This window comes from Spea bombifrons, chromosome 2 (genome assembly GCF_027358695.1).
Source record: "Spea bombifrons isolate aSpeBom1 chromosome 2, aSpeBom1.2.pri, whole genome shotgun sequence".
In the NCBI taxonomy this organism is placed as follows: Eukaryota; Metazoa; Chordata; class Amphibia; order Anura; family Pelobatidae; genus Spea; species Spea bombifrons.
The window spans coordinates 81895058-81967146 of record NC_071088.1 but is presented as its reverse complement, the minus strand read 5'-3'; the positions used below and the strand labels follow the sequence as shown (position 1 = coordinate 81967146).

The 72089-nt window shown below is 42.4% G+C and overlaps 1 pseudogene; it reads left to right on the top strand.

The window, feature by feature from the left end:
- Positions 1-18093: 18093 nt before the first annotated feature.
- On the top strand, positions 18094-56889 carry LOC128473734 (CAP-Gly domain-containing linker protein 2-like; annotated as a pseudogene).
- Positions 56890-72089: the final 15200 nt, after the last annotated feature.

The following is a 72089-nucleotide window of genomic DNA, read 5'->3' as shown; positions in this document are numbered from 1 at the left end:
AGTTGGGAACAGACTGGGGATAGAAGAGGCTGGCCGCAGTAGACTTGGGGAGGAACAAAAAGGCAATAGCAGACCGGGCAGGAGAATAAGCAGGTGACAACAGAATGAGGGGATAGTGTGGCTGCAGTAGACCTAGAGAACAGCAAGGTTGAAGCAAATGGTGGAACAGACAAATAAGGGATACACAGACTGCAACAGACTGGAGGGAGTGGTATACTCAGGAAGGAAAATACATGGTTCAGACTGGGAGAAACAAGCAGGCAGTAAAGGTGGAAGAACATGCAGGCCACAGCATACTGTGTGCTGGAAGAGACAGGAAGCAAATTGAAAGGGGTGTTAAGGCAGTAGATTGGGGGTGGACATGAAGGAAGCTATAGGCAAGAAGTAACCAGAGCTAAACAGGCAGGCAGCAGATTGAAGGGGAGGGAGTCAAAGATACAATATAAAGTATAAAGACACAGCCAACAGACTGGGGGAAGGAGATTGGGGGTGATAGAAATGCAGGAAGGAATATGCAAGAAGCAAACAGGGAGGGGGTAGCCAGGTAGCAGAATGAATCTGGGAGAACAGACAGGCAGCAGCAGACTGAAAGTGGGAACAGGCAAGCTGTAGTAGACTAGGTAGAAAAAACAATCAGGAAACAGACCAAGGCGGGAAAAGGCAAGCGGAAATAGACCAGAGGAGGTGGCAACAGACTGGGGGGGGAGGCAGACTTGGTGAGGTATATGCAAGCGGCAGCAAACTGGGAGGAGGAATAGGAAGATAGCAGCAGACTGGGAGTGGGAAGAGGAAGACAGCAGCAGACTGGGTATGAGAACAGATAGGTGACAGATAGGTCAGACAGGTGGAAACAGACTGGAGGGTCAGAGAGGCACCAGTAGACTTGAGGAGAAACTGGAAGACAGTAGCAGACTGGGTGGGAGAACAGGCAGGTGGTAACAGAATGGGGGATAGGCAAACTGCAATAGACCTAGGCTTGGAACAGATAGGATGCATCAAGTAACAGGCAAGTAAGGGATAGGCAGACGGCAACAGACTAGGAGGGGACATGCAGAAGAAGGAAGACAGGCTACAAACTGGGGGAAGCAAACGGGCAGCAGAGTGAAGGAGAGCTAACAGACAGGAGGCAGTAGACTGGGAGGGGGAGAAGCGGGTGTCAGTGGACTGGGTGGAAGAGCAGTCAGGCGACGGGGAACAGGCAGAAGGGAAAAGACAAGTTGCATAATGGGGAGAAACAAGCAGCCAAGGTGGAAAACTGAGATGGGGAGGAGGCACGTGGTAGTGGACTGGGAAAGAGAACAGGCAAGGAATGTCAAGTAGCTCTAGACCAGAGGTAGACCCACAGTAGGGTCACAAGCAGGCAGCAAACTGGCATGGGAATAGGCAGGTAGCAGATGAGGGGGAACAAGCAGATAGCATTGTGATGAGGAAAACAGGCAGGCAACAGCAGACTGTGAGCAGAAAAAGCAAGGAACTGCAGACTTGGTAGGGGAACTGACAGGTGGTAACAGATGGGAAGGGAACATACTGGTGGGAACAGGAAGATGGAATTAGACTGGGGAGGTCTAGGAAATAAGAAGTAGGAGGCAGACAGAGGTAAGATAGCAGCAAACTGAAAGCAGAAACTGGAGGCAGAAGCAGGCATTCAGTGCAGGCAAGAATAGACTGGTTGGTGAACAGGCAAGATTGGGGAATGGACAGATGGCCGTAGACTTCGGAGGGGTACAAGTTGTTGACAGTTTGGTTGCGGAAAAGGCAGGTTGCAGCAGACTTGAAGGGGGAGCAGTTTGACAGCAACAGACTGAAAGGAACAGGCATGCATATATGTGCATGCTGCAAGAGGGGGAGCAAGCATGTTGCTGTTTTGGTAGGGCATGCAGAAAGTAATGGGCAGGTAGGAGGCAGTAGTGAAACTGATAGCTAGCAAAGTGACAGGGGGACAGCAGACTGGGAGTGGGAAGAGGCAGGCTGCAGTAAACTGGTTGGTAGAACAGGCGAAGAGACAGGCAGCAGGTTTGGTGTGCAAGAAGGCAGCAGACCTTGGGAGAACATGCAGAGAGGAATATACAAGAAGACATAGTGAAAAACAAGCAGGATGCTAAGCAACAGGCAGTAGAGTAAAGAGGGAAAACAGATAGGCATCAGAGTAAGAGGGGGAAGAGGCCAGCGGTAGTTGAATGGATAGGAATAAGCAGGAGTAAATAGAGTAAGGGAGAGGGTGATAGGTAGGCAGCAGCAGACTGGGAGGGATAAAAGAGCAGCAAACTAAAAGGAGAAACTGAATGCAGAAGCAGGCAGTGAGCAATGTTGTGGGGGGTAGGCAGTCAGCAGACTGAGGGGAACATGCCGGTGGCCTTAGGGAACATGCAGATGAGCAGGCAGTAGACTTGGGGGTCTGACAGGGAGAAATAGACACGCTGCACAGTGAAGGGGGGAGAATAGGAAGGAGGCAGTGGACTTGGTAGCAGAATACTCAGGCAACAGCAGACAGTGGTATCGGGCAGGATAGAATCAGTAGGCAGTAGAGTAAAAGACGAAGAACAGCAGGGGGCAGCCGATTGGGAGTGAGAAGAGGCAGTCAGCAGATTGAGTGGGAAATTGCAGGAAGGAATAGGCAATACGCAGATGGTGCTATACAGGCAAGCGGCAAAATGAAGGGGCAGTACAGACAGGCGGCAGCAGAGAGGAGGGAACAAGTAGGACAGGATAGGCAGGCAGCAGAAGCTGGGAGAATAGGCAGGTGTTTGCTTAGTATGAGTGAAAGGCAGGAAGCAGGTTAGAGGGCATGAAGGCAGCAGACTGCAAGGGGAGGTGCAGGAAATATTAGGTAGGTAGGAAGCAAACAAGAGGCTAGGCAGGCAGCATACTAAATGGGGGAGAACAGACAAGCAGAGTAAGACACAGGCAATAGTTGACTAGTTAGGAGAACAACTAGAGAACACAGGCAGGCAGAACACAGGAAGAGAAACAGATAGGTGCAGCATAGTGAGTTGGGAGAACAGGCAGAGGTTACATGCTAGGGGGAACGGCAGTTAGCAACAGATAGCATTAGACTAGTGGGGGAAACGTAAGTTGGAAATAGGCAGGTAGCAAACTGGGGGAGGGTGCAAGACAGAATAAGCAGGCAGCAAACACAGGACCAACAAGCAGTTAGCAGAGTGAAGAAGAAGCAGGCAGCAGACTGGGAGGGGAAGAAGGAGGTGGCCGTAGACTGGGTTGGAGAACAGTCTGGCGGTAACAGACTGAGGGAATTGGCAGGTAGCAATAGACCAAGAAGGGGTAAGCAAGCAGCATCAGATTTGGGAGGAACAGGCAGGTAGCATACTTGAGCGGAATAGGCATGCGGCATCAAGCTGCAGTAGGAGAACAGACAGAATGGGAATAGGCAGACTGACGTAAACCTAGGTGGGGAACAGGTAGGTGAGGAATAAGCAGGCTGGTTAGGCAGGGACATCATGCAGGGAGGAATAGACAGGCTGCAAACTAGGGGAAACAGACAGCAGAGAAATTGGACTGGGAAGAAGCAGGTGGGCAGCAGAGTGAAGGGGGGAAAAAAGACAGGTGAAAACAGAGTAGGATTGTGAAGAGACAGGCAGCGGATTGGGGGGGGGTGTATCAGACTGGGGTGAACATGGAGGATGGAGCAGGCAGGAACCAGGCTGCAGAGTGAAGGGGGAGAACAGACAGATGCCAGCAGACTGAGAAGGGGAAGAGCCAGGGGATTATTGACTAGTTAGAAGAACAGGCAGACGGTAGTTGAAGGGAAGAAGCAGGCAGTAGTAGAAGGGCAAAAATAGTCAGGCAGGAAAAAACTGAGAAGGGGGTGATAGGCAGGCGACAGCAGACGTGGAAATGCAATAGGCAGAGAGCAGCAGACTGAGAGTGGATACTGAAGGTCGGAATAGGCAGTCATCAAAATTTTGGGTCTCACAGCAGACTTGGGGGTGAATATGCATGTAGAAAAAGGCAGGCAGCAGATAGAAAAAGAATCAGGCTGGTGGCAAAATAGCGAAGCTTGGAGAATTGTCAAGTGGCTTCATACTAAGGGTGAAAAGGTAGGAAGAAGATTATCATGTCATGAAGGCAGACTAGGGGGACATTCAGGAAAGAATAGGCGGAAAGCAGACAAAGGAGTAAACAGGCAGGCCTGTAACAACAGCCTGTAAGTGGGAAGAGGAAACCAGCAGCCCACGGGGTACGAGAACAGTGTGGGAACAGACTGGGGATGGAAGAGGCTGGCCGCAGTAGACTTGGGGAGGAACAGAAAGGCAATAGCAGATTGAGTAGGAAAATAGACAGGTGACAAAAGAATGGGGGAAAATAAGGCTACAGTAGACATAGGAAACAGGAAGATCTCAGTAAATGGGGGGAAGCGCAGACTGTTACAGACGGGGGGTACATGCAGGCAGACTGAAAAGGGGAGAGCCGACAGTCGTCAGGAAACAGGAGGGAATAGGCAGGACAGAATAGACAGACAGCAGACTGGGAGTATGAAGGCGCAGATAGCAGATTGAGGCAAAGAAGGCAGCAGAATGATGGGTAACATGCAGGAAGAAACAGCCAGACAGCAGACTGAAAGTGAGAAGAGGCAAGCTGTGGTAGACTGGGTAGGAAAGCAATCGGAAAAGACAGGGGGAGGAAGGAGAGTGGAAATAGATAGTGGGGTGTAGGTGCAGGTGGCACCAGATTGGGAGTGGGAAGAGGAAAGGGTACAAAAACAGAAAGGTGGCATCAGACAGGTGGCAACATAATTGGGGTGATAGGCAAGGTGCAATAGACCTATGCCAGAAACAGAATGGAGGAATGGGGGGGGGGAACAGGCAAGCAATGGATAGGCAGATGGCAACACACTTGGGAGGGACATGCAGCATGGAAAATGCAGGCTGCAGACTGGGGAGAAACAAGCAGGCAGCAGAGTGAAGGTGGAAGAAAATGCAGGCGGCGGGAACCTGTGAGAGGGAGGAGGCAGGGGGTGGTGGGGTGTTTAGGTAAACAGGCTGGCGGCAACAGACTAAGCAGGAATATCAGTTAGCACTAGACCAAGAGGGAAGATACAAGATAGACAAGTGCAGCAGACTTTGGGGCACAGGCAGACAGCTAATTGGCATGGGAATAGGCAGATAGCAGATGAAGGGGGCAAGTAGATAGCAGAGTAAAGAGAGGAGAACATACAGGCAACAGAAGACTTGGAAGGGGAACTGTCAGTTGGCAACAGGTGGGAAGGAAACATACTGGAGGGAAAAGGAAGGTGACATTAGACTGGGAAGGGACAGGGAGGCAAGAATAGACTGGGTGGTGATCAGGCAAGCAGCAGACTGGGGGAATGGACAGGGGCTGAAGACTTGGCAGGGGAACAAGAAGGTGCCAGCAGACTGAGGGGGATTAGGCAGGTGCAAGCAGACGTGAAGGGGCATCAGTTTGATAGCAACAGGAAGGCAGATGTGCAGGAATGTGCAGGCAGCAAGCTTAAGTGGGGACATGCAGGATGCAGTTTTGGTGTGGCATGCAAAAAGGAGGGAAACAGCTAGCAGAGTGAAAGGAGGAAATCAGGCAAGACTGGGACTGGAGGGGGAAGATGCAACAGCAGAGGGAAGAAGCAGGCAGCAAAAGGGTGGGCAAGAATGTATCAGACTTTGGGGGCGTGTGCAGGGAGGAATACACAGGAAGAAGACATAGTACTAAGCAGGTATGAAGCAGAGTGGAGGGGGGAGAATGGACAGGCAGCAGCAGCCATAGGGTAAACATGCAGGAAGCAATAGTCAAGAAGCAGACAGGGGCTAAACAGCCAGACAACAGACAGAGTTGAAAGAGGCAGGCTGTAGTGGACTGGGTAGGAGAACAATAAAGGAGCAGACCGAGGCAGGAATAGGCCAGCAGAAATAGATTATTGGTGGGAGCTGGTGATAGGAAAGTGACAGCTGACTAAGATGAGAAACGGAGGGCAAGAATATGCAGACAACAAGGTTATGGGTTGCAGTAAGGCTACAGGCTGATGGGGGCATGCAGAAAGTAATAGGCAGGCAGCAGACAGGAGGAGAAACATATAGCATTATAGTGAAGCAAGGAGAATAAGCAAGCTGTAGCATACCAGGGGGGAAAATATGCGGCAGGAGTCATAGTCAGACAGCAACAGACTAGGAGACCGGCAGACAACTTGGTAGGCAGCAGCAGACTGGGAAAGGTGGAAGGTGGTAGCAGTAGAAAGGGGGGAGCAGACAGACAGCAGCAAAGTCAGGCAAGGATCAGACACGGGGAACAGACAGATTGCAATAGACTGGGGAGGGGAACAGGCAGGTAGCTTTAGACTGGGTAGTGGAAAAGGCAGGTGGCAGGAAAGAATAAGCAGGCAGTATACTGGGAGGGGGGAAGAGGCAGGCGGCAGCATGCTGGGCTGGAGAACTGGTCGCCGTCAAAAGTAGGGGGTCAATAAGCAAAATAGATAGGGGACAATAAGCAGGCGTCAGCAGACCGGATGGGATCAGGCAGGGAGAACAGTAATAATAATAAGGCAAGAACAAACTGGGTGCAGGCAGGGTAGCAGTAGGAGATTAAGGGTGTACATCCAGGCAGCAGCAAGCGGTAACCAACTGGGGAAATAGGCAGGAGGCAGCATACTAGGTGGGAAAACGGAAGGTAGGAATTGTCAGACAGCAAACTTGGAAAGGGAAGCAAGCAGCAGACTAGGGAGGGAAATGCAGATAGGCATGCAGTAGACAGGGTGAAGGGGAGAACAAGAAGGCAGCAGCAGACTGGGTTGGTGATCAGTTAGACGGCAGCAGGTGGGGAAACAGGCAGGAGGCAACAGACTGGGAGATAGGGAAACTGCAATAGTCCAAGGTGAAGAGGGGGATAGGCAGGCAGCTGACTAGGAAGCAGAAGTGAAGACAGACTAGGGTTAAACAGCCAATCAACAGCAGACTGTGGCTGGGGGAGGAACAGGAAGGTGGGAGCAGACTGGAAGAGTTGAAGATTGGTCAGGCAACTGCAAGTGAGGGAAATCAGGCAGGCAGCATCAGACAAAGATAGGAGGTGGTGGCAGGTAGGAGCAGACTGGGGGAGCAGACAGGCAGTAACATGCTGGGGGAACTTGGCAGTAGTATGCTATGAGTCACCAGACAGGCGGTAGCAGAGTGAGGTAGAGAGATGGCAGCAGACAAGGGGCAACAGGCCGGCAGCAGTAGAGTGAGGGCAGGTAGAATGTAGCTGACTAGAGGAGAAACTTGCAGGAAGGAACGGGTAGACAGAACAGTGGTGATCAGGAAGGCAACAGACTGGGAGGGAGGACAGTCAGGCCGACACATTCAGGTATCAAAACACTGAGTGGGGAAAGATAGACGGGAATTGACCGAAGGGGGCAATAAGCAGGCGTCAGCAGACCAGATGGGATCAGGCAGGGAGAACAGTAATAATAATAATAATAAGGCAAGAACAAACTGGATGCAGGCAGGGTAGCAGTAGGAGATTAAGGGTGTACATCCACGCAGCAGCAAGTGGTAACCAACTGGGGAAATAGGCAGAAGGTAGCATACTTAGTGGGAAAACAGAAGGTAGGAATTGTCAGACAGCAAACTTGGAAAGGCAAGCAAGCAGCAGACTAGGGGGGAAATGCAGATAGGCGTGCAGTAGACAGGGTGGGCTGGCAGGAGGCAGCAGAGTGAAGGGGAGAACACGAAGGCAGCAGTAGACTGGGTAGGTGATCAGTTAGACGGCAGCAGGTGGGGGCAACAGACTGGGAGATAGGGAAACTGCAATAGTCCAAGGTGAAGAGGGGGATAGGCAGGTAATTGACTAGGAAGCAGAAGTGGGAGCCAGCCGTTAACTGGGCATAAGAACAGTTAGGTGGCATCATACAGATGACGAGACAGACTAGGGTTAAACAGCCAATCGACAGCAGACTGGGGCTGGGGGAGGAACAGGAAGGTGGGAGCAGACTGGTAGAGTTGAAGATTGGTCAGGCAACTGCAAGTGAGGGAAATCAGGCAGGCAGCATCAGACAAAGATAGGAGGTGGTGGCAGGTAGGAGCAGACTGGGGGAGCAGGCAGGCATTAACATGCTATAAGTCAGCAGGCAGGCGGTAGCAGAGTGAGGTAGAGAGATGGCAGCAGACAAGGGGCAACAGGCCGGCAGCAGCAGAGAGAGGGCAGGTAGAATGCAGCTGACTAGAGGAGAAACTTGCAGGAAGGAACGGGTAGACAGAACAGTGGTGATCAGGAAGGCAACAGACTGGGATGGAGGACAGTCAGGTCGACACATTCAGGCATCAAAACACTGAGTGGGGAAAGATAGACGGGAATAGACCGAAAGGGGCAATAAGCAGGCACCATCAGAACTAATGGGAACAGGCAGCAACAGAGTTTGGGGAATGGACAGGATGCAACAGACTGAGAGAAGGAACAATCCGACACTAACAGAGTAGGAGAGGTAAAGGAAGGTGAAAATAGAAAGGCAGCAAACTGCATGGGGGGGGCAAGTAGCAGACTAGGGGGAAATATGCAGGTAGGAAAAAGTAGGTGACAGCAGAGTGAAGGGGGAGAACTGGCAGGGATCAACAGACTAGGGAATAGGGACGCTGCAATAGTCCAAGGTTGTGGGGATAGATAAGGGGAGCAGTCGTGGACCAGCAGACTGGGAGAGGGAACAAATGGCAAGAGGCTATGATAGGAAATGGAGAGTAGGAATAGGTAGGCAGCAGAACGGTGAGGGACATGTAGGAAGAAATAGGCACAAGAGTATAAGGAGGTGACTGGAAGGGGGCTGGACATGCAGCAGACTTAAGGAAGGAACAGGTTTGGTGTATAATAACTTTACTGATATTTTGTAATATAATAAAGTAATCATATACATATATATTGTCTTATGTTTTCATTTTGCTTAATATGCTGTCTGAAACAATGTCTGAAAAATGTAGGATGTTGCCTGCAAGTGGGAAATTGTGCCATTTTTGTGGTCCATATAGTGGTAGAGTGGCTATGAATTGTGTGGGCCGATTAACTCTATTAGAGAAGAATGTCTATTTATGGATGGAGAATAAATGTGTGTATGTATCTGTGTGTGATAATGTGAGTATGTTTGAATAGAGGGTAAATCTTTGATGATTTTATTGAAGAAAATGGTATTCAGAAAGCGTAGTTACTGAATATGAAGAGAAAAATGCAAAGTATAAAAGATGGAAAGACATAAGGATGAGGATGGAGTTGGGGACCACTTCCATGGAATGCAGCGCAGTATTCTGCTGTCCACACAACCAAAGTAATATGCTGTGATAGGCATGTCTCCCCAGTCAGACAGAAGAGAGTAAGAAGGAAATGTATTTTTGGCACCGAGTTATCAAGTCCAAGCTGTAGTATTTAATGATTCCCATCTGTCGCTATTACGCTGGTCTCTTGGGGAGGTACTCACCGCAGAATTTCTTCTGCCCAAGCTACTGCTGCTGAGAGAGGAGCTCTCGGCAACACTAGTCCAGGACTTAGATGATCCCAACAGTGAGATACCTCCCGCCAGCTGGAGATAGGCTCTGAGCAAGTGCAGCAAGGCGCAGAAAGCAGCAGGTGAGTAGAACAGGATGGCCGAGTCTTAACACAAAGCAGGTAGTCAGACGAGCCAGGGGTCAGGTACACAGTACAGGTAATCAGACGAGCCAGGGGTCAGGTAAACTAAGCAGGTAGTCAGACGAGCCGGGTCGGTAAACAGGAGTTACAGGCAAGCAAGGTTCGGTAAACAGGAGTCTCAGGCAAGCAAGGGTCAAAAACTATAAGGGACAGCAAGAGCAGCAATACCATAACAGTAAGGACCACAACAGGGTGCCTGTGAGAAGCACAACCGGCTTTTTAAATCCGGTGCCAGTTCACAAGCCCCTCCCAGACAATCACAAAAACCACGCCCCCCGGCCGTCCATCAATTCCCCAGCAGCACGCAGCGTGCCAGAGAGGCAGACTCTTCCTAGGATGACGATCTGGGGAACGGACCGATTCCCCAGATCGTCGTGTACCTCGGATGGAGGGTTGTCCGCTGCCCGGGGAGATGGTTTCCTGAGACCCGCGGCCAACCCTCCTCCCCCTAGCAACACACGTGCCGCGGGTGGAGGACCGGTCGTGAACCGCGGCTGGTCCTCCTCCCGGCGGCAACGGGAGCCGGAGGAGTGACACCATGATTCTGTTTAGTAGATATGTGCATGGCAAGCAGAATTCAGATTAAATTCAGATTACCTTTTCATTTTTATTTTGCCCCATTGCTTTTGAGCAACAAATTTAATTTCCCAACCCTTTAATTTGGATAAAATTCTGAGAGTTTTTTCAACAAAATTCAGGGGGAGTTTCAAGGTGGGAGGTCCCTGCACTGATCTTTAACTTACAAGAGCAGCATCTCAAGGTTTAAAAAGAAATCCAGAGTAGATTTTGCATTGTAGGACCACCAACAGCATTACTGCTCCAATAGATACACATGACCACGAACACCAAGGCACTCACCACAGAAGTTCTTCTGCTCCGAAGCCCACACCAAGGGAGACCCTTAGAGACAGGGAGTGGAGACTGGGATGATTCCAACAGTGAGGAGGCCAGATGCAGGTGGATAAATTAAGGGCCGAGTTGGAGTGCAAGGTGCAGGAGCCCCGACAGCAGGAACCAGAAGGCAAATGCAGCAGAGCCGGGGTTAACTCAGGTAACGTACTCAGGATAGCCGGGTCGGTAACAGAGCGGGTAATCAGACGAGCCAAGTCGGTAACAGAGCGGGTAATCAGACAAGGCAAAAAACTGGTAACCAGGATAAGCAGGAGAAGGTACAGAAGCGCTAGGCAAAGAATAGTCAGGCAGGCAGAGGTCAAAAACTAAAGTAACGAGCAGTAGCAATAACTCGGAATACATAGACGACAACAGGGTACAGACTAAAGCATTTCCTGGGTTTTTAAATCTGGCGCCCTTACAAGCTCCGCCCCCTGGACCTCATCATCGCAGTTCTGGGCAGTCGCCCAGAACTCCGCCTCCGGACCCGTCCAGCCGCGCCCCCATTGATACAGACAGGAGGAACGCCGCTGGACCGGGAGCGGGTAAGTACAGAATACTGGGGATCAATGCTCCGTCTGGCATCATGATGCCGGACGGCAGCAATGTCCCCAGACACCGCCTTGAAACCTTGATGCCGGTGATTGGGGACCCGACCGTCCGCATCAAGGGAGACATCCGTCACCCCCCGGTAACGGCTGCTCGCGAACGGTCCTCTGCCCACGAGCACCCGACACCGAGGGAGAGATAGTGACACACATATCCAGCAGAATGCTGAATTTCTCCAAAACAAGGGCAGGCCATTGGTACTGGACAGAATTTCCCCAGTATTCAGAATGTTAAATAATTAATATTACCTCCAGAACAAGGAAGGTGATAGATGAGCAGCAGCTGAGCTTGGCTAGTCAGCTTTCTGATACCAATTTATTAAAGGGTCACCACTTTAGAGGCGCTGGTCTGGCTTTGGGATGGTTAGGTGGTGTGATGGACCGACCAGGGACCTCAGATTGTCCCTCTCACCAAGAGCGACTTCTTCCTTCGGGACAATAATTCCCCGCAATCCGTAGGCAATATCCCCAAGCAAAGTAAAGGCATATCGCTAATCAGTACCCAAATAACCAGGCAAGACTAGTCTTTAGGTGCAACAAAAGGAATAACTGATTTATTTTAGACACAGGCGGACAGATATATCCAGCAAAACACACATTAACATAAAACAAGATACTGGGATACAAACCGCCCCCATAATCTGCCTCCCAGAGACAACAGAGGCAGTAAAGGGATTAACAATACAAAAGGACACCAGCACCACCAAATCTGGGAGATACACACATTATCTTTATTAGATTATCTCTCAGACCTTAGTGTGTCTTGTGCAAACTTTTACAAAATAAGGTATTAATATACGTTTCTATTAATAACACATTAAAGAGTTTCATGTCACTGGATAACATTAACTGAGGGGACTTTGGAAATCATGGCAACAATAGCGGAGGGGTAGGGTGACTTTAGGAACCGTCACAGGTGGTACTTACCAAAGAATGAAGGGCCTTTGCCTATATCGCTGCTGCTCCAGTGGATCTAGCACTGATGCTGCAAGGGTTTGGGTATCAGTGGTACTAATGCTGCTGCTTGCACTTTCCACGTCCAGCCTCTGCATTTCTCTGCGTCATTTCCCTTTTGTGCTGCATCCCACATACCCTACAGATAAGCAAGTCCCTCCAAGTTTTAAAATTGTTTTTTAGGGACCAACTGGAGGGGTTCTTACCTGCCAACACTTTCTATATTATCTATGCTAACTTGCCCTTAACTCTTGGGTCACAAATCATGCCCATTTAAGGCTCATTTAAGCCTGATCTGATCAGTGTTTTAACATCCTGGTGTAATCTGTCACCCTGTTCTGCTCTGAGGACATGGAGTGAAGATGGCTCCAGGGCCCCGGCGTTCTGAGGGGTCCTGCATTATTTACTCCAACCCTCTGGGTTCCGATGGGCCCATACATCTTATCTGTCTGACGAAGTAATGTCATTAATGGGCACGCAGCACAATGAGGGAGCACAGCACAGTGAGGGGGCTACAGACCACAAGAAACATACAGGAGGGTCCTCCACAAACAAGTAGAGGATGCAGTAGATACTGTGTATGTAAATATATGTGAAAAAAGGAGAAATGAGATAGCAGAAAAAGTGAGGAAAAGACAGTAAATGTGGTACAAAGAAGACATAGGGCAAAACAAAGAATAGAACAAAAGTTAAAAAAAAGGAGAAAATAGAACAGAAGGAAGAAGACTGCAAGAGGCTGAACGCAGAGGAAAGGGAGCTTGCTAAATAAAGGTGATACAGATTACATTCCTGTGTAATTACTCCAGGGATCAAAGGTCCTTAAACTTGCCTCAGTCCTGACGTAAATGATGCTGGCGTATACCTCTTCCCCTCCATATGTACATGCGCACAGACAGCCTCCGTTACTCCCCTTCGCTTACGCTGAGGCTTCTATGAAGCTGCAGTGAAAGTGCCTGTCAGCAACGGAGGTTCACAAAACACCAGGGAGTCGGGAGAGAGGCAGAGTGGTGTATAAGAGGGGGAGGAGTCAGAGGGGTGTATGGGAGCCAAGCTCCCATACACCACTCTGGCTCCTCCCCCAACCATACACCACTCTGCCTCTCTAGCCGGCTCCCTGGTGTCTTGTGAACCTCCGTTGCTGAGTGGTGTATGGGAGGGGGGAGGAGGCAGAGTGGCGTATGGGAGGGGGAGGAGGCAGAGTGGCGTATGGGAGGGGGAGGAGGCAGAGTGGCGTATGGGAGGGGAGGAGGCAGAGTGGCGTATAGGAGGGGGGAGGAGGTAAAGTGGTGTATGGGAGGGGGAGGAGGCAGAGTGGTGTATGGGAGGGGGAAGAGGCAAAGTGGTGTATGGGAGGGTGAGAAGCCAGAGTGGCGTATGGGAAGGGGAGGAGACAAAGTGGTTATGGGAGGGGGAGGAGGCAGAGTGGAGTATGGGAGGGGGAGAAGGCAGAGTGGTGTATGGGAGGGGGGAGGAGGCAGAGTGGTATATGGGAGGGGGAGGAGGCAGAGTGGAGTATGGGAGGGGGAGGAGGCAGAGTGGTGTATGGGAGGAGGGAGGAGGCAGAGTGGTGTATGGGTGGTATTATGAATTTCACGATAGCAGAGTGGTGTATGGGGGTGTAATGAATTTCAGGGAGGCAGAATGGCATATCTGGGGGAGTTAGAGTGGTGTATAGGGGGAGGTAGAGTGGTGTATGGGGGGGTATAATAAATTTCAGAGTGGCATATCTGGGGAGGCAGAGTGGTGAATCAGGGAGTATAATGAATTTCAGGGTGGTGCAGGGCATTTATGGGGGGTCGGAGTGGCATATCAGGGTGCACAGTGGCATATAGGGAGGTATAAGGCATAAATGGGGGCGAGTGGCATATTGGAAGTTATAAGGCATATAGGGGGTATAAGACATATCAATATTAGGCATATCAGGGGGGCATAAGACGTATCTGGGGGTAAAAGGTATATGGGGCGCTCATTTGCATATCACCGGCATATAACGAGTATAAGGCATATCGGGGGCACAGTGGCATATCAGGGGGCACAGTGGAATCTCTGGCACATAGGAGGTATAAGGCATATATGGGGGCAGAGTGGCAAGCTGGGGGTCAGATGTGCATAACTGGGGGCAGTTTGGTAAATAAAAGAAAATATAAACAAGGCTTTTTGTCATAGTTTTTATTAAATATGAAAAATAGTTAACATATTGTCACGTACAAGTAATAGGAGGCACCGTGGTCAGGTAGGACTCCAGGACAGAACAGTTCATACAAGCCGAAGTCTGGATTCCGGAGAGCAGGATAATCGATAAACGGAGCCGAGGTCAGGATTCAGGAGATCGGGATAAACAATAAACGAGCCGAGGTCAGGATACAGTAAAACAACGTAGTCAGGCAAGCCGAGGTCAAACACAGGAATCAGGAAGGTAAACGCTATCTGGGCACTAGCACAAGGCATAGACGACCATTAGAAGGCAAGGTGTAGCTGGTCTGAGAGGTTTAAATGGGGAACCGCGGAGGAAGTCCGAATCTCCCATCAACCCATCATGACATCACTTCCGGTGTCCGGGAATCGCAACCATTTTGAGCGTGGCGTAGTCTCCTTTCATAAAGCCCTGCAGTTAGGGAGTTCGCCACTAGAGGGTGCGCGGAAGCAGGACACCACTTCAGAGGATGACAGCGGAAGTGACCGTGCGGTGGAGGGGGGTCTCCCTCTCCTTCGTGGCGGCTGCTGCGGAGGTGGCCGTGCGGTGGAGGGGGGTCTCCCTCTCCTTCGTGGCGGCTGCTGTGGAGGTGGCCGTGCAGTGGAGGGGGGGTCTCCCTCTCCTGCGCGGCATCTGTTGCGGCAGTGTGGGAACCGGGGACAGGTGAGTAACAGTACCCCCCCTCAAAAGGACGACCTCAGGGCGACCACTAGGACAAGAAGGATGTCTGGCGTGGAACGCACGTATCAATCGTGGTACCGAAAGCCGTGCCACTGGTACCCAGGAACGCTCCTCGGGACCGAGACCTCTCCACTGTACAAGGTATTGCAGACTGCCTTGTTGCCGCCGGGAATCGAGAATGACCTGGGGGGTACGTCCCTCCAAACCCCTCCAGAGGTTTCAGAAAGGAGGTGTGAAATACCCGAGGAATACGAAGTGTTCTGGGTAGCGAGAGTTCGTACGCCACCGGATTAATCCGACGCAGAACCGGAAAGGGCCCAATAAATCGCGGAGCCAGTTTCATAGAAGGAACCCGTCTCAGGAACCGTGTAGACAACCAAACCCTATCGCCAGGCTGATACGAGGGATTGGGAGACCGCTTCCTATTGGCCTGACTTTGCTGGAGCGGAGCAGCACGTTCCAGAGCGGAGTGAACAGAAGCCCAGGTGGCACGAATGGAAGCGAGTCTCTCCTCCAGATCTGGAACAGGTGAAACTGGTAATGTCCCTGGGAGAGACTGCGGGTGGAGGCCATAAAGGCAGAAAAACGGAGAGATCCTGCTACCCTCCTGGAGCGTGTTGTCCCTCGCGAATTCAGTGAACGGCAGTAGATCGACCCAATTATCCTGGTGATCATTGATGAAGAGACGCAGGTATTGCTCCAAATGTTGATTAGCTCTCTCAACCAGGCCGTTCGTATGAGGGTGATATGCCGAGGAGAAAGCCAGGGTGATGCCCAGGGACTTAGTAAAGTTGCGCCAAAATCTTGCAATGAACTGGGTACCTCTGTACAATCTCAGACGGCACTCCGTGGAGTCGAACAATGTCCCGAATAAAAACATCTGCCAAGGTAGAACCGTTAGGAAGCTTCTTGAGCGGAATAAAGTGAGCCATCTTAGAAAAGCGGTCAACCACCACGAGGATCACGGTATGACCCTTAGAAGGAGGCAGCTCGACGATAAAGTCCATGGCCACATGAGTCCAAGGAACCGAGGGACAGGGAAGCGGCCGCAGAAGCCCAGCAGGACGTGTGCGGCAGGACTTATTGGCAGCGCATTTGGTGCATGATTTGGTGCAGTGGGGCCACCAAAAAGTCAGAGAAATCAGATCCTTAGTGCGCGCCACTCCAGAATGTCCCGAGGTTCTGGTGCCATGGAGCGTACGTAGTACAGGAGTACACAAACTAGGAGGCACAAATAGTCTCCCTGGAGGTAAGGAAGCCGGAGCTTGTCCTTGAGAACGGGAAATGCGATCCTCCGGTTGTGTGTGCATGCGAGATAATGCATCTGCCTTGGTGTTCTTTGAACCCAGACGGTTTGTCAGCACGAATGGAAATCGGGAGAGGAACAAAGCCCATCTGGCCTGGCGCAGATTGAGGCATTTAGCAGATTCCATGTACTGGAGGTTCTTATGATCGGTCAAAATCAAGGTAAGTACAGAAGCTCCCTCCAGCAGGTAACGCCACTCCTCCAGAGCTGACAGCCAACAACTCCTTATTCCCGATGTCGTAGAGAAAAATACCCACATGGGTGCACCGGTCCACTGTACGATGCTCGTTGAGAGAGTACGGCTCCAACCCCAGATTCAGAAGCATCCACCTCCAGGACGAACGGTAGGTGGGGGTCGGGATGCCGTAGCACCGGGGCCGACATGAATCTATCCTTGAGAAGGGCAAACGCTGACACCGCCTCAGGCGACCACTCTGCGACTTTGGCACCTTTCTTTGTCAAGTCCGTTAAGGGTGCAACAATCTTGGAGTAATTTCGAAGAAAACACCGATAATAGTTGGCAAATCCAAGAAAACGTTGAAGTGCCTTGAGGCTCACAGGCTGCGGCCAGTCCTTGATTGCTTGTACCTTTGATGGGTCCATGTCGAACCCCTCAGGCGTGATAATGTATCCCAAAAACATCACTTTACGAGTCTTGAAGACGCACTTCTCTAATTTAGCAAACAGTCCGTGTTGCCGAAGATGGGACAGTACACGACGGACCTGTTCGCGATGGGAAGGCAAGTCTGCAGAGTAAATCAGGATGTCGTCCAAATAGACAACGACAAACTGCTGAAGGAAATCTCGGAGACAGTCATTGATAAATTCCTGAAAAACCGCCGGGGCGCTACATAATCCGAACGGCATAACTAGATATTCATAGTGTCCAGAACGTGTATTGAACGCAGTCCTCCACTCATGACCGGCACGGATACGGACAAGGTTATAGTCCCCACGAAGATCCAGTTTAGTAAAGATTGTCGCCCCTCGTAATCTGTCGAATAGTTCGGAGATAAGGGGAATCGGGTAGGAGTTACGTTGTGTGATCTTATTTAGCCCCCTGTAATCGATGCATGGTCTCAGCTCTCCATTCTTCTTCTTAACAAAAAAGATCCCAGCAGGAGATGTGGACCGACGGATGAACCCACTCTTGAGATTCTCCTCGATGTAGGTCTCATAGCCTTGGTCTCAGGAACCGATAGTGGGTAGACCCGGCCTCTGGGCGGCATAGTACCCGGGAGGAGATCAATTGGACAATCATACGGTCTGTGTGGGGGCAACTTCTCTGCCTCCCTCTTGTCAAAGACATCCACAAAATCTTGGTATTGTCTAGGAAGAACAGTAGTGGCGGTCTCAGATGCAGTAGACACACTGGCCAGCTTAACGGGTTTGACGCAATGCTCCTCACGCGTTCGACTCCATGACGTAATCTCTCTAGTCGTCCAGTCGATGGTGGGATTGTGCGTCTGTAGAGGGGGAGCAGATAACCAGGAACTGAAGTTTCTTGTTATGTATCATGCCTACGGAGAGTGTCACCGGTGAAGTATTATGGGTAACCTGAACAGGATGCAGAGGTCTACCGTCAATGGCCTCGAGTCTTACAGGAGTGTCCTTCAGCATTGTGGGAATACACTGCTGTTCACAGAAACAGGCGTCAATAAAGTTCTCAGCAGCACCCGAATCCAAGAAGGCCTCTGTGCAAACAGATCCCGCAGGCCAAGACACCCGAATCGGCACAGTCATCCGTGTGTTGCATGTGTCAGAGGACATACCCAGCACACCCAAAGCAGGTCCCCTGAACCACTCTAGGTGTGGGCGTTTCCCGACTTCTTATGACAAGAAATCGCCCAATGTCCTGCCGTGCCGCAGTACAAGCAGAGCCCCTCCTGGACCTCTCATGCACCGACAGACGGGCAGCACCCAGTCGCATGGACTCCTCCAAAGCGGACGGAACCGTAGACGGTGGTAAGAACTGGGTGACCAGACGCATAAAGTGACAAACTCCTCTGTCACTTGCTCTCAGGCCGCCCCGCTGTACCTGTCGCTCGCGGAGTCGGAGATCAATCTGAGTTATGTAAGATATCACAGAGTCAAGGTCAGATGGTAGTTCTCGGGCAGCAATCTCGTCTTTCAAGGTCTCTGATAATCCGTTCACAAAGGCTGCAATCAGTGCTTCACTAGTCCAGTTCACCTCAGCCATTAGGGTGCGACACTCTATAGCATAGTCCATCAGAGAGCATTCCCCTTGGCGAATATTGAAAAGCAAGGACAAAGCGGTTGAACTCCTGCCTGTAACGTCGAATACTGAGCGTAGTGCAGACACAAATTCAGGATAGGAGCAAACTACCGGCGTGTCTCTCTCCCACAAAGGAGATGCCCATGCCAGAGCCTTGTCGGTGAGGAGCTAAATTACGTATCCAACCTTAGCCCGGTCTGAAGCAAAGGCATAAGGAGAAAGTTTGAAATGAATTCCGCATTGGTTAAGGAAACCACGACAGGTAGCACGATCTCCTCCATAACGTTGTGGCGACGGAAGGTTTGTAGGAGTATGAACCACAGCAACTGGAGCAGGAGGAGGAACTGGTGGAAGTTCTCCTGCTGGGGAATGCCCCTGTAATCCGGGATCAGTGCGCTGAAGAAGATTCTGGAACGCCTAGGTAAACTGATCCAGACGATGATCCATCTCGTCCAGACGAGCCTCACAGGAACCCTAAAGTCCCACCGAAGCGGGTCTCATGATGGTCAGGATACAGGAAAACAATGTAGTCAGGCAAGTTGAGGTCAAACACAGGAATCAAGAAGGTAAACGCTATCTGGGCACTAGCACAAGGCATAGACGACCATCAGAAGGCAAGGTGTAGCTGGTCTGAGAGGTTTAAATGAGGAACCGCGGAGGAAGTCCGAATCTCCCATCAACCCATCATGACATCACTTCCGGTGTCCGTGAATCGCGACCATTTTGAGTGTGGCGTAGTCTCCCTTCATAAAGCCCTGCAGTTAGGGAGTTCGCCAGAAGCAGGACGCGGTGTACCAGGAGGTCTGCCTCTCCTGCGCGGCACTTCAGAGGATGGCAGCGGAAGTGACCGTGCGGTGGAGGGGGGTCTCCCTCTCCTTCCTGGCAGCTGCTGCGGAGGTGGCCGTGTGGTGGGGGGGTTCTCCCTCTCCTTCGTGGCGGCTGCTGTGGAGGTGGCCGTGCTGTGGAGGGGGGTCTCCCTATCCTGCTCGGCGGCTGTTGCGGCAGCGTGGGAACCGGGGACAGGTGAGTAACACATATGAATTAATATTTACTAATAACTTTGTATTAAAACTTAGTTTGAGAAACACTGTGTTTGGGTTCTTGTAGCTTTTATTATTATGTCAGTAAAATAAGAAGGTGAATAGAGAGAGGCCATTGCGATAGAGATGAAAGTGTAAATTGTATGTTTTTTATTACATTATTTTAAATTTAAAAAAAAAATACATTTTTTTATCCGATTAATCGAAAAAATAAATCGCCCAACTAATCGATTATTAATATAATCGTTAGTTGCAGCCCTAGACACAACTGCCTTAAATTGAATACAGCAGGAATGAACAGTTTGTTGTTGTAAAACATGGACTCATATAGCCACAGAACTTCATTAACATAAATTAACATTGATAAATAGGTACATGTAGACAACCCAACCTTTAATCCCCTTTAGCTACTGAATCTCCCCCTGGCAGCAATCCTGTTAATAGGATTAGTTTACACATTGGAGTTCCTGCCTGTTTGGCAGCCAGGCTGGAGCCATCTCTGAGTACCTTGGGCCCCTGTATGACAGGTCATTCTGTCACAGTATGTTTTACAGTGAAGAACTGCTATATTTTCTCTTGTTTGTAGGGGTTCTGTCACAATAAGGAAAAATGTATCAAGATCCAAAAAGAAGTCTGAAATGGCACTTTAATCTCTAGGTATTTGCAATATTTTGTGCTTTTCTTGTAGGATTACAATATGTCACACACACATTGACTAGGTACACCTTTTCACTAATTTGCACCCAGTGCATTATTTGTTTCCTGGATGAAAAAGATATTGTTAGACAATTACCGAAAGTTTTCCTCCCCAGATACATTGTATAATATGGTAAAGCCATGCCTGTCACTGCTTGACTGGAAATCAGTGAAAGACCAGCATGCTGTAAAATCCATCAACGTTATCATAGCTAATGCCATTTCTTTTTTTTTTTCCACTATGTGAATATAGCTGGGGCAATAACTTTCTTCTCTTGCATATTGTGTCATTATTCTTCTCTACTAATCAACCCCTTCGCCTTTACAGTAGCTGATTTCTCGTATCAGTTCTAGAATGGAGGCAATAAGAATGAACGTAAGGAATATAACTGGTTGTATAGTTTTTGCACCATCTGTTAATTAGCTCTGACTGGGTGAAATAATCCCTTCAAAGGGACGACCTAGCCATCTTATGCATCTTAATTCATATAATAGCTAAGTGTCCCTCTTAATAAATGTTTCCCCCTTGCAAATACATGCAGGACTCCATCAGAACGTGCCTTATTTCTCTGCTCCTCAGTTCCGTAGTTTCTGATGAATGAATGATTGAATGTATAAGTGTTTTGGGGCAGGCTGTTAAGGGGGCAGAGATGAAACAGGTAGGCTTTTGGGGGCACAGACAAGCAGTTTTGGGACAAAGATGGCACCGACAAGCTGTTTGGGGCATGGGAGGCACTGTCGTACATGTTGCATGTGAAGGTGTGGTTTCTAGTTATGCCCCTGGTGTTTTTTTATTCTCAGTGTTGTCATGTGAAAAGATATAATAAAATATTTACAAAAATGTGAGCTGAGCAGGGCTGGTTGGGGAGATCACAATCTTGCAGCTGCCTCGGCCTTAAAGACCGGCCTCTCCGCTCGCCCCCTCCCCTGTAGATACGCTACTGTTTTAGAGGGTTTGTGGTGAATCACTTTGCTGGCAGCAATGTGATTCACCACATGTCCCTAGAACAGGAAGCCCTTGGGCAACTGCCCATTGTGCCCTTACGTTTAGATGGCACTGTGCCATTTGGTACTGCAGCTGGAGGGGGAGTTCCAAATTTGGTGGGGGGGAAAAAGGGGGGAAATGAATAATCTAGGGGGGGCAATTGCCCCACTGCCTCCCCTCCCGTAGCGACGCCTATGGAGAGGAGGACTAACCCCAACACCACATTTCATCTGATCCCCTCAATCCTTTGGACATTTGTGATATTTCTTTTCCTATCCCTACTTCCTTTTCCACAGGTATCATTCCTACCATAATACCAACATTTTTGTGCCCCTGTGACTGTTTACATGTTTTGTCATGACAGCTATTGCTTCTTTCTAATATTATTTCACATGAATGTATAAATGATTGTTGGTGCCGTGCTGCAACATAGTAGAGTACTTTCATGGTGTACAGTTTTTAGTATTACTGACACTACACATGTTATGTCTGCATATTGTCACAAACTGGGTCCATACAGACGAGTGTAATGACCCAGAGCGCCCAAAGATGGAGTGCAGGAGTTATTGCGCAGTAGCGGAGTAGGACAGGGCCTGATGCCCGAGTGGGCATCTAGGGTTTTACAGCCAAATACCAGCGTCCTGATATAGCATCTGATGTTAACCAGAATTTGGAGATATCCTGCAGGCACCTGCAGGCTGGGAGTATGGAAAGCTAAGCAGAGTACAGGAGAAACATAGCAAGCAAGGGGAACAGAGAAAGAAGCAAGGGACAGTGAGACCAAGCAAGAAACATAACCAGACAAGATATACATAATACAGGGTACCACAGGGAACAAGACAAGGAATACTCAAGATCTGACATGAACAGGACACCCCTCTACTGGGGATACAGGACAGGACACCCCTCTACAGGGGATACACGTTACATAACAGACTGACACACATAAAGATAAAGAAATAAACACCAGAAGGTGAACGTGAAAATAAAATAATAAATAGGTACTTCCTCACTGTACTGCCGCAGCCCGCAATAACACTCCTCTTAGTGTTCAACAACAAGCAACCCGAACGTAGGCGCGCATGTACATGTGTGGGAAAAAATAAACAATAATAGTGCAATAATGTATGATGAAAAGTACTATATGTACGTGTAGAATGTGCACTCACAAAATTACAGATGGTCAAGGCTCTTCAGAATAAAATTCTTTCTTTATTTCTTCTTAATGAAGATGGCAGAAATTTTCATGCGCTTCAACTGAAAGTCCGAAGTTTTAAAGGCAATGAAGTCCACAGTAGTAAATAGTCCTCGTAGGTAGTCCTCAACGCGCTTCGCCTGTTGGCTTCCTCAGGAGAACAATTTATTGTCGAAAATTTGATGGTGTTCGTGGGTATAAAGCGTCTATTTATGTGTTTTGTGTCCGTGTTCCGTGTTCCGTTTATTCGTCGTCTTTACTTCCGGGTATGACGTCAGCACGTTGTTTCCGTCGTTGCCTAGTAACCGTGACGCTTTGACAGTCCATCCCTCCTGTGTCTACGGCGTCTCCCCGCGTATCCTAGCAATTGGGACGCTGCGTGTATCTACCCGTTTGAGATACACGAATCCTCTCTCCTTTCAGCTTGCAACATCATCAGCTCTTTGTAGTAATTCTCGAGCGAAACATCTTAGATGTCGCTCGTTTTTCAGAGTGTTTAATGTGGGAGAGAGGGGATATATTAGGATTTTATAGTGTGGTATATATATTGACGTTAAATACAAATGGAGGACGGAACCACGGAGATCAGAGAGTAAAAAAGAGATAGTGTATGGTAATTAATCCATCGAGAGACTTATAAAATTAGTCCATAGAGAGACTTATAAAATGAAAAAAATAGGGATAATCATAGAATAAATATAAAGAGACATATGTGTGATGTTTGTTAAAATCCTAATATATCCCCTCTCTCCCACATTAAACACTCTGAAGAACGAGCGACATCTAAGATGTTTCGCTCGAGAATTACTACAAAGAGCTGATGATGTTGCAAGCTGAAAGGAGAGAGGATTCGTGTATCTCAAACGGGTAGATACACGCAGCGTCCCAATTGCTAGGATACGCGGGGAGACGCCGTAGACACAGGAGGGATGGACTGTCAAAGCGTCACGGTTACTAGGCAACGACGGAAACAACGTGCTGACGTCATACCCGGAAGTAAAGACGACGAATAAACGGAACACGGAACACGGACACAAAACACATAAATAGACGCTTTATACCCACGAACACCATCAAATTTTCGACAATAAATTGTTCTCCTGAGGAAGCCAACAGGCGAAACGCGTTGAGGACTACCTACGAGGACTATTTACTACTGTGGACTTCATTGCCTTTAAAACTTCGGACTTTCAGTTGAAGCGCATGAAAATTTCTGCCATCTTCATTAAGAAGAAATAAAGAAAGAATTTTATTCTGAAGAGCCTTGACCATCTGTAATTTTGTGAGTGCACATTCTACACGTACATATAGTACTTTTCATCATACATTATTGCACTATTATTGTTTATTTTTTCCCACACATGTACATGCGCGCCTACGTTCGGGTTGCTTGTTGTTGAACACTAAGAGGAGTGTTATTGCGGGCTGCGGCAGTACAGTGAGGAAGTACCTATTTATTATTTTATTTTCACGTTCACCTTCTGGTGTTTATTTCTTTATCTTTTGGCGTTACATTGTTTTTCCTCTATTTATAAACACCAGATTTAGAACACATATGGCTTTTTCTAGTAGTCACTATTCCAACATAAGAGACATGAGGACACAAAAATTAAATAATATTTTTTCACAAACTAATGATGAAAATCAGCTCTCACCTGAACTGTTTGAAAAATTAGAGAGATTAGCAGAAAAAGAATTAAAAAAATGGTGGGAAGTCACATTTCTTGAACATTATGTCTCACATAAATTGATACCTAGAGGCCTCAGAATACAGAAATACCCAGCTTTTGGGGAAGAGAATGTACCATTTATGACAAAATGGAACAACATCTTAGACCATTGTTCGTTTGAATTAATGAAATTATTAATAGACTTTCAACGAGATAATCTTAATGACATAGAAGTCAATATCCAACAAACAGAAAAATTAATTGACCAAAAATTTGAGGGAGTGGAGATTAAGCGAAGAAAGGATAATATAAATGAGAGAATACAAAAACAAGAATCCTCTATAATAGAGGTAAAAAGTAAAAAACTCCAGAGAGATAAAAGAGATCATCAGGGAGACATCCATAAAAGATATAAGCCCAGAGAGCATAATGTACAATATAAATCGGGATACAGTCAATATGACAACAGACAAAACATAAATAGATACAATAGCTATAAACGGAAACCGGTAGATAAATATAGCAATTTCTCATCCATAGAGACCAGACGACCCTTAGAGAGACATAGGGAGAACACTAGGAACTCCTCTAATGACAGATATAGAAGAAGAGGAGATAACACCACAACAAGAGACAACTTTAGACAATACTCACCTAGATCCATCACCACAACAAGAGACAACTTTAGAGAATACTCACCTAGATCCACCACGTCAGTATGGCAAGATACAGATAGCAATAAACCACATACTTCTAATGACTTCAAGAAGTCTTTTTTAGACAGGGAGCAATCCCGAAATACAAGACACACACAGATAGAACATTCCCATTATTCAACATTCCAGGACAGGGAGAGGAATTTCCCAGCCTATACGGGTTCCCCAGTCAAGAAAAGAAAAGCCACAAGATACTTAGAGGAACAAGAGGAAGGGGTAACAAACTAACATCCAAAAAAGAACACAGAAAGAATGAAATAGTTAACTTATCAAAACATGAGCTAAGTCAGAATGAATTGTCCCTTTTAAACAAAGGTCTCAAATTTGCACCGAATAAAGGACCTAATAGTTTCCATCTATTTATAGATGCACAAAAATTTTTGAGGAAACTCACAGTGAAAAGATTTTTCTTAAAAAATGAAAATATTAATACTATAAAATCTCATGAGGGAGATCCATTTACACATACATCTTTAAAACCTAGGTCTAAATTTTTCCCCCAGCAGGATAAAAGTGTCCACATTGAAGTTTTTACGGACATGCTGCTCAAAGAGTTCTATGAAATAGAACAAAAAAACAAGAGACAACACAATTTAACTAAAGTGGAACAGGAAAGCCTTAGGTCCTTGAAAAATAATAAACAAATAGTCATTAAAGCAGCTGACAAAGGAGGGGCCACGGTCATTATGGATAGAACGTATTACCTCCAAGAGGCTCTACGCATCCTTAATGATGAAAACACATATAAAAGACTTCTAGTTAATCCCACAAGAACATTCCAAGAAGATTTGAGAGTATTATTACAAGGAGGGTATGACAATAAGGTACTAAATAAAAACGAGTTCAATTTCCTTGACACAAAATACCCAAAAATACCTATCTTTTATTTCTTACCAAAAATCCTCCTGGACGTCCAATCATAAGTGGTATTGACTCATTAACCAATAACGTATCACAATATGTTGATTTCTTTCTCCAGAAATACGTCACCATAAGCCCCTCATATTTAAAAGATACAACAGATATACTAAAAACTCTGGCTGATATAACATGGTCAACAGATTATATATGGGCAACAATGGATGTCACTTCACTTTATACGGTTATCCCTCATGAGTTAGGTATAGAGACCATCAGGAAAGCCCTTTCCTCAGACACTAACATGGACAAACTACAGAGTAATTTCATCACTGACTGTATACAGTTTATCCTTACACACAACTATTTCTCCTTTAATGAGACTTTTTATCTACAGACATGCGGTACCGCAATGGGAACCAGATTCGCGCCGAGTTATGCAAATCTCTATGTGGCTGATTGGGAAGCAAATTATATTTGGAAAAATAATCCTTTCGGCGCGAATCTGGTTCTCTGGAAAAGGTACATTGACGACGTTCTTATAATATGGCAAGGGGATGTTCAAAATTTACATAATTTTATAACATATATTAACCGCAATGAATATAATTTAAATTTTACATCAAGTATTAATAAACAACAAATAGATTTTTTAGACCTTACCCTTTTTATTAGAGATAATAAAATAAATACTAAAACTTTTTTTAAGCCTACAGATGGCAATGGTTTTATTGATTTCTCTAGTCGCCACCACCCCAGTTGGCTTAGAAACATACCCAAGGGACAAATCACCAGAGTGCGTAGAAATTGTACTAATGATGAAGATTTCATGACACAAAGTCACCTCCTATTGGATAAATTCGAAGAAAGGAATTATCCAAAAGATCTTTTAACAGATAGTTTTCATACTATACAGAAGAAAAGAAGGGAAGAATTTATAAACCATAACAAAAAACAAAAAAATAAAGACGGGTACGAGTTTTCCTTCCTAACCCAATATAACGATAAAGCTCCTCAAATTAAGAAAGCACTAAGTAGATGCTGGCCTATTTTAAAGGAAGATGAGATACTACAGAGTCATCTCCCAGATAAACCAAAAATCATATATAAAAAGCTAGCTAATTTAAAAACTATTCTGGCACCCAGTTTATTACCCAATGAAGATGAAAAGAAAGAACATCAGAACTTTCTAGCGGACAGATCCCCGGGTTTTCATAAATGTGGGAGGTGTAAAGTGTGTAGGACGTGCAATACCCAACAAAAGAAAATCACAGTGTTTAAATGCAATAATACAGGGAAAGAATATCCAATAAAACATTTCATTCATTGTAACACTAAAAACGTGATATATCTATTGGAATGTAAGTGCGGTCAACAGTATATCGGACGCACGACTAGAGAACTTAAAGTCAGAATACTGGAACATCTTGGGGGAATACGAAATGTAAACACGAAACACAGTGTACCTAGACACTGTAACACATGCACAATGTTCTCACTATCAGACTTTAAAATTCTAGGAATAGATTTGGTAAAAACACACTGGAGAGGAGGTGATATAAACACAGTACTGTCTAAAAAGGAGACAGAATGGATTTTTAAATTTCAGACATACAAAAAGGGTGGTCTAAATACTGATCTAGATATACTTGCTTTTATTGATTAATTATATTTCCTATTTTAACATAATGATTCTAATCTAGCAACTTAATTTATAAGGAAAGTAGACAGATAGATATAGGGTTTAATTAATTTAAATTCATTTAATTAACTTTTTTATATATTCTTATTGCAATTTAAATCCCGGCCATATTTTTATGAACTTGGTCTCATTTTTATAGATTTTTTATTAATTATTAATTTCTATTTCATTTATTATTAATTTCTATTTTTATATCAGACATACACTTTTTATATCAGACATACACCTTTTATTTTTCATTACTATTTTTTATTCATTTTTATTTTTATTTTTATTTATTTTTTCATACTAATCATTTTATACTAATCAAGTCATTTAAGGTTCACATGATATACAAAACATCACACATATGTCTCTTTATATTTATTCTATGATTATCCCTATTTTTTTCATTTTATAAGTCTCTCTATGGACTAATTTTATAAGTCTCTCGATGGATTAATTACCATACACTATCTCTTTTTTACTCTCTGATCTCCGTGGTTCCGTCCTCCATTTGTATTTAACGTCAATATATATACCACACTATAAAATCCTAATATATCCCCTCTCTCCCACATTAAACACTCTGAAAAACGAGCGACATCTAAGATGTTTCGCTCGAGAATTACTACAAAGAGCTGATGATGTTGCAAGCTGAAAGGAGAGAGGATTCGTGTATCTCAAACGGGTAGATACACGCAGCGTCCCAATTGCTAGGATACGCGGGGAGACGCCGTAGACACAGGAGGGATGGACTGTCAAAGCGTCACGGTTACTAGGCAACGACGGAAACAACGTGCTGACGTCATACCCGGAAGTAAAGACGACGAATAAACGGAACACGGAACACGGACACAAAACACATAAATAGACGCTTTATACCCACGAACACCATCAAATTTTCGACAATAAATTGTTCTCCTGAGGAAGCCAACAGGCGAAACGCGTTGAGGACTACCTACGAGGACTATTTACTACTGTGGACTTCATTGCCTTTAAAACTTTGGACTTTCAGTTGAAGCGCATGAAAATTTCTGCCATCTTCATTAAGAAGAAATAAAGAAAGAATTTTATTCTGAAGAGCCTTGACCATCTGTAATTTTGTGAGTGCACATTCTACACGTACATATAGTACTTTTCATCATACATTATTGCACTATTATTGTTTATTTTTTCCCACACATGTACATGCGCGCCTACGTTCGGGTTGACACACATAAATACAGGAACTAGCCTAGGACTGTATGACAACTATTGGAAAATCTGTCACATCTTATGGCCATAGTATGCTTAGCCCACCACTACGCCAACGTACTCCAGTGAGGGTGGGTCCTAACGCTAAACCCTGCTTACTGAATCACTAATAAACTGAAACCAAACATTGAATCTAAACCTTTAGACTGATGACTGAGACAAACAGAACACGTGGGTGGGGTACACCTTATAAAGGGAACAGAGCTAAAGCAAAGAGCAAGACTGGAATCAAGGAATCAGAGGTACAGGACAGAGCATAGGAAAATCCAGGAATGGATTACGGCAAAGAGAGAACTGTAGCAAGGACTAGGGAAACTAAAGACATACAGCACTGCAGCCTGGATGAGGCCTGACACATATACTTGGTATGGCTGTTGATGTTTGCCCTTGAGCTACAATAAAGTGTTTTAGCTCTATGTATTGTTTTTTTTAATAAACACAATCAAGCCTATACTGACCCCTTTAGAATAACATGGACTGAGTGGGCACTCACTGGTTTCACTGGTCACCCTTCCCCATAGCATAATGCCAAGCATCAACTGGATTTATGTAGGATAAACTACTCCCTAAAAAAAACTATATCACTTTGCTACAGCAGTGAGTAGCAACAAAGTTCTACTGGGACCCTGGAAGAAAAAGCGCAACCTGGCAACCCTGTTTTCCATCACACGTGCATTCTATATATCAAATCATCGCCCCCTCAGCCATAAGGCGAGAGGACCACATGTTCCCATTCTCACAGGTATTCGCTTGATTTTATCTAAAAGGCTGAGAGACTCAGTTTGTCCCCAACTCACTAAAATCTCACTCTAGAACACAGTGATGCAGAAACTCGGTTCTGCATTCCTGATAACAGTATGTGTGATCAGCTGTCAGTGGGTTACCAGAGACCCCAGCAGGGTCTGTGCAGAGTGTGCAGAGTGTCTAATGCAGGCGCCAGCATTCACACCACCTAAACACTTATTCTGGGAAGGAGCTAGGCTGTCATAGAATGCAAAAGCTCAGGATGTCCTATTAAATCCTTGTGGTAGTGTGTTCATGTTTTACAGGACACAACACTAAGTCCTAAAGTCATAAAGGAGTAATCAAACACTGGCAATGACATATGGGCCCTGTAGGGTCACTTGTGTATCCAACAGTCCACATACATTTGGTTATATAGTGGAGCTAGAGGGCAAGAAGAACACCACAAAAGTCTAAAGTGCATATGATGGCTGGAGTGTCCCTTTACAAGGACATGGCAAATATCATATGCAATTTAATACATATGACAACTGAGTGTCCACTTTAAATTAATTTTTTTTTTTCTTACCCCTTGCAAATGCATGGAGTGATTCATTAGAGCTGCCCCTATACATTTGCTCTCTTTTTCTGAACTCTACCTCTGTGGCTTGCATAAGATGCATTTGACCAAACACATCTCTTACTTACCAGTGCACAGCCAAAGGTGGTGGTAAAAACTGATGGAGCTATGGGCAGTATGCTGCAGTGTTTTTACAAGACAAATTATTTTTGTTTATTTATAGGTAAAACATGCATTAGATAGTAAAAAGCTGTGAATGGAGATATATGAGACATTAAACTATTTCCTTAATCTTAATCAATGTATCCTTCTGATTTCTAAAAAACCTGTCTGGCACCATAGTTTAACTTAAACCCCTATTATCACAGGATAATTGTAACTTCCACATAAAGGCTACAGGATTGATAAGCATGCCAATAAATGTTTGTTTGTTAATATTGCCTTGCTTGTTGCACACAGGTTCTCCATTGCATAAACAGGGATCTACCACTTCAGTTGGTGCAGAAAAATCAAGTTTAAAGATCACTGAGGTTGGAGATGAGTTCTTGGGAGACTTTGTGGTTGGTGAACGTGTATGGGTCAATGGAGTAAAGTCTGGAGTGGTACAATACTTGGGAGAAACCCAATTTGCCCCAGGACAGTGGGCAGGAGTTGTTCTGGATGACCCAGTAGGAAAGAATGATGGATCAGTTGGTGGAGTTCGCTATTTTGAATGTCAACCATTACAGGGGATTTTTACTCGTCCGTCCAAGTTGACTCGCCAGCCTGTGGCAGATGGTGCAGGAAGTGATTCTCATTCTGTGGAATCATTGACTACACAAAACTTGTCCCTGCATTCTGGAACTGCCACCCCACCTCTAACTACACGCATCGTTCCACTCCGAGAAAGTGTGCTGAACAACACCATAAAAACAGGAAATGAATCGGGATCAAATCTTTCAGACAGTGGGTCAGTTAAAAAAGGTGACAAAGATTTACGGATTGGAGATCGTGTTTTGGTGAGTCAAGATATCCAGAAATATGTCATTTAGTGGAATGAATATATGTTCCATAGTGTCAACATGATTTCATTGGGGAATATTATGCATAAGTACCTGGGAGGCTTTTATTGAAATGAGATATTTGCATATGATTTAAACAATGACACATTGACCTCGGACTCCTGGAGTAATGTACATTTACAGACACCTGTATTTTATTCAAAAGCATAGGCTTGAAGAGTCGATTCTGCTACTGATATTCTAATAATGTTATACTGTAGTCATTCTTAAATTTTGATCCATGGACCTTTACAAGGTGGTCCTTAGAATAAGAACCATATTTTTAAAACAGAAGAATTTAAGATACAAGAATTTTAGATTAGGTACTCACAGGCACCCACAAAGGCAAGAGGCCAAAGACCGGTCATGGGTATTCATAAGTTAGCATCTAGGTAACATATATACAAGATATTTCTTAAAACCTGATGTTCGTTCAGGTCTCTTTAAATGGGCCTGGGTAAGCCTTAAGAGTCTTTTGTTTCACTTATCTTTTGAACCGAAATATTGGTGTATCTACTGTAGCACCATTGCCCCTCACTTTAACTACCATTATATTTATTTTACATAAAAAAATATAATGGTTATCTCAAATTGTGCCTATGTGGTACAAAATGCAAACAATAAATGATATGCCTCAGATTGGGATTGTTTTACTTGAATAAAACACATACAAAATATCATGATACCTTTCTATCTGCTCTTTGGATGACCAGATTTGACTTTTCTGGTAATAATAGTATAAGTAATTATTCCTAAATCACATTTAAAGCGTAAAATATGTGCTGGTTTGCCGTTATTAGCTTATAGCTAATATAGGCCAAATCCCTAGTGTTCTTTTTTAGGTTCACAGTTGCTATGTGGCTCACAAATCTCTTTGTCTCTCATCCTATCCTTGATGTCTCTCTTTCCTAGGAGCTCAGAATATTTGATGGATATGAGTGTATCACATTGTTCTACAACCCTTAAAGTTACAACAACGTGTAAAGAAATGTGTTCGCAAACTAAATTATAAATCAAATCCAGTATTTATATTAGTCAGTAGGTCACAGTCACATAAATAGTATTAGTAAAGATTTGCTCTTTTTCCCTCTATCCATACCCCTAAAGCAAGTGTCTTTAGTCATTTGGAATGTAAGTGGGTATATTTTCAAACATTGAACAGCTTATAACTAGTCCTTTGGAGGGAGGGGGTCTTTTCAGTCTGCTGTATTCTTTAACAATTTATAGCTCTATTTGTATGATAATACATTAGGAGTGGGAAATAATAAGTGAATGTGGAAATGTTGCTGTACCTGGGCCTGTGGCTGGTAGGACTGGATTCTTAACTATGGGACTGCTCCAGCGGCATACCTGGTCCTGTGGTGTGTGGTCAATGGATGGATACGTGCGGCTGCTCACGGTCTTAGTAGAAAAACGTGTGCCCTAAAGGGCCAAGGCCGCTAGGTCATCCCCAGTCTGGCCCTGAACGTGGCATTTATGTAAATATATAAAATAAGACTTGGGGACACACTGGCACCAGAAGCCATACTCTGAAGCCATGTCAATAATATCATGAGAAAAATGGGAAATGAACTAGACTTACACTGAACGGATTAAACATTATTACCTTTATGCACTCATTTTAATGATAGAAATACAATGAATTAGCAGTTTCAGCATGTGTTGCAAGCACATTGTCTTTGTTTCCTCTTAGCTGTAAGGACAGTCCTTTTTTAAACGATCCAGCTGAACAATGTGCGGCAAGGCATCCACATTTATTTAATTTTAATGCGGTATCCTCTTACTCTTAGCTGAGAGCAAATCATCCTAACACTATGGCCTCATTAGCCACATCAAAAAGGTATTGAGCATTAAACTGTTAGCAGATTCTGTCACTTCTTAACTTTGAAACTGTACAAAGCGGAGACTGTCAATCTGTGCGCATAATCTCTGCAAGACGTTACTGTGCTTTTGTGTTGGTGTGATAATAGTACAGACAGCAATTATAATGCCTTTGTCTCCAGCCTGCTAAAGTATTTGTAGTTCTACCTAAGAGTCAACCAAAATCTTAAAGTTTATCTAAAATTCTGAGTAGGTAATTACAATTTTTCTCCAACCTTCTTACTATAATTAGCAAAAGGAACGGAAATGTATTGTTTAAGCTCCTTCAGTGTTTCCTTCATATATACATATCCCAAATGTCCCTCTTTTGGACCCAAGCCAACAGCCATGCTTCAGACCATACCCGCTAAATCAAAAGTGTCCCTCTTTGGCTTTAGTGGAAAAGATATATAGTTAAGCTATACATTGACAATGTAACTGGCAAGGTGGATGTACAGGTCCACAAGACTGTTGAAAGTTGGTAAGGGGTAAGCATGAATATGTAACTCATTACAAGGTCTGAGTCAATAATCCACGTGATTATTTGGAAATAATTATTTGAAAGTGTTTGGAACATGCACTGTATGTGTAAATGAAAAAACAAATTGTTTAGCGCTTTGCATCATACATCATTGTTTAGTAAATCACATTTGACACAGAAAGGCACCTGGTTGGAAGTTTAAATTCACAATTTGATACCTTTTTTAAGGTTTTTTTTGTGACTGACTGTAATGTGTGTTTTATACACAAGAATTGACTTTGTTGTATTCTGAAAGTTTCAGTATATATTTCCTTTTGTCGTGTACAATAAAATGACAAATAAAATCAACATGATTTTCTACATACTACTACACACTGCTTTTGCTAAAGTTTACTGTGTTATTAATAATAAACTAAATGGCTGCGTACAAGATATTTTAATGAACATCTTAGTTTCTTTACTTACAGTCACAGCATATGTAGTTAAAAATAATGGGATTCATACATTTTAAGAACACGTTTGACTTGAATTAACTACTTTCTATATGTGTTTTGTGTCTGATTTATCCAACTCTCTCATTATTATAATGCCAATTTTATTTAATATTCAATGGTATTAAAGCTGTTAATTTCCCTTAATCATGGCTTGCAGGTTGGTGGTACAAAGACCGGAGTGGTTCGCTACGTGGGAGAGACGGATTTTGCAAAGGGCGAATGGTGTGGAGTTGAGTTAGATGAGCCTTTGGGCAAGAACGACGGTGCAGTGGCAGGAACCAGGTATGCCGGGAACATAGTAAATCATTCTCACCAGGTTTTTCACATATCACACGTACACTTGTTTGCACAGGTATGTTGTCTAGTCAAAAACTAAACATAATATAATTTCTATTAATGCATTTATAATTGTTACGCAAGCATACACTGCAAAATGGGTCTAGATTTTAAAAATCTACTTGCATAAATGCATTGGCTTAATTAAGAAGAAGTACAAATCCAAGCCAGGAACATATCTAAGTAATAAGGAATGAATATACCAGGGAACAATACAGAGGAAAAGTAAATAAACATCCTTTGAATTAAAAAAAATTGGTCAGGCTGTCTTCTCCCTTAAGCGGTTAAGTGCAACAACCGAAGTAAATACCAGGCTGTATATCAAAAGAGACTTTAATTGAGTGGTTTGGGCCAAAGCTTTCATGTTTTTTACATCAAAAATCTGACCCTGCCATCTGAATGTCGCAGCTGGAATCGAGACTCATCAGACCAGGCAACGTTCTTCCACTCTTCCATTGTCCAATTTTGGTGAGCCTGTGTGAATTGTAGCCTCAGTTTCCTGTTCTTAGCCGACAGGAATGACACCTGGTGTGGTCTTCTGCTGCTGTAGCCCATCTGCTTCAAGGTTCGACGTGTTGTGCATTCAGAGATGGTATTCTGCATACCTTGGTTGTAACGAGTGATTATTTGAGTTACTGTTGCCTTTCTGTCATCTCAAACCTGTCTGCCCATTCTCCTCTGACCTCTGACGTCAACAAGGCATTCTCGTCCACACAACTGCTGCTCACTGGATATTTTCTCTTTTCTGGACCATTCTCTGTGAACATTAGAGATGGCTGTGCTTGTAAATCCCAGTAGATCAGGAGTTTCTGAAATACCCAGACCAGCCCGTCTGGCACCAACAACCATGCCACGTTCAAAGTCACTTAAATACCATTTCTTCCCCATTCTGAGTTATTATGGAACTATATTGATAAAGCTGCCTTTTCAGGCTGAAATTGTAGTTAGAAGTGTTTTTTGGTTACACGTAAATTGCCCTGATGAAGAAGAAGAGGTTATTGTAGGAGGTTGCACTGCCAGACATGATTGCACTTAGTCTGATAATGACCTGTAGTGTAGCAGAATAGAGTAGCGCAAAATGAATTTGCTAGACCCAGTTAAGGGTAATGTTCATGCTATACCATACAAAGACATTTAAGACAATTGTATGCTTTCAACTTTGTGGCACCAGTTTGGGAATGGCCTTTTCTTGTTCCAGCATCACTGTGTCCCTTTCATGGATTCACAAACTTAGTCAATTAAGTCAACATCTTTGGGGTGAATTTGAACACCGATTGTGAGCCAGGACTTCTTGTCCAACATCAATGCTAAATGCTCTTTTGGTTAAATGGACACAAATTCCCGCAGACACACTCCAAAACCTTTTGGACAGCCTTCCCATTGCATTTGAGAAACAACCAATACAGACAAGATGTATTTTGAAAAAAAAAATTTAAACTGATGGTAGAGATGCGTGTTTTAAGATCAGAGAAGCCCAACACAAAGAAGTTCATGGGTAATTTTGTATTCAGTGGCGTGACATTTTCCATGCAGATGGACATTACATGGTGACAGAATAATACTATTTGCTTTAAGTGGAAAAGATTCCTTCGTGGAGAAACACTGCATATGTTGTAATGGGTGGGTATCCTAAAACAGCTTGTTTATGTCTTGTGGCAGTCTTTGATATACAGCCTGTACTCGCTGGAACTTTATTTTCCGTAAACATACCGTATATATAGAGTTGCACTAAGGTACTAAATGTATTTGAAATACTTCCCACTGGCAGATCACATGTTCTATTATGAGTAGTCATCCGCTATTCTGAGTCGTAACTAGTTTTGTTAATATATAATGAAAATTCAACTAAAAGCTCAAAGGAGGATACCAGAGAACACACAACTCACTATTATATAAGAATTAAAGCATTTATGATGTTTGATCTTTTTTACTTGACTGAAGATGTCATCAGTTGTTGGCAAATATCCAAAGGGAATGAAGTGTAAACATGGAGTACACTTATGCTTACTATATATTTAACTTTAAAGATGATGGCAGTTATAGCCTTCAAATAGACATTGCTATTTCATATAGGACTCTGGGACTTGGTTAGTTTTGGTTATAGTACGCCTCTATGACAGCAGCTGTGTATAATTTGATGGAATAGTTTTGTAGTGTGCTTACTGTCTAGACAATATTTTATAGTGGATAATATGGTGAGAGTATTGCAGAGTTAATTGAAAATGCAATACTGTCAGGTCGTTACAGTTTCAGCTCAGCTTGAGATGCCGCATGCCTAATTTGTAGAGTTCCTTACAAGTTATCAGTCATCTCCTGAGGGAACCATCCTTCCAGAATCTAGGATTCTATATCCACAGACCTTATCAGCCTTCTAAGTGTAGAGCGGCTCTGCTTGGCAGTATGCTCAAATGTAAAAAGCATCTTAATAAAGCCAAAGAGTATTGACTACTATTAGCTAGCATTGTATGGAACTTCGGTGGCTATTGTGGCTTCAAGGCAGCTGCATATTAGCCATTGGTATTAGCTCAAACTACACCATATCATAGAATTCCCAAGTGGTGGTGGTTGAGAGGGAAAGCCATCCAAAACGTCCCCTTTAAAATGAAGTAACTGTAATGGTGAATGCAATGGTAGCTATAATGTTTTCCCAGCTCTTGTTTCTCTCTGCAAGTGAATGTATAGCAATGATGACTTTACTTTCACATTTTCCAGGTACTTTCAATGTCCGCCAAAGTTTGGCCTTTTTGCTCCTATTCACAAGGTGATCCGTATTGGGTTCCCATCAACAAGTCCTGCCAAGGCCAAGAAAAGCAAGAGGATGGCAATGGGTGTGTCAGCACTGACACATAGCCCTAGCAGCTCTTCCATCAGTTCTGTAAGCTCGGTGGCATCATCAGTAGGTGGCAGACCCAGCAGAAGTGGCCTAGTAAGTAATCTGTCCTGGTCTTAAAAGTTTCTACCTACTACTTATACATTTTTGTATTGCCCACAAAATATGTGGATAAGCGAGTTTCAGTTTGTACCCTGGAACATGGAAAAATACTGCATTATATGTTTTTTCTTTTTTAATAATTGTTTTTATGTATTATCCTTGCCATTTCATTAATGGAAATTGCGAAATCCTGCTTCCAATAAATTAGGTTTAAAAGTTACCATTCATGGTCAATATACATGAGACTGGTGTCATGGAAAGCATAATTTAACATTATTAACTTTGCACTGAAATACTATCATACAAAATGTATTTGCATATTTGGAAATATATTTTTTAGCTTGCATCAAGATACAATGAAGTTTTAAATGTAAATCAGTGGACATATTGCATTGGTTGTTGTGATAGCTATCAGAGATCATTCAATACTTTTTTTAGTGAAATCAGCATTTAGAATTCTCATTATCAAGATAACGTAGAAGTTAGACTTGCGCATTCAGAGTCATACGCCTTTTAATTTTAACAAAATCTGGCAATTTTGTTAATTTGTACAAAATGAGAAAGGGCCCCAAAGAAACAAACGAAAACGAAGCTGAAAGCACAGAATTTTCATTTAAATTTTGTTTTTTGCTCTCGCACCATCTCTGTCACACTTTCTTTCAGTGTCTCCCTACATTCTCCCTCTCTTTTTTACAGCTCAGCTTCTTGTTCTCTGCTTCTTATCTTTCTTCATGGTCTTCATGACTTCATTCTTCTTTCTTTCCCTTTCTATTTCTCTCGCCTCCTGGACCTCCTCTGCAGCACGGCGGAGCTTTGGCACGTACTATAGGAACAACCTCCAATCAGGGAAGAGGTTGTCCCCGTGGTGTGTGCCGAGGCTCCTCCCATGAGAGAATGAGTGAGTGTGGGTGACAACGGATTTTGTTTCCAAATAAACCCCCCCACACAAATTTCATCCGAACCAAAAGGGCAGGAAAGGGCATTCGTTGTCTGAGTGCTGGACTGCTGTAAAGCGCTCCTGATGGACATGGCCCACCATGCAGCCAGATAAAAGGTGAACTCTGTGAGTTCAGGTTGGTAGAGATACTCCAGAGATTCTAGGCCAAAGAATGCCCTATGTGGTAAACTAGTTATTGATGGAAGAACAGAAAATCCAATTGAAGGCAGAGTTGAGCTGGCAGAGAGACTGACTTTCAATATATGAGTCATACCTCTCAAGTTTAAATTGGTACCCTACTGATTTTTGGGCACTGTCCCATTTCTGCAGGCAAAAATAACCATCTCTACAGACTAGCCCAGTAAGCTGTAGAGCAGATCAAATGCCTGTGCCCAGACTTAAATCACAGGTCCCATACTGCCATCTGGCATCAGGTGCAGGTAGGTTTTTTTAAAGATCTACCACCCACCACATCCCTAGTCCCAGCTATAACCCAACTCCAAAAGAAAATGCCCCCCTTTGGGAACCTGCAATGCTGGGGTATTTAAGGTTGTCAGTAACCTAATTGCCCATTCTGTTATGTAGGCTTCAAGACATGAATCAAGCTCAGAGGGAGCATAGGTTTCTGTTATTTTTGTGATGTTTTGTGTTTATTAAAAGCCTCTTAAACACTGGAAGTGCCCAGTGTTTGTGTCCCTGTGCTGGCTCACATGTCAATAGATGACATAGGGAGCCACACTACCAAACATGTAGGTCGTAATAATAATATAATTTATTGGTAGCCAAATGTATATGACAATCATTTATTGCTGATTAATTCATTTTTGCCTGTTAGCTCACTGAAACGTCATCCCGGTATGCAAGGAAAATCTCTGGTACAACAGCTCTACAAGAGGCGCTAAAGGAAAAGCAGCAACATATCGAGCAGCTGCTGGCAGAGAGAGATCTGGAGCGAGCTGAGGTGGCAAAAGCCACAAGTCACATCTGTGAAGTTGAGAAAGAGCTCACTGTCTTGAAAACCCAACACGAGCAGGTACAGACACCATCCCTGAGCAGGAAGCTGCTTGGATCACATTTGCTTAAGTGTTAAGTTTATGTGTCTTCCTATAGAGAATGACAGCATTTTTGTTTCAGGCATATTATAGGACGCATTTGTAGGTTAAAAATAAATAACCAAATCATATTATCAAGTTGGTAATTCACCTCAAAGGGAGGTATAATATTGGAGAACACAGTGGTAACTAGTTATAATAAGCAATTCTGGAGCAGAGTTTTAAAAGTGATCATTTAACCAATACAACAAATTCATTATTCCTGCTGAGTGGACTGTGCTGCAGGTTGCTAAGGTTATAAGACCACTTTTCAAACTTTGCACCAGAAATGGTTTATAAAAATAAATAACAGTAATCCTATGATTACTGGAAGAAAGTGTATAAACAACAAAATCAAACCAGTGATAAAAGTAAGAAAGTCTTTTTTTTGACAAGCTTCATTTCCAACATGCAACACCTAATATTTTATGATCCTATATGCTCCGCCATCTTTGGAAACTCTGACCTTTGTTCTTGCGACAGTATATTACAGAAGCAGAAAGTAACCTTCAAAGAGCTCGTGCCCTGGTGGAATCAACACAGAAGGAGAAAATTGAGCTGCTGAGTCAACTAGAAGAAGAGAAAAGGTAAGTGAATCACAGAAACATAATAGAATTTTGACTCATACCCGTTTTAAGACATTCTGCTGACACTGTATCCTTTTGCTTTCTCATTATAGTTGTCCATACATAGCTATTTAATATTTGATTAACAAGAAAAATTAATTGTATCAATGTGTTGTCTTATTATATTAAGTAGCAAACATGAAAGCAATATCGAATATTACTAAACGGATTTTCCAGTTTACTAAATGGAATGGAAAATCGTTATGAAGAGGCTGTTTATTTAAGGCAGGCATGTGTTGTGAAGGAAGCGTGTTTCCTACACAGTACTGGGGAGCAGTAATACCAAATGTAGTCTGTGAATAACAATGTATAACAATTTATTCCCTGCATAGGAGAGTGGAAGATCTCCAGTTCAGAGTGGAGGAAGAATCCATCACAAAGGGCGATCTAGAGGTATTGTTTGTAATGGCCGTAATGGTTGTTTTTTTTTATATATGTATTAAATTGTTGATTGAGTATTTGAATTCAATGCCAAAACGAAAAAGCATACAAAGTTGTAATCTCGCCATCCATCGCTGCTTTTAATGGTTGTTTTTATCTTTAAAGAGAAAAAATACTGCGGTGGTGTTTTCCATTAAAAGTGTCCAGAGGGTTTAAGAAAAAAATGGTTCTCTCCAAACACCTAATATTGCCTGAAAACCAGCCATAGTCACTGTACGCATCACATTATAGTAAATGTCTCTTGGTGAGATCCAGCAATAAAATCAGGATATTGGTTGGAGTATATGGACATATGTCATATGGTTCATGGGGTAGCAATTATCTCTGACATCTGATTATTATCTCAGCTGTGACCTGATTGATAAGCAAGATAACTGCTCCCTGAAAACATGTTTTTGGAGAAGCTGTTTATTTTCCAATGCCTGAAATCATTTAGTGGTATATATATATATATATATATATATATATATATATATATATATATATATATATATATATATTCCCTTCAGAGGCCTGGTAGGCAGATAGTTTAAGGTTTCTGCATAGTATATATTAGACATGTGCATTCGTATTTGGGTGAACATGAAAACGAACACGAAGGGTTTTCATTGTTCAGCCCGAATACCAAACATCCGAACATGGCGGCGGCAAAACATATACGAAGACACACAACATAAAGAATCTTCGGGTTCGTCTTCGTCTACTAATCTCCCTGGTCCCTTCCCTATTTAGTTTACCTTATATACGCAGCATCGCTCTTTAACAGGAGCGGAAATCTGTAGGTTCGCCGTCAGGAGTTAAAGGGCGGTGCAAGCTACTCTATTGGCCCCCTGCAGGGGCCTCCTCTGGCATCAACTAATTGGTTGATGCTAGAGGAGGCCCCTGCCGGCGACCAATAAAGTCGTTCTTATGGCCCTTTAACTCCTGACGGCGAACCTAGGGATTTCCACTCCCGTTAACCCCTGCGATGCTGTGTAGATAACGGGAGCAGAAATCCGTGGGTTCACGGCCAGGAGTTAAAGACCTTTAACTCTTGGAGTGGAGAGACAAGCCAAGTTCCCCGTCAGGAGTTAAAGGGCCGTGTAAGCACCTGCACTCCATTGGTTGATGCCAGAGGAGGCCCCTGCAGACGACCAATAGTGTCGCTCGCACAGCCCTTTAACTCCTGATGGTGGAACTTGGCCTGGGGAGACCATGGTCTCCCTGCTCCAAGATTTAAAGGCCCGTATGAACGACTATAGTGGTCTCCCCCGGCCAAGTTGCGGCATCAGGATTTTAAAAGTGTGTACGAGCAACTCTATTGGTCGCCAGCAGGCGGCTCGTCTGCCATGAAGCAATGGAGTGCAGGTGCACTTAATTGGTTGATGGCAGAGGAGGGCCCTGCCGGGGACCAATAGAGTTGCTCAGACGGACCTTTAAAATCCTTGTGCCAAAGCTGCTGCGTAGTGCGTACTGCGTTAACCCCGTATTAACCCATTCTACAAAAAACGAAGAAGAAAAAGAATGTACACATATATTCACCCGAACCGAACACAGGAACAGGTGAATATTCATGGAATACAACTTTTTTTTTCCCCACGAAGACGAACATGAAGAGTTGGCCGGCGCCCAAGTCTAGTATATATATATATACATATATAATAACAATTAGGACACAACAGTGTTTAACCCCTTCGCGACCTTTGCCGGTTCAGGACCGTCATGACATGAAGGTCGCTAAATGACCTTTGACGGTCCTGAACCGTCATAAAATTAAAGAAGCTTAGAAAGTGATCAACGATCACTTTCTTCGCTTAAACGGCGTTACTGTAATGCCTCGATGTCGAGGCATTCAGTAACGCCGAGATCGGCATCAGGGGCCATGTCTGGACCCTCCCCGGGGCGTCAACAGCCGCCATACATTGTATGGCGGCGGACGCCCGTTTTAAAAGCGTTTAGGAGGCGATCGACGATCGCCTCCTAAACTTAAATGGTGTCGCTGGAATGCCTCGATCAGGAGGCATCCAGCGACACCAAACACTTACCTTTGGATGGGCTGTGACCGCTCCGGAGAGCGGTCACAGCCGCCGCTGACGGTGATCTTCGCCATCAATCAAGATGGCGGCGGCCCGGGAAAATAAACAATAAAGATGAAAGAGTTAGCTAGACGGTCTCCAGACCCTCTAGAGAACTCTGGCTCCACTTGCAGGTTGAATACAGGTACTGCATTCAACCATGCAAGTCAATGGAACCCAGCTTTCTAATCACTATGTGATTAGTAAAATATTCAAAAAAAAAAAAAAAATGGAAAAAAAAATTTAAAAAAAATGTGCTAACATTTAAAAATAATTATGCAGTGATGTCACTAGATGAACCATCCAGTACATTGCAAAATGTGTAAAAAAAAATTTAAAAAAGTATAAAAAAAATAAAATAAAAAAATAAAGTTTATTATTTTGAGCAAGTGCTAAAATTTCTCAAAAATCTCAACAAAGAGTTAAAATAAAAGCACTTCAAATACCCAAGGGGTGTCTAATATATAAAAAAAATGGCTGATGGGGTAAATTGGAGTGGCCAAGCTCAAAGATAGGGCATAGGTACAGACTGACCAAAATGGAGAAAAAAAGCGCACTTCCCAAATGTGGCATTTTAAATCTCAAACAACCCGACAAACCCATGCATATCGGGTATCACTGCACTCAGGAGATGTTCCTGAACACATATTGGGGGGTTGTTTGACAGTGGCATATACCAGGACCTGTATATCTATAACTAAAATACAATTTGTGTGAAAAAAATTACTATTACAAAGTTTGACAAAGTGTAGTTCTATAATTGGTGCATGGAAAGGGTTAAAATAACAGCATTTGGAATACCCTGGGGTGTCTAGTTTTCAAAAATATATGGTTTGAATGGGTTAAATTGAGTTAACCCGCTTCAAAGATATTCCAAAGAGGAGATGGAGGCAGAATGACCAAATGACCACCTGGATTACGCATGCCCCAAAAGTAGCCTTTTACCAGCCAAACAATCTGACAAACCCATGCATGTGGGGTATCGCTGTACTCAGGAGATGTTCCTGAACACATATTGGGGGGTTGTTTTACAGTGACATATATCAGGACCTGTATATCTATAACTAAAGTACAATTTGTGTGAAAAAAAAAATAAAAAAAATTACTATTACAAAGTTTGACAAAGTGTAGTTCTATAATTGGTGCATGGGTTAAAATAACAGCATTTGGAATACCCTGGGGTGTCTAGTTTTCAAAAATATATGGTTTGAGGGGGTTAAATTGAGTTAACCGGCTTCAAAGATCTTCCAAAGAGGAGATGGAGGCAGACTGACCAGATTTGTTAAAAAAGATTTGGAAATCATAAAACGCTGCTTGTACTTATTGCCCTATAACTTACAAAAAACAGCAAAAATACATAAAAACATTGGGTATTTCTAAACTCAGGACAAGTAGTAGAATCTATTTAGCTAGTTTTTTTACTTGCTTTTTTAGGTGAGTAAAAGATTTTTCAAATAAAAGTCATAAAATGTGTTTTTTTTCAATTTTTCACCATGTTTTTTTTATTTTTTTTATAGTAAATAAGATGATACGATCAAAATAATGGTATCCGAAGAAAGCCCATCTTGTCCTGAAAAAAACAATATATAACTTATGTGGGTACACTAAATGGGTGAGGAGAAAATTACAGCTGAACACAAGCACCACAAAAGTGTCAAAACAGCTGCGGTCCCACAGGGTACAAAACGAAAAATGAGCCCGGTCCTTAAGGGGTTAAGGACTTTTTTGTTTTTCAGGACATGGCTCTTGAAATTTTACTACTGGCTCCAAACTTTTTGTGCTATGTTATGGTCATTTCATATTTTAAGAAAGATTTAGCCAGCCCTGTGTTTGTATGTGTATATATCATACCTTAAAGTCATGTGCTCTATTAGATCTTATGCATTAATTAATCTAATAGGCTTCTTGTATCTGTATGTGCAGATTTTTTCTGCCACTATACACTGGCGCATTGGCTCTTTGTAACAAAGCACTCATTGTTTGAAGTTTATCATCCCCGGGTGGCCCCTCAGATGGCATTCTCTTGTACAGAAAAACATTGTTCAATGACATTGAAGCGTCCTCTGGAAAGATGAGTTCCGGACTACATGATTATATTTCCGACTCACCCGGCTAGTGTTTTTGTTGCCTCTTCAAAATTAAGATGCCACTTTTCAAAATATGCAACTATTTATTATATTTTTATTCTGTTATTCGAAATTGCATGCACTTATAATGCTCATTAACATTAGAGACTTTAAGGTAACAGTAGCAGCTTTTGTTGAGAAATAAAATATATAAAAAAAGTGTTTTCCTGATTAATATTCATATTATTGAGGGCTCCAGCCTGTTATATAAAAACAAGTCACATAATATACTGGTCCTTTATGAATAAGATTTAGCAATCACATCTCTTAGAGGTTCAGATCAATAGCTTGGAGATTCTGAGAATCTGCTGGGGTTTCATCATCAACTAGGCACAGAGGATTTTACCAACTTTAGAGGTAGCTTGTATATATAAAATACATTTAAAACAGTTCACTGTTTGAACTATGTATTATGAAGGGGCAGCTCTGTGAAATTAACCAGGGATGGCCCTTAATAATCTATTGTAAATTCGGGGAGTTTACCCAAAGCGGATATATTAGTGTTCTCATGTTCAGGGATGGGAGTGCTGAAAGGTGGATATAAGGAATATCAGGAAAACTTTTTGCAGAATAGGTCTTGGAATGTGATCCAATTTCTAAAGCTTTATATGATTTATTATGAATCGTATGAGCTGTTTTATTTAGTGGATTCCCCAGACCACACTTGCCTTAATACATAATGACAGCTGTAGACATGATACGGGGCCCTAGGCTTCTATAGCCAGGCTTTGTAAAGACTCCTATGATTTTTTATGTCAGTAAAGTTACTCTTTTAACCCTTTGATTGCACAGAGTTAAAATATAATATACATACTCTGAGCCATATCCAAATGCAGAATTCATGGTAGACAAATGAATGCTTTCTAATAATGAATTTAGTTTGTGACAGAGGCTTTATGCTTCAAAGATGTTTCAAATTAAATAGTAGCAGGATATTGGGAGTTGCAGGTCATATTGTGTTATTCTTATGCTATTGTACTAATGCAATCCAACTGGAGGCCCCCTGGCCGTATGAAACTGATTATGGTCTGTCATTGACCCTCAGCCTGCCTGGAAACTTCATAGGTGACATTATAATTAAAATACTAGCGTACGTGCCCCTCATAGAATGACGTGAATGTTTTTTTTCTCCTCTATCATTCTGTTCACTCTCTTATCTTTCTCTTGCCTTCTCTTTCTTTCATCTCTCTCCCTCTATCTTGTCTCTGTCTCCCTTCATCTTTCTTCCTTTTCTCGCTCTCTCTCTCTCTTCCCCTCCCTTTCTTTCTTGCACTTTCTTTTTTTCTCTCTTCCACTCTTTCTTTCTTTTATCTCAGTTCTATGTTTTTTGACTCCCCCCACACACACAACACTATTTGGTAAACTCTTTGATTTGCGCACCCAACACTATCTGGAAGCCCTCTAACCATACACAACACTATCCAGCAGCTCCCTCCCATACAAAGTCATCCGGCAGCCCCCACAACATCAGACAGCCCACCTCCTTCCTGCAAAAAAACATCCTGCAGCCACTCTCCTCCCTGCACACAAACAACCTGTGACAGCCTACCTCCTCCCTCCACACTACACTATGCACACCCTCTCCGTTTGGCATACAACACTATCCGGCAGCCCCATCCTTCATGCACAAAACATGATTCGTCAGCCCCTCCTTCCACACAAAAGTTCCAACAGTGACAATATTATATGTATAGAGACTTGTTTGATAAAGTTCCCACTGGAAAACAAACTAAACAACACACTTGGGTAATACAATCTTGCAAAAAGGTTTATTACATCCAGCCAAAACAATTGATGGTATTTTAACAAGATGCTTCACTAGCCTCAACAATGTTTTTGAAAAAATCCCAGATTCTGTTGGCTTGCGACACCACATTCATTCCTGTGGTATTTGTACACTGTATTCTAGATGTTGGATGATGTTGCATCTGTTCTTTTTTTGCTGTCTCTCTGTTTCTTATTCCGTGCGTGCAGACACAGACGCAGTTGGAGCATGCCCGAATTCGGGAGCTCGAGCAGAATCTACTGTTTGAGAAGGCAAAAACTGCAAAGCTTCTCAAAGAATTAGAGGACAAGAGGGTAAAATGAGTCAAGTGACCCCGCCTGCAGTACCATACGCTTGCCAGCTTTTTTTATGTTCCCAACAATGGACCCAACAATTTATGGTTTTATGTTGCTTCAGTCCATTTTTGGCTTTTACAGTTTTTTTCCGCATTCATATTTATTGCTTCCTAGAAGAGTTATAATTTTACTAGCATTTCCAGGCTTAAAGCAGTAGTACTCATAACTTATTATTTTATTAATAACAAATTACTTGTACTTAATATGCCAAAAAACGTGTTCAAAAAAAGTTAGAAAAATATCTAGATATTTAAACATGTAACTATACAAGATAGTACATTGTAATTGGCTTAACCAATACAAGACATGTTGGTTGTTCTTGTAATTAAAGAAACATCCTTTCTCATTTAGGTTCCTTGGTCCTTGACTCTGTATACAAAAAATGTATACATTTTCATTACCTTCTGTCCAAATTGCTATTTGATGTATTACTTGTTATGTCCTGTTTACTCATTGTACAGGGCTGTGGAATACGATGGTGCTATGCAAATCAAGAAATAATATTTTACAGACGTAATTTATTTTTCAGTTTGAGGCAATAATGATATTTCCAGTAAGGCTATCTTTCAATATTTAGTGATACAATAACATGACAGGTCAACTTTGTAAAATATACTTTTGGCTTAACATTAAATATGTAAATATTAAGAAGCCTCAATCCATAAACAGAAAGTAGTGCTCAATATTGAAAACTAGATAATAAACCTCAAAGAACCGTAGGCAGAACCTCACAGAACCTCCTCCCTTTCGCTCTCTCTGTGGTAAAGCATAGTGACATAAGGACCATCCACCCACAACCAAGCAACTCCCACATGGTGCTTCCCACCATAGGCTGAGCTCTTCTGTTTCAAAACTATGCAATGACATGCAATGACTGCGTTACTCTCGTAGTTACCCAAGTCTGTCTTATTATAGTGATTAAAGTACGCATTTAATTTCTATTAATTGATTCTTAAGTGTAGATTAGTTCTAAAAAAAAATTGTCTCTGTGTTATAATGTTTATAATTGCATTACATAGTTTCGTATCAGCATAAATAATTTGCCATGTTTGAAAATGTGCAGTTATCTTAAATTGCAAATACATTTTCATGCACTTCATTTTTAATTTGCTAACAACTTACATCCATATTGCAAGCCTCCTTTATTTTACACCAGGACTTATGAACTTCAGAGTATTTCAACTGTAGTGCTGCAGACAGCAGTTGGCAGATGTTAAGATTTCTTAGTGCGCTGTTCCAAAAAAAAGAATAGTATAGATTTCTAAACACAAGGTTGAATGTTCATTGCAATAATGAGCACCTTGATGAGAAGCTAGTGGATTAAAAGTAATATCATATTTTTAAATTAGATACACTGTACCTTGGTGTAAAATAAGTAATTAAACATTTACATTGTCGTGGTTTTTACTATTGTGCTTGAAACTTAGCTGTAGAAACATTAACAAAGGTAATCTATATATAGTCTAATTCTCCATATTTACTCCCGTTTCTGTAGCTTACAACTGTAACAGAGCAGTCCAGAATCCAACAGTTGGAGGAGGAACTGAGCCTTCGTCGCAATGAAATTGAGGACCTCCAACACTGCTTGTTGAACTCAAGCCAGACAGATATACCCGAGCATAGTCTTGAACTGCAGACAGAGGCATTGCGCCTCCGGGATCAGCTCTTATCTGCCAGCAAGGAGCACCAAAAGGAAAGCAGTCAACAAAAGGACACATATGAGAAAAATATGAAAAAATACCAACAAGAAATTGAAAAGCTCAATGAATGAGAAACATGTCCAGGAGATTGCAGATTTAAGGAAGAAACTAGAGCTAGCCACAAGGGAGAATATGGGTATGATGGACAGCTGGAAATCCAAACTGGACAGCATTGTTTCTGATCACCAGAAATCTTTACATGACTTGAAAGGGTCCCTGGTTACAAGCCCTGACACTCAATACAAAGAGGTAGTAGATCTTAAAGCCAACATGGAGAGTCTTAAAATGGAACATCAGCTGGAACTTGAGAACTTAAAAGCCAAGAACGAGATTGAAATAGCAGTTCATATTAAGGAGAAAGAGATCCTTAAATCCAAGATACAAGAAATTAAGGACGAAATAGAAGAAGGCAATAACAACTGGAAAACACAACTGGAATCAAAAACCAATCAACATCTTAAAGAACTTCAAGACATTAAGGACAAATACAGAGCAACAGAACAGCGAGTATGTGAACTGGAAAAGATAAACATCGAATACAACGACCAGACGCAAGCCATAGCCTTCATGAAAGAACAGATCTCCATAGCTGAAAAGAAAATTGTGGATTATGATTCCCTCCAGAAAGCAGACCTTCGAAACAAACAAGAAATCCAAAGATTGCAGGATAACATATTGCTTCTGGAAAACAAACTACAGTCCATGGAGCAGCTTCTCTCTTCACAAAATGCAAATGTATGATCTGTTATTAGTAATCTACCTTTTTGTCTAGATATCATAACTTAAGATATGCTTAACTCCTTCATATTTGATATCTGATTAATTGTAGCTACCATATTTTTATATGAAGCTGCTTTATTCTGGGCACATACACTAGAAGGACAGTGATTTGGCAGTGCTCCTAAAACATGACATGTAGTCGTTTTTAACTGTGTGGTTAGACCATTGGGACAGGCATAACTTATTTCCCCTCTTCATAGCTTTATGCAAACATAACAAAAACCTAGCTACTGGTCTTATTTCTTCATTTTGTAAAATGGTCCGTTGCCCATATAGAAAATTATGGGGTAATTGCAGTCAACCCACAAGCTCTTCAAGGCATGCTTCGGTAGACTTGTTTTCTTTTATATATCCTCGTTTTTGTCAAATGCCTTGTTGACCTTAAAAAATATCCTGGATGGCTTCTGAATTTTGCAGCAGTTATAGAATAGTTTTATTTTAATAAATGCAAAAAACTGCCCTAAAGTTTCTTTTTCTTAAACTTATAGTTTACAGTTTAGCTGCTATGTTATGGCTGATACACCGATCAGCCATAACATTATGACTACCTGCCTAATATCTTGCAAGTCCCCGTTTTGCTGCCAAAACAGCACTGACCCGTCGAGGCATGGATTCTCCTAGACCTCTGAAGGTGTGCTGTGGTATCTGGCACCAAGGCGTTAGCAGTAGATCCTTTAAGTCCTGTAAGTTGTGAGATGGGGCCTCCATGGATGCATTCTGGTGCCATGTGTTCTCCATGTATGCAACTTGCACTTAGCCATCCGTGTGAAGTAAAAGAAAACGTAATTCATCAGACCAGGACACCTTCTTCCATGTCTCCATTATCCAGTTCTTATGTTTTCTTGCCCATTGTAGCCACTTTCGGCAGTGGACAGGGGTCAGCATGGGCACCCTGACTTGTCTGCGGCTTTGCAGCCCCATACACAACAAACTGCGATGCACTGTGCGTTCTGAAACCTTTCTATCAGAACCAGCATTAACTTTTTCAGCAACCTGAGCTACAGTAGCTCGTCTGTTTGATTTGACCACACGGGACAGCCTTCGCCCCCCATGTGCTGTCGCCGGTCCACTGCTTTTCCTTCCTTGGAGCACTTCGATAGGTACTGACCTCTGCAGACTGGGAGCACCCCACATAAGCTGCAGTTTTGGAGATGCTCTGACCCAGTCATCTAGCCATCACAATTTGGCCCTCAGATCCTTATGCTTGCCCATTATTCCTGCTTTCAACTTTGAGGATGAAATATATCCCACCAGCTGACAGGTGCCATGATAACCAGATTATCAGTGTTATTCACCATACCTGTCAGTGGTCATAATGTTATGGCTGATCGGTGTATATTAAAAACCAACCCTGTGGTTAGGATATTGAAGTGGCCAACCGGTTTTCAGGATTATTAGTCCCTATTAATTTATTTCTATCTCTTTGTAATTTTACTGCTCCTCTTTGGGGAGGGCTGATTTGGTAGCACAAATAACAGGGCAGCAAAGCTGGTCCTGGTACCTTTTGTGGCAGATCAAATATTTCCTGAGATCAAATGGTCCCTAACTTGTAAGATGGTCCTGTATCATTATGTTAAGTAAAAAAAAAAACTCTCCAAAAAATAAATACATTAAATGATGTATTAAATTAAATTAAAGACGCAGTCACCTTTTGATCCTTCACTTACTTCAATGTCATAAATACTTTTTATTAATCAATTTATTCATTAAACTACATAATGCGTTTCTTTAGTATAGGCCATTATATTTCATGACATTTTAAGGCATGTGACTGCTGATTATAATGATATTATTTTACGTATTTGCACTAAATCCATTGATAAGGAATAAGCAATAAGTGATCCACATCTCATATGTTCCCCTTTTTTGTTTTTCGTATTTCTTTCAGGTGATAGAAACCAATGATATTTCTGAAGAAAAGATAAAAATGAAAAATGCATTGGAAGGTATTCATTCTCTTTACATATATTTCCCTTGTTACAGAAAAAAATATTTTATCAATCAGCTTAAAGGAAAATTGTACTGGAAAATAAGAGCGGTTGAATTACATTAGAATTTGTAGTGTTTTCTGATGTGTGCTGTTATCAGGGCCGGTCTGGGCAGGGTCAAATGTTTTAATCGGCAGTTAAGTGTTTCTTTAGGCAGTCCAATGTCCCCGCATTTCTCCAGGATCAGCATTATCCGTAGCACTCTGCATTGTCTTATGTAACAGAAGTGTATAAATAATTCTTAATGTGTCCTTGGCGATGGAGAAAAGAAATTCGACTACTCATATGATGTTATTTTGCATACAGATCTGCAAGTTAAGCTCAGTAAGCGAGACAAAGAGGTGTCATCTATGTCTTCCCACATTGAAGCACTAAGGGCTCAAATAACTGGTAATTATATGATTTAAATATTTCATAATTTTTTAGCTTTTTTTATGACCTATTCTTTATACATCTTCTACATCCTACTGCCTTATTCAGTCTATTATGCGTTACTTGTCTTTCTTTTCTTTGCCTGTCCTCACTTTATGCTTCTTGCTCCTTCTTTTTCAGCAACTCAGTTTTACTTAATTAATCTGTTTTACGTTGTGTCCATTCACTTAATTCTCTTGCTTCCTTGTCACTGTACCAATGCTTCTTCAGAACTTTCAGCCATTTTGCATTTTGTTCTTTTTCATTCCCCATATCCATCTCCACTGACCTCTGTCCTTTATCTTTTTTTCCTTTATTCTCATTTTCCTCATTTTTAATTATCGATCTCCCCCTTCCACTGATGTTTCCCAATTTCTTCATATCACTTTCAGGATGTTCTCTATGAGTAGGAGTAGCACTGAGCGAGCTAAACTATATGCTTATAATTCAAGAATTTAATTGAATGACATTCATGTTGTTTGTTGTGATCCACAGCTCTTGAAAACAGATGCAAATCAGGAGACAAAAAGGTGGATTCTTTAGTTAAGGACAATAAAAAACTAGAAGCTGAGCTAGAAGCCTTCTCTAGAAAATCCCATGACACATCAGGGCAGTTTGTCTTAATCAGCCAGGATTTACTCAAGAAGGAGAGGTGAGTAAAGCCTGTATGCTCAAATGATTTGTAACATACTTAGGCACCTTCTCTGTATGCAGCATGGTTAACATAATGTATAATGTATATTCTACATATAATGTATATTATATATATATATATATATATATATATATATATAATACCCTTTTTTTTTATAAACTCGGTTCTGGTTCATGAAAGCTAATTTTATGAATAAAATGGGACGTTCAAAAATATACTTAAGTTTATTGTTATGTTTGGCCAGATTACTCATTCTTACAATTAAAGAAGTGTTCATTTAAAATGTATATAATTATTATAATTACAAGTTCTGCAGTTATTTGAGTTGAGTTTTATATCAGTTATTTTCATAAATAGCCCTTGATTTAATAGACTGATTTCTTGATTTGGCCACATTTGCCTTTGTTTTTGTGCTGATCATGTTGGGGTATTTCAGGAATTTAAATGAATTGAGGGCTCTTCTGTTGGAAGCCAATAGACGCTCACCAGGACCAGAAAAAGACTTAAGCCGAGAGGTTCATAAGGCAGACTGGAGATCAAAAGAACAGAAACTAAAAGAAGAGATCAAAATATTAAGAGAAAAGCTTATGATTTTGGTGAGTGTGTTGCATGCCCAGGCCATACAAGCACTGACATAAATACATTGATTGTATGCCCACCATTGTTGTATATTGTATAATGATTTAAGTTTCAGCTGCAAAATATTTTTATTGTAGATGTTTTTATTTCTGACTCAAAAAGGATGTGGATTTTTTACAGTTTACATATCATTCCTTCCATTCTTCAGGACAAAGAAAAGTCTGTATCAGATCAGAGGCGTTACTCGTTAATAGATCCTTCGACTGAGTCAGAAGTCCTGCGGTTACAGCATCGTTTGGTAAGCACTGAAGATGCCCTCCGTGTTGCGCTGGATCAGGGCCATCAAATGGAGAAACTAATGGAGGCCATGAGAAACAACACAGAGAAATCTCAGGTAAATTCCTTACTCAAATACAATATTCATATTTTAGAACAGAACATCAAAACATGCATTGTAGTCATTTCCCCTTTAAATTACACAAGCACATTATTTTTATAAAAGTAACATTGTGAAGTTGTGTATAATGTTTTTCATATGGCTAGTTAAAGCAAGCTTCATATTTGTTTGCTATTTTGAGTACTAAATCATTAGAGAGTTATGATATAGGCATGATAATCTGCCATTAAACATTGGAAACAACTTTGGCTTCTCGCGCAGAAGTTAAAATTATGATGATGATGTCAACACTCATATTGGCCAGGTTACTCAGGAACGGATTGAGGAACGCTTTACTCCAGCCCGCACATGCTAGAGAAGGTCTATTTAATATCCTCTATATCAGATTGCGGTGAACTCTTGTCAGGCTGGTGGTCCTGGGAAAGCAGACTGTAACTTGTAAAATGCAAGCTGGATTCTTAGTTTATAGGAATGGTGTGAAGAGAAAAAAATAACTAAGTATAGTGCCCCTTAAAGCTGTTACAATTTATATTTACCGTATTTGCTCGATTATAAGACGAGGTTTTTTTCAGAGCAAATGCTCTGAAAAATACCCCTCGTCTTCTAATCGGGGTCGTCTTCTAATCAGACCTCAAATAGAGGTCTGATTAGGAGACTAAGATCCAGATCCCCCGCACCGCTGCAGGGGACCTGGATCCTCCTGTCTCACCCCCCCCATCATACACACGCTTACCGGTGCTTCCTGCTGTATTGCCGGGGCAGCGGGTTGACGTCTACGCGATCCGTGTAGACAACGTCCGCTGCAGCCGGAAGGAGGTGTGGCTAGCAGCGGGGGTTGTCTGCGTCCGTCGCGTAGACCTTCCCCGACTGTCAGAGATCAGAGTTCCCGGCACCGGTGCGGGGAACTCTAATCTCTGACAGCCGGGGAAAGTATACGCGACGGACGCATACAAACCCCCGCTGCCAACTCCACCTCCTTCCGGCTGCAGCGCAAGGCGACGTCAACCCGCTGCCCCGGCTGGAAGCACCGGTAAGAGAGGGCTGAGAGGGGAGAGAGGGGGAAGGGGGGGAGAGAGAGAGTGTGTGTGTGTGTGTTAGTTAAATGGGGGCATAGGGCATTTCTGGAGTGGCGTTAAGGGGGCATTTAATAGAGCACTCTGCCTCCTGAAATGCCTTATACCTCCCTATATGCCACTCTGCCCCATAATATGCCTTTTAACCCCCTAAATGCCAGAGTGGCATATAGGGGTATAAGGCATTTCTGGAGGCAGAGTGCTCTATGCAATGCCTTTTAACTCCCTTAATGCCACTCTGCCTCCTGGAATGCCTTATACCTCCCTATATGCCACTCTGCCTCCTGGAATGCCTTATACCTCCCTATATGCCACTCTGCCCCATAATATGCATTTTAACCCCCTAAATGCCAGAATGGGATATAGGGGTATAAGGCATTTCTGGAGGCAGAGTGGCACATAGGGGGTCAAAAGGCATACCTTGGGGCACTGTGGCATATAGAGGGTTAAAAGACATATCATGGGCCACAGTGCCATATTGGAGTGGCAAGCCTGGGGGCAGATGTGCGTAACTGGGGGACAGGTTGGAAAATACAAGAAATAAAAACAAAAAAAATATTTTTCTCAATCATAGCTTTTATTAAAAAAATAGTTTACATGAATTAACATTTACTGGTAAAACTTTTTTCCTTTGGGGTCGTCTTATATTCAGGCTTTTTCTTTTTTTCCTAAGTTAATATTCAGATTTTGGGGGGTCGTCTTACAATCAGGGTCGTCTTATAATCGAGCAAATACGGTAGTTTCATTTTCAGTGTATTTATGTTCTTTTTCAACTTTTGTATAGGATATTTTATCATAAATAACTGATGCTTAATGTCTTTTCTGTGCACAATGTGCGCTTGGCATTAATACAAACAGTGATCCGCAGCTGTGATAGATTTGCTTGATGCGGCTAATATTACCATTATCTGAGGAATTTTTTCATCGTGACTTTCAGTTTAGAATTGTTTGATCAATACACCTTAATGGATTTTGTAGCTTAGCAAATGAAAATTGCATCATTGTATCTCCTTTCCCACTTAGCTAACCATACTTCTTTTTCATCAGTGATCTTGGTAGCATATATTGTAGTTTGGGGTAGCCGTATTAGTCCAGTGTATACGAATGCAAAAAACAGAATGTTGCAGAATCTTGTAATACCTTTTTTATTGGACTAACAGTATTAAAATAATAGACGAGCTTTCGGGAGTCCTCCCTTTATCAAGTCAGAAGCATTTCTCTTTTTTTTTCTCATTTTTCTCTGAGAAATGCTTTTGACTTGATAAAGGGAGGACTCCCGAAAGCTCGTCTATTATTTTAATACTGTTAGTCCAATAAAAAAGGTATTACAAGATTCTGCAACATTCTGTTTTTTGCATTAGCATATATTGGAAATACAAAAACAAAGTAGTCATTGTTTGGTTACATAGCATATGGGGCATTGTTAGTGGGACTTTGTGGTGCAGTTTCCACTTTTTGTGTTTTTGTTGTTTCTGTAAGTCAAATTGTTGTTTTATATACTACTTGTTATATCCTGTCTACCCATTGTACAGTGCTACCGAATATGACGGCACTATAAAAAGGAGAAAAAAAAATATTTTTTATTACCTCTTTTTTTGGCAGGTAACTGGAAACTCTGAATCGGCCAATGGGATCCATCAGCAGGAAAAATCATATACACAGGAGGTGAGAACTAAAGTTACCTTTCAATATGCACATTTATTTTATTTGGTTATTTAGAATAAATAAATCTAAAAATAAAAAGGTTTTAATAATTGCAGAAGATCTATTATAATCTGGTTTTAGAGGTTAGGTTAGGAAAAATGTGTACTAATCTTTTTCAAGATGACTGTGAAAAATAAGCACACATCTTTTGTAACATCAGTTGAGACTTAACTTATTTGTCTTGAAGTTTGCAATACATAAAAGACTTATAAAATGTGACATTAGATAAGATCCATTTGGCCCATCTAGTCTGCCCATTTTTCCTGATGTAAAGACTCTAACCTTAATCGGTCCTTAGTCTTTTTTTTAGATTCAGGATAGCGTTATGCCTGCCCCCTTCACTTTATTAGACTTTACTACTTCTGCTAGGAAACGGTATATATTTACCACCTCCCACCATAATTCCATTTACTTATGTATCATAGGCTGATACAAATACAAGGTTGTTATCATATTTATTTCTCCACATGAAAGGAGGTAATTAATACATTTCAATCTTGTCCATTTTGAGTCATTAATCAAATTTGATAACATTACTGGTTTGAAAATATACAGTATTTGGTAAAATGAACCAGGTTTGGTTATTTTATATATAATAATATATATATGAGCCACTTCTATTAGCCTGCAAATGGAAAAGCAATATGCAAAATGACTAAACTTGTAATCCCGGTTTTCTTAATTGCAGGAAAATCCTTGACACCAACAAAAAAATTTACATTGTAAACCAATGAACTTTTGGCAAATATAGACAGAAAATCTACGTTGTAGCTGCCTATCAGAAAGAATTTATAGAGTATTTTGGCTGGAAAGACAGGACAGTGTTGCTTATGTAATGTTAGATATTGGACAATCATGGAGTGTACGTCTCACAACACAAAACTGAAATGAGACATCATAAAAGGATCGTACAAGAGGCGATCGTTGTTTTCTCATATTCTAGAATTATTCCTGGGTTACTCTGTTACGCTAGACCAAGTAACATGAACCATGCATTGTATAAACTGGACATGACCTTGATTCAGACATCTTCAGATAACCATTCCCCACTTACTCTAACATTACACTACCTGTTGAGAAGATCTAAACTATTCTGGAAACCTGGAAGAAACACCAACCATGTCTCCTCTTTCCTCAATTTAACCAATAAAGTGCTTGTTCAGGAAGAATGTAGTAAACAACAACAAAAAAAAGAGAAATACAACATTCAGACCCCATTAACTCATAGCAGGGGGATGCCTTCTCTTTGGTTGACTATGTATTAAGTGATCTTACTTCGCTGAAACATCAAATGTTTTTTAGTAGTGTATTATACTATAAAGGCTATACTTTATCATGGAAAAAATAAGTTCTGTAAGTGGATTCCTAGTCTTTAATGGCAGCAGTGGCACCTACTTTTTATTATTTGGTTGTAAATTACTTATTTTCTTGCTAAAAAGGTTTTAATAATTGCAGAAGATCTATTATAATCTGGTTTTAGAGGTTAGGTTAGGAAAAATGTGTACTAATCTTTTTCAAGATGACTGTGAAAAATAAGCACACATCTTTTGTAACATCAGTTGAGACTTAACTTATTTGTCTTGAAGTTTGCAATACATAAAAGACTTATAAAATGTGACATTAGATAAGATCCATTTGGCCCATCTAGTCTGCCCATTTTTCCTGATGTAAAGACTCTAACCTTAATCGGTCCTTAGTCTTTTTTTTAGATTCAGGATAGCGTTATGCCTGCCCCCTTCACTTTATTAGACTTTACTACTTCTGCTAGGAAACGGTATATATTTACCACCTCCCACCATAATTCCATTTACTTATGTATCATAGGCTGATACAAATACAAGGTTGTTATCATATTTATTTCTCCACATGAAAGGAGGTAATTAATACATTTCAATCTTGTCCATTTTGAGTCATTAATCAAATTTGATAACATTACTGGTTTGAAAATATACAGTATTTGGTAAAATGAACCAGGTTTGGTTATTTTATATATAATAATATATATATGAGCCACTTCTATTAGCCTGCAAATGGAAAAGCAATATGCAAAATGACTAAACTTGTAATCCCGGTTTTCTTAATTGCAGGAAAATCCTTGACACCAACAAAAAAATTTACATTGTAAACCAATGAACTTTTGGCAAATATAGACAGAAAATCTACGTTGTAGCTGCCTATCAGAAAGAATTTATAGAGTATTTTGGCTGGAAAGACAGGACAGTGTTGCTTATGTAATGTTAGATATTGGACAATCATGGAGTGTACGTCTCACAACACAAAACTGAAATGAGACATCATAAAAGGATCGTACAAGAGGCGATCGTTGTTTTCTCATATTCTAGAATTATTCCTGGGTTACTCTGTTACGCTAGACCAAGTAACATGAACCATGCATTGTATAAACTGGACATGACCTTGATTCAGACATCTTCAGATAACCATTCCCCACTTACTCTAACATTACACTACCTGTTGAGAAGATCTAAACTATTCTGGAAACCTGGAAGAAACACCAACCATGTCTCCTCTTTCCTCAATTTAACCAATAAAGTGCTTGTTCAGGAAGAATGTAGTAAACAACAACAAAAAAAAGAGAAATACAACATTCAGACCCCATTAACTCATAGCAGGGGGATGCCTTCTCTTTGGTTGACTATGTATTAAGTGATCTTACTTCGCTGAAACATCAAATGTTTTTTAGTAGTGTATTATACTATAAAGGCTATACTTTATCATGGAAAAAATAAGTTCTGTAAGTGGATTCCTAGTCTTTAATGGCAGCAGTGGCACCTACTTTTTATTATTTGGTTGTAAATTACTTATTTTCTTGCTATTATGTTCATTCTTCAATCTATAAACGACCACTTTTTAGTACTTTCTGTCATGTTACATTAGAAAAGTGTATTCTTAATGTAATAATCACATATGGTCAGATAACTCTGATGCCTGATTTCTCATTGTGTTCTAACATATTTCTTTGTATCCACTGTAAATTTCCAAATAATTCCTGGACAATTTTGTTGCCCGTTCATTTCTACTTCTTTTCTCATTCTTAAGGATTCTTAAGAAATTCTTTTTTATGTTAAATAAGGAGCTTGTGGCTAAGGATATTTAATGATAAGATGTAAACTATAGGTTTTGAAACATCAAAATATAAATCTGACCGTATATTGTTGTTTTTAGTGTATGAGATTATTTATCATATTTATCATAAATCATGTTTTAGATTTGTTTTGTGTGTTTCAACCCTGAACTGGATTCCTTCAAAAGGTGAGAAACATTGAATAAAATCAGTTATTTAAAAAGCATTATTTTAATCAAAAAGGAAAAAAGAACTCCGTTACTGGAGGAAGCAGCATATATAAAGCTACAACTCATTTTTTGTTAAGGTTGATAGATGCATGAAAAAAAAAACTACGGGCATGGAAAAAATGTGGAATAGAAGAACAAGCTGGTTCTCATACAGTATAAATGATACCTACAATAATATCTTTCTATAGTAATTAATCTAATTAATCTGATTCAGTATGGCCCTAAATATAGCAGTAGTCCCTATATCCCCCTAAGCTCCTAGCAGCAACTTCCCTTGTTTGCTATTAAAGAGCTCTATGTTAAGCGCGCTAAACCTAGATGGAGCTTCCATTAACCAGAAGAAAGGTGCTGTGAACGTCTGTAAAAGAACCTGGCACTGAAATGTTTTGTGTTACTTGCCCTTACTTATAATGCTGTACATTTTGTTCAGATGTTACAATGACCCAAATTTAAGGCATGTTAAGAGTTTTTTTTAAAGATATGCACTGTAAAAACTATGGGCAAATTGGTATTTCCACATTGCTAACCTGTCTAGGTCACATCTTTAATAATGCAAACTGCTTGCATGCCCGTGAGTAGGGTATGCAAGCACCTGCAATGCATTCTTAATGTTGGTGTTCTTATTCCCTACTTACAGGTGTACAAAGTTTATATTAAAGTATCATTGAGTTCACAATTTGCTAGCAATTTTGTGCTCACAATGTATAGATTGTATAAATTTCTATATGCAAATTACATCTGTATGTGTCAATCATTTTGTAACTTCAAGGCGTGATCTCAGTTACCAATGTTATGCTTTAACCATGTTCAGGGGGTTTCACCAAAGTGTTTTTTGTTGGTATGCCACTCTCATGGAATATTAATTATCTGAAAAGGCAAACACTTTGTATTAACTGACTGTAAGAGAGTCATGTCCATGTTATATTTACTTTCAACGGGGGCTTGATGGATTATCTAAAAAGTGACAAAATCAAATAAAGAGATGTTATTGCATAACACAAATCAAGTATACTGCATTATCCATACCCATATAATTAAAATCTTTTTTTTTTAAAACTTCTCTGCTTGTTTTAATTCGAAATGTGTTAGACCCTTTGTGTTTACAAGATGAAAATCCAGAACCAATGGGTAAACATTGAGACTATATAAATTTTCCTGTTTATTTGTTGGTACAAGGAAAGTTAAATATATATTTAAAAAAAAAAAATACATCAACAATGGTTCTGCCCTTCTAAAACCTCTATTCAATCCTAAATCAAAGCAAATTAATAAAAAAAATTCCATTAAAAAAATCCATTATACATTTGGGACCTCTCCATGTTTGACATCGAGCCTCCGAGTGAAGAACTGTTATCTTGGGCCTCCTGGTACCCCAGCCTCCTCTAAAGCCATTTAGAAGAGGGAGAGCTCTTGGCAGATTGTGAGCTGCCTTGGATTTCTAGTCGATAAAATGTGCATCAGTTTGTTTTATTAAATGTGGTTTATGCTGCTTTATGTGCAACTCACACTTAGTGAGAAATAAAAGATGATGCAATATAATTAGACTGCTTCTATTTAGCATTTGAGGGGAATTGCATATGCATTAAAGTCCAAATGATGGCTGTAATGTCAGTTTGAATACTTACTGTTGGAATTACTATACAATTATATTGTTTTGATATTTACTATATACATTATAGTAATAATTTGAGTGTTTTGTTTATACTGAGTGCTTTGATTCACTGCACGTAACAGACTCCTAGTGCCTATTATACATGAATAACCCCACTATAATATATGTTTGTAGTATACATGTACTAGCTAGAAACAGATACATTCCCATAAAGCTGATAATACCAATATGTATTAACCTGCTTTATTTTCTATCCAAAATGCAGTTTTCACAACATAATCTGTTTACATGCATTGACAAAACAGAACAGCCACAACATCAGATTTTAATGATTATTGATTAAAAGTTATATTTTATGATACTTTTCTCGTCTTCTCTTTTTGTTTATGGTATTTGGTCTCAAGGCTTACCCATTATTTATTTATAACTTAGGCACCTCTCTGTCTGGATGGCAGACATCTGATGCTAAAATGTTCCTTTGCTTAATCTGTTAAAAGGAGAATAATGTTTTACATGCCTAAAACCAAAGACTGACTTGGTGCTACATTCTATTACTTGGGGTAAATTTAAATGCGGCAACTATATAAAAGTCCTATGCACTGTAGTATAAGAAATTTAGGTTAAATATGTGTAATATTAGGAAATAAAATCTAAACAATGGTTAATTAATCTGATTTATTATATTGGTCAGAACAGTCTTTGATATTGTATAGATAATGAACTGCTATTATGATTCGTGGCTGTGGATATGTAGAATGCGACCTATAGATATAGAAAACAATAGAAATATTTTGTGTTTGAATAGTTTATTCTAGATATTAAATTACGAATCTACAATTTGGTTTGAGGTTTTGCCTATGTTCTACAACAAAATATTGAAAACCCCCCAAAATCCAACAACTGAAGCAGGGCCATAACTTCCAAGGGGCAAGAAGGTCAGTTGCCCTACGCAGAGCCGGCCTTAGGCATTGTGGCGCCCTGTGCGGACTACTCCTCTGGCGCCCCCCCCTCAAACTACCCCTCCCCCCTGCCCCTTCAAACTACCCCCCCCTGCCCCTTCAAACTACCCCCCCCTCTGCCCCTTCAAACTACCCCCCCCTGCCCCTTCAAACTACCCCCCCCTCTGCCCCTTCAAACTACCCCCCCCTCTGCCCCTTCAAACTACCCCCCCCTCTGCCCCTTCAAACTACCCCCCCCCTCTGCCCCTTCAAACTACCCCCCCCCTCTGCCCCTTCAAACTACCCCCCCCTCTGCCCCTTCAAACTACCCCCCCCTCTGCCCCTTCAAACTACCCCCCCTCTGCCCCTTCAAACTACCCCCCCTCTGCCCCTTCAAACTACCCCCCCTCTGCCCCTTCAAACTACCCCCCCCTGCCCCTTCAAACTACCCCCCCCTCTGCCCCTTCAAACTACCCCCCCCTCTGCCCCTTCAAACTACCCCCCCCTCTGCCCCTTCAAACTACCCCCCCCTCTGCCCCTTCAAACTACCCCCCCCCTCTGCCCCTTCAAACTACCCCCCCCCTCTGCCCCTTCAAACTACCCCCCCCTCTGCCCCTTCAAACTACCCCCCCCCGCCCCTTCAAACTACCCCCCCCGCCCCTTCAAACTACCCCCCCCCTCTGCCCCTTCAAACTACCCCCCCCCCTCTGCCCCTTCAAACTACCCCCCCCCTCTGCCCCTTCAAACTACCCCCCCCTCTGCTCCTTCAAACTACCCCCCCTCTGCCCCTTCAAACTACCCCCCCTCTGCCCCTTCAAACTACCCCCCCTCTGCCCCTTCAAACTACCCCCCCCCCTCTGCCCCTTCAAACTACCCCCCCCACTTACCTTGTTGCCGGAGTCCTGCGGTAAGAGCGGGAGGCATCCATCTTCTCGCTCTGCCGGCATTTCATGTTGAGCGCCGGTATAGTGACATATATATATATACATGAGATGCTGGCACCGCGACGGAGTCACGGAGAGTAAGCGGCGCCGAGCGGTTGCCGAGAACTTCACGAGCAACCGCTCGGCGCCCCTGACCGGGACTTAGATTAAAGCATCGTTTTTTTTTTTTAAACTTTATTTAACATCAATGATGTTAAATAAAGTTCAAAAAAAAAAAAAAAAAACGATGCTTTAATCTAAGTCCCGGTCAGGCGCCCCTGCAACCATGGCGCCCTGTGCGGTCGCACAGGTCGCACACCCCTAAGGCCGGCCCTGGCCCTACGTGCTGAAAAGTGAGGGATGTCGGCAGCAATTCCCAGCATCCCCCTCCGCTTCCAGAAGTTCATGTAATGTCAGCATGGGATGGGGCCTCCGATTCTGCTCCAGGTGCCATAGGCTCTGAACTGAAGGAACGCATATATTTTTATAATTCTGCACATCACTCCTCATCACATGATATCATGTGATAATTCAGATCCCAAACCCTTTAACGATATCACCAATGAGCGGTTAATAATTAACAGGAGAAGTACATCCAAAGAAGATCTATTTCAAGATTTCTGTGATTCCATATTAAACTTAGAAGTAACTAAACAAAGCAGCACATAATTAAAACATTCCTTACTACACGGTTTCGTTTATAGATGTAACCGTTAAAATAATATGTTGCACAAAAGTTGTCAATACAGATATATAAAGGATTGGCAGTGTGATATATGTTTATCGTCTATATCTATATATATATATATATATATATAATATATTATATATATATATATACATAAACTCACAAAGTCCATTGCACACCATTCCAAATTTCCCAAGCCTGATGCTAGTAACCAGCAGTTTCCATATGAAGCACTTTCAAAAGATGGTCAGCACTCCAGGTCTTTAAATTAACAATTTCTCTTTATTCAAAGTCAAGTCGACGTTTCAGTCATTGCTTGTCCTGAGGAAAGTCAGCAATGACTGAAACGTCGACTTGACTTTGAATAAAGAGAAATTGTTAATTTAAAGACCTGGAGTGCTGACCATCTTTTGAAAGTGCTTCACACACACACACACACACACATATATATATTATATACAATGAAAATATTTTTTGCGGGATACGGATACTAATTTATTGCAGTAACCAAACTTTTGAGCCAACATCCTTTTGCACATTCTTACACCAGTCTTCATTTACATGGCAGTCCAGTCCTTACGTGCTACAAATTACTTTCCCTGTGGGTACTGGATCCTCTAAGGAAAGGGTTGGTCTCAGGTCAAGAGTTAGATGTTAGGTAGTTTCCTTTCTCTCTAAAAGGATCCATACTTGTCACAGCCCTGCTACATGCAGGAAAGCTTCTATAGTTTTATTTTTTCACTTGATGGTTAAAATGCCACCAAAACGGGGATTTGTGGATTTCATCCCGGGTCCACTTGGCCAACCATATTATTTCATACATGGTTGATATTGAAATAGTTAAATTATACCCTGTGGCAATGGCTTATCCAGGTTTAGGCATAAGGCAGCAGGCCTATTAAGGGTGGCAACAAAACCAGGGCAGATCTCTCTCTCGGACGATCAAGCCCTCCGATGTTTTACTTGGGAGGTGCCATTGGGCACCATATACTGGGGATATTCCTGGATTGCCTGCAAATATTTCCCTAAGTGGCGTCACATACAACAACAACTTTAATAACCATTGCAACAGATACTTCTGTGCTTGTATGGACACATTGCCTATCTCTGGGCTTCTCTTAGCCATACTGATGTAAATCTATATTATTTTGCTGCACACATTTTCACATTTAAATACGATGCTTATAGCTAGTTAGATATAATGAAGGTGTTGCTAGAATCCTGTACCTAGTTTTATTAAATAAGCCAAATTACAAGGCAGAAGCATCATGCTTTTGATGGTAAGCTCCGTGGTAAGTAACTAGGTAGAAGGACTCTTATATGGCAATAACGCTAACACTTTCATTACCATGCTGCTCTCGGATAAACCCAAATGCCTTCAGTTACTACCACGAATGTCCTCAATGAATCAGAAAAATATATAATAATTACTTTTGGACTGATAATATAGTTTCAATATATATTTGCCATTGAGAAAAAGAGGTCTTTTATCCCTCAGCACTTTTTGATGTATTTTGGATATGCTGTGACAACCACTAGATGGCACCAGTTCTATCCTGTTTCACAAATTATAGTCTATACCAGTGATTTTTGGCGTGGTGTGTCAAAAATCGGCAAAAAAATCGAGCATAACTCGCGTGGTGTGTCACTTCGACAAAAAAACATAATTTTGCGCAATTTATAGTTTAAACTACAAAAATGTATAATTGCAATACATAATTGTATTTAATAAACCAAAAACAAATTACCGTATTTGCTCGATTATAAGACGACCCTGATTATAAGACGACCCCCCAAAATCTGAATATTAACTTAGGAAAAAAAGAAAAAGCCTGAATATAAGACGACCCTAAAGGAAAAAAGTTTTACCAGTAAATGTTAATTCATGTAAACTATTTTTTTTAATAAAAGCTATGATGGAGAAAAATATTTTTTTTTTTGTTTTTATTTCTTGTATTTTCCAACATGTCCCCCAGTTACGCACATCTGCCCCCAGGCTTGCCACTCCAATATGGCACTGTGGCCCATGATATGCCTTTTAACCCTCTATATGCCACTGTGCCCCATGGTATGCCTTTTGACCCCCTATGTGCCACTCTGCCTCCAGAAATGCCTTATACCCCCCTATATCCCATTCTGGCATTTAGGGGGTTAAAATGCATATTATGGGGCAGAGTTGCATATAGGGAGGTATAAGGCATTCCAGGAGGCAGAGTGGCATTAAGGCTGTTAAAAGGCATTATATAGAGCACTCTGCCTCCAGAAATGCCTTATACCCCTATATGCCACTCTGGCATTTAGGGGGTTAAAAGGCATATTATGGGGCAGAGTGGCATATAGGGAGGTATAAGGCATTTCAGGAGGCAGAGTGCACTATTAAATGCCCCCTTAACGCCACTCTGCCTCCTGAAATGCCTTATACCTCCCTATATGCCACTCTGCCCCATAATATGCCTTTTAACCCCCTAAGTGCCAGAGTGGCATATAGGGGTGTAAGGCATTCCAGAAATGCCCTACACACACACACTTACCGGTGCTTCCAATTTCCTGCTGTATTGCCGGGGCAGCGGGTTGACGTCTCATTCCGCGGCAGCCGGAAGGAGGTGGAGTTGGCAGCGGGAGTTTGTATGCGTCCGTCGCAAATACCTTCCCCGGCTGTCAGAGATCAGGAACTCTGGAACTCTGATCTCTGACAGTCGGGGAAGGTATTTGCGACGGACGCATACAAACCCCCGCTGCCAACTTCACCTCCGGAAGCACCGGTAAGTGTGTGTGTGGGGGGGGGGGGGGCGACGACAGGAGGATCCAGGTCCCCTGCAGCGGTGCGGGGGATCTGGATCTTAGTCTCCTAATCAGACCTCTATTTGAGGTCTGATTAGAAGACGACCCCGATTATAAGACGAGGGGTATTTTTCAGAGCATTTGCTCTGAAAAAAACCTCGTCTTATAATCGAGCAAATACGGTATTTAACATACCTGCTTAGTAGCTACTTACCTTTCAGGAGTCCTGCGGTGGGGGTGTAAGGCCTCTGTCTCCCAGCTCTGCCACTGTATGGAACAGTATAGAGTGATGGGAGTTATGATGTACTTTAGAGCATAATTATATAATGAAAAATACATTGGAAATGGTACAGCATAACACCCATCACTCTCACACAGTTACCAATCCACACGCATACCAATCCACACATATACCAATCCACACACACATATACCAATCCACACACACATATACCAATCCACACACACATACACCAATCCACACACACATACACCAATCCACACACACATACACCAATCCACACACACATACACACACCAATCCACACACATACATACCAATCCACACACATACACCAATCCACAAACACATACACCAATCCACACATATATACACCAATCCACACATATATACCAATCCACACGCATAAACACCAATCCACACATATATACCAATCCACACGCATACCAATCCACAAACACATACCAATCCACACATATACCAATCCACACGTATATACTAATCCACACACATACCAATCCACACACACACACCAATCCACACATACACCAATCCACACACACATACCAATCCACACGCATACACCAATCCACACGCATACACCAATCCACTCTCACTGTATGCTTTCTTACCTTTCCTCTTTTCTCCTTACAGCTCCTTTTCCTGCTCTTCGCTCCTCTTCTTCAGTTCTTCTTCCGAGGGCACGGGGTTCAGAGGGCACGGACAGCGGTGGGCGCGGCTTCAGTGTTGTGCGCCGGGATCTAACAACAAACCCCGGCGCACAACAGCTGTTGCCGCGCGGATCGCAAGGGAGCGGTATCGGAGGTCTTTAACAGACCTCCGGCTCCCTTGAGTGATTTTAAGCCGGGTTCAAGGGAGATCCTTGAACCGGCTTAAAATCACTCAAGGGAGCCGGTGGTCTCCGATACCGCTCCCTTGCGAGCCTGCTCCTCCACCGCCCCGCCCCCCGCTAGTTACGCTAACGCACGTCCCGCCCCCCCCCTTTTTGGGGGGGGTGACACGCGCAGGATTTCCTGCGATTCATCCTCGGCTCCTGCACGGCCGCCGAGGATGAAAGAATCTGTGCTGGAGGAACGGATCCTCCAGCACAGATTCTTTCATCCTCGGCGGCCGTGCAGGAGCCGAGGATGAATCGCAGGAAATCCTGCGCGTGTCACCCCAAATGGCTACGCGTGTCACCACTGACACGCGTGTCATAGGTTCGCCATCACTGGTCTATACCATACTGTGGTATAAAGAAATAACATTTAAAGTGAAGGCATTGTGTACCAGCGTAAATTGCGGAAGAGTGGCCCATTGAATTTTGACATCACAGCTGTAACCTAATCCAAGGAGGTAATTTAATTTGCAATTTGGCCTAGGTGCTAGTCTGCAGTCCATTTATGATCATATGCGTACAGTAGTGACCAAGGTCTAGTATTGCACACGCCGACAAGTAAGTGAATTAAGCAAATATTAATGGGAATACCTCTTAAAATATTGGATTCTTGAGTTCTTAAACTTTCTTGATCCGTTGTTTGACGCTTAATCAGCATTAGTACATGTAAACAAAACATATCCCATGGTGCAGATCTCAAGAATACATAAATATTAATTAGATTAATAATATTATTATATGTGGCAATTGACTAATTAAATGCTTGCCTGGTATAGGAGCAACCCACTGCTCCTATGTTTGAGGAGCTGTGATGACTTGTCTCCATTTGTACATAGGTTCCCAACTGTGTTGCTTTGTGCAGGTTTCCCAAAAGCACCAACAAGGAGAAGAGAGAAGTTCCAGTAAAATATTATGTAATGAAAACACAATCAAAACAAGTATCCGCTTGCATTAGAAGTCCAAAAAACACACACCTCACTGCTGCGTTTTATGGATCAAGCCGGGTCAGTCTTCCCCTACAGTTGAGTCAATTCCCAATACTTCACTTCCGAGTGACGTTGCAAGGTTTCACGGATGCGCACTGACATGTTGCACCAAGATCTGGCTTCTTCAAAGTGCTGTGATCGAAGATGGTTCTTGGCCAGGGGAGCATTCTCGGGTTATCTCCATGTATTCCTCGGAGTATTCCTAAGGAAACTTATCCAGGCCCTAAGGACTGAAGTGGGCCACTTCACCAGAAATGTATGTGTCCATGGGCTGCACTCATTTTGCATTGAAAATATACAACATGACTCCTATTGTTATATAGTGAGCCAGACCCAGACGGTCGTACAGCATGGCTCCTATTCTATAGCAAGCATGACTCCTATGATTACATAGCAAGTCAGACACAGATGGTGGTACATCCAATGACTCCAATTTCATAAACCTCAGAAAAATGTAGATAGATTCGTGGAGAGAGAGGTGCAGAAATGCTTCTCTTTCTCAGCAAATCTTTCTTCATTATGCTGCTCTCTTGGAGTACTTTCGCAAATGGGCAGAGCCACAGGTACAGTCTCTCCCCCGTTCCCCCAATCAGGGGAGACATTGTGCTCCTCCCTTTTGTAGAAGTGCTCTATGAGGCCTGGTTCTCGGTGGAGGTGACAAAGAAATAAGAAACAATGCAAGAGAATAAGGTGCTACAGGAAATGAGACAGGGAAGAGAGAAAGGCCATCAGAGAAGGTAGGGAGACTCACCCCATGCACCCACCTAGGCACTGCTCCAGTACTTGCATTTGGCCCATGGGCCACATGTTGGATGCAGTTGACCTAGCTGATAACCATCAGATCACCAACGATTAGAGAGGCCTTTAACTGGCCGTTTAAGGAGATGATCATGGAGGCATCCCTGAGGGATCCTATGGGCTCAACCAGGCCTGGTTCCATCAATTGGTCATGGAGCTGCCCTGATGGCTCAATGCACCAGAGGACACACTTTGTGTTCACTTCCTCAACAGTGAAGCATAGGCAATACTGTATGGACCCTGCTATTTCTCTAATCATGGAGCCCTGTGACTCGAGGCTAACCTTGGGCATAGGATTAAACACTGTACAAATTAAACACTGTACTGTTGCAGTGTGTATGAGATTGTGGAAGAACTGAAATTATTTATTTCATTTGTAGCACATTAGTTCTTGGACAAGAATTCTGTTTCCTGACTTTGGACAAAATGTCAAAACAAAATTGGTGCAATATTTTCAATGGCTGAGGTCCCTGTCACCTTCTGGCCTCACATTTCAACAAGATTTACTTCAAGCAGCATCCTAGGGATTAGGAAGAGCCAGACTAGATTTCTTATTGTAGAATCACCAGCATTATACCAATGGATAGGCAGATCCAGCAGCATGCTACAGCATTGAATTTCAACAGAAATGACACCACTTATTCAAATTGATCCCTTAAAATATGGAAATGATAGAACAGAAACAACAGCAGTAAAGGAGCAATGGGCAGGCCATGGCAGAAAGACATACCCAAGCACATGATATGGGACTGAATTTCCCCCAAAAAATGCTCTACACCAAGGCTGACACTGAGTTTAGTCTCTACACTGTCTATATTGCAAGAAACTTTGGTGATGTAACCCTAACCTGTTTCTGGTTGCTACTCACAAGTTAAAATTGTGTCAGCAAACATATATGACTATGGTTCTGCCTTTGCCTTGCAAATGCAGATTAGCCAGACTAATAAAGTAAAAGAAAAGCTGCTGGAAACAATTATAGCCATAACCAATAAGACTGCCACAGGATTGTGTTGGCTACTTCTACCTTGTTCTGTACCCTCCTATACACAGTCCCTTCCCACTTTCCGCTGAACAATATTCTGAGGTTTCTTGTTCATTTAGTTTGTTTGTTTGGGGTCCCTCCTCATTTTCAGAGATTTGTACGGATGCAAGAACTATGCAAAATGTGTTAGAAAAGAAGTCCATCTGAATCTGAACACAAAAGTCTAGTGCATTTTTTTTTTTTTTTGGAAGCCCGAGGTGCGTGCTCCTTTGGTGCCGCATTCTGTGCACAAGGCAGCAGAAGCCAGACTACGATACAGAGTTCCCTCACGGAGAACTCGGACAAATTCCAACCCCCCCCATGGGAGGGTCGGATCTTGAGTCTCACCCCGAAGAGCGAGACTCCTTGCTGGCCTTCTTGAAGAGAGGAAAGGGCCAGAAGGCTCCAATCCTCCTCCAGCAAAGTCCAGACTTCACTGCCTCCTAAAAAGAAAAACAGTGTCCAAAACGTGGTTACAAATACATGTGCCGTAGAATAGTGGGGGCCAAGCCGTGAATCAAAAGGGAAATAAATTAATAGGCACTCGTGAAAAAACGAAGTGAATTAAATAAATTAAAGAAAAAATTAAAGAAAAAAAGTCTAGTGCATGTTGTATGTAATTGAGCTGAAAGGGCTGCTACTCAACTGTAGCTCATGGTGAGGGTACAACAAGGTAAAGCTTCACAACTTCTTTTGGTTGCAGAGTCAGTAAGAAGGACCTTAGAAGGCTGCAGTGCAAGTTACAGTCACTATTGGACCTTCAACATTGTGGGTAGGGGATGAGCTAGAGAAAATCAAAAGGATCTGAATAAGCGCTTTGAGGAGAAAACCGGTCAAATCACCTTTTGTGCCAAAATGGAGAATCTTGAGAAGGGAGAGACATGCAGCACCTTCTTTAGAAAACTCCACTTCAAACAAAAGCCACTGACTCAGCTGCCAAATAGCTTAGATGTAGTAAGGCAGAGAAAAGAAGGGGTTCAAAATGTAGTCACCAACACTAACATAAACTGTACGCTGCCGCTAAATCCATCAGGAAGGGTAGTTATGGCAACCACATATATTTACCGCATTTGCTCGATTATAAGACGATCCCACAAAATCTGAATATCAATTTAGGAAAAAAAGAGAAAAAGCCTGAATATAAGACGACCGTATAGGAAAAAAGTTTTACTAGGCAATATTAACTCATGTAAACTATTTTTTCATATTTAAGAAAAGATATGATAAGATAACCTGCCCCCCCAGTTATGCACACCTGCCCCCAGGCTTGCCACTCTGCCTCCTTGATATGCCACTCTGCTTACAGGAATGCCTTTTAACCCCCTATATGCCACTCTGCCTCCAGAAATACCTTACACCCCCTATATGCCACTCTGCCTTCAGAAATGCCTTATAGCCCTATATGCCACTCTGGCAGCCAGGAGGATCCAGGTCTCCTGCAGCGCTGCTGGGGATCTGGATATTAGTCTCATAGTCAGACCTCTATTCAATTATAAGACGAGGCTTGTCTTATAATCGAGCAAATACAATATATTTAACTCTGTGGAACCTCCTTGGCCTGAACCTGCTGTACAATTTTTCAAGGATATATCGGGAAAGCTTTAAGTGTAAAGGTCAACTTTACCAGGATTTTCCCATGTTTATGAGGAAACACTGCTTGAGGAAGTGAAACCCGACTTGTGGTCAACTAGCTCACCTAGCCCAATAAGCGCATTACACACACTACAGACACCTGCCATAAACACACACATATACTGCCTAAATGCTGCATTTACAAATACCTGCCATAAACACACATATATCCACATACACTCACCAGCTTACACACAAATACCTACACTGCTCTTACACACACCTGCCCGTACACATACACTCCACCTTCCACCCCTTTCTCCCCATCGCTTACCTTTCTCATCCTTCATCCGGTTGTGGGAGCTGTTATACTCATCCCTAGTATATATCCCGGTGCTCGGCATCAATTGCGGCGCGTAGTGATTAGGGAGTACGGAAGCCGAGGTATAAAGTGGCCGACCTTTGAGCTTCCTAATTTGCGGCCGGTTGCGGGGGGATTGTGATCTCCTAACCAGCCCTGCTCATCGGGCGGCCGCTGAGCAGGGCTGGTTGGGGTCTTGGGGAAATCGCAGAGGCTTCGGCGTGGACCTGAAGACCGGCCTAGGGGAGGCGG